Genomic DNA, 69965 nt, shown 5'->3' on the forward strand with positions numbered 1-69965 from the left:
TTCAGCCTCGGTCATCAGAGTCGTTGTGCTGTCAGAGTTGGTTGTACTCTGATCAGTGGGGCTGGTGGAGGTGGAACGCGGGGAAGTTGTGGCTGTTGCTGAGGTCCCTTGGAAAGTGGAGGCAGCTGTGTTGTCCCTTTGGTAGGGGTGACACCCAGGGTTGTCACAGTCATGATAGTATCAGACTGGGTGGTACTCTGATCTGTGGGGCTGGTTGAAGTGGAGTCAGGGGAAGCTGTGACTGTTTCTGAGGCCCCTGGGAAAGTAGTGTCAGCTGCTGTTGTCTCTTTGGTAGCGGTGACAGCCTGGATCTTCACAGTCGTAGTACTTTCAGACTGGGTGGTAGTCTGACCTCCAGGACTGGTGGAGGTGGAGCTGGGGGAAGTTGTGGCTGTTGCTGCAGTGCCTGGGAAAGTAGAGGCAGCTGCTGTGGTCCCTTCTGTAGCGGTGACAGCCTTGGTTGTCACAGTCATAGTACTTTCAGACTGAGTGGTACTGTGATCTGTGTGGCTGGTTGAAGTGGAGGCAGGGGACGGTGTCACTGTCGCTGAGGTCCCTGGTAAAATAGAGTCAGCTGCTGTTGTCCCCTGGGTATTGGTGACAGCCTGGGTTGTCAGAGTCGTAATACTTTGAGAGTGAGTGGTACTGCGATCTGTGGGGCTGATGGAGGTGGAAGTAGGGAAGTTGTGGCTGTTGCTGAGGTCCCTGGGAAAGTAGTAGGAGCTGCTGTTGTCCCGGGGTGGAGGTGACAGCCTCGGTCATCAGAGTCGTTGTGGTGTCAGAGTTGCTTGTACTCTGATCTGTGGGAGTGGTGGAGGTGGAACCAGGGTAAGTTGTGGCTGTTGCTGATGTTCCTGGGAAAGCAGAGGCAGCTGCTGTTGTCCCTGCAGTAGTGGTGATAGCCTGGGTTGTCATAGTTATAGTAGTATCAGAATGAGTAGTACTCTGATGTGTGGGGCTGGTGGAGGTGGAACCTGCAGAACTTGTGGCTGTTGAGGAGGTCCCTGGGAAAGTAGTAGCAGCTTCTGTTGTCCCTGGGGTGGAGGTGACAGCCTCGGTCATCAGAGTCGTTGTGCTGTCAGAGTTGGTTGTACTCTGATCAGTGGGGCTGGTGGCGGTGGAACCGGGGGAAGTTGTGGCTGTTGCTGAGGTCGCTTGGAAAGTGGAGGCAGCTGTGTTGTCCCTTTGGTAGGGGTGACACCCAGGGTTGTCACAGTCGTAGTACTTTCAGACTGGGTGGTAGTCTGACCTCCAGGACTGGTGGAGGTGGAGCTAGGGGAAGTTGTGGCTGTTGCTGCAGTGCCTGGGAAAGTAGAGGCAGCTGCTGGTCCCTTCTGTAGCGGTGACAGCCTGGGTTCTGACAGTGATAGTACTTTCAAACTGAGTGGTACTCTCATCTTTGGGGCTGGTAGAGGTGTGACTAGGGGAAGTTGTGGCTTTTGATGAGGTCCCTGGGAAAGTAGTAGTAGCAGCTGCTGTTGTCCCTTGGGTATTAGCAAGAGCCTGGGTTGTCAGAGTTGTAGTACTGTGAAAGTGGGAGGTAGTCTGAGTTGTGGGGCTGGTTAAGGTGTAGGCAAGGGTAGATGGGGCTGTTGCTGAGATGCCTGGTAAAGTAGTAGCAGCTGCTATTGTCCCTGTGGTGGAGATGATTGCCTGGGTTATCAGAGAAGTTGTGCCGTCAGACTTGGTGGTACTCTGGTATGTGGGGCTGGTGGAGGTAGAACCAGGGAAAGTTGTGTCTCTTGCCGAGGTGCCTGGGACAGTAGAGGCAGCTGCTGTTGTCCCTGCAGTAGTGGTGACAGACTGGGTTGTCACAGTCAGAGTAGTATCAGACTGGGTGGTACTCTGATTTGTGGGGCTGGTTGAAGTGGAGACAGCGGAAGCTGTGACTCTGTCTGAGGCCCCTGAGAAAGTAGTGTCAGGTGCTGTTGTCCCTTGGGTAGCGCTGATAGCCTGTGTTGTCACAGTCGTAGTACTTTCAGATTGAGTGTTACTCTGATCTGTGAGACTGGTGGAGGTGGAACCTGTGGAACTTGCGGCTGTGAGGAGGTCCCTGGAAAGTAGTAGGATGTGCTGCTGTCCTCTGGGTATTAGTGACAGCCTGTGTGTCAGAGTCATAGTACTCTCAGACTGGGTGGTAGTCTGGTTTCTGGTGCTGGTAGAGGTGGAGCCAGGGGAAGTTGTGGCTATTGGTGAGGTCCGTGGGAAAGTAGTAGGAGCTGCTGTTGTCCCCGGGGTGGAGGTTTCAGCCTCGGTCATCAGAGTCGTTGTGCTGTCAGAGTTGGTTGTACTCTGATCAGTGGGGCTGGTGGAGGTGGAACCGGGGGAAGTTGTGGCTGTTGCTGAGGTCCCTTGGAAAGTGGAGGCAGCTGGTGTTGTCCCTTTGGTAGGGTGACACCCAGGGTTGTCACAGTCATGATAGTATCAGACTGGGTGGTACTCTGATCTGTGGGCTGGTTGAAGTGGAGTCAGGGGAAGCTGTGACTGTTTCTGAGGCCCCTGGGAAAGTAGTGTCAGCTGCTGTTGTCTCTTTGGTAGCGGTGACAGCCTGGATCTTCACAGTCGTAGTACTTTCAGACTGGGTGGTAGTCTGACCTCCAGGACTGGTGGAGGTGGAGCTGGGGGAAGTTGTGGCTGTTGCTGCAGTGCCTGGGAAAGTAGAGGCAGCTGCTGTGGTCCCTTCTGTAGCGGTGACAGCCTTGGTTGTCACAGTCATAGTACTTTCAGCCTGAGTGGTACTGTGATCTGTGTGGCTGGTTGAAGTGGAGGCAGGGGACGGTGTCACTGTCGCTGAGGTCCCTGGTAAAATAGAGTCAGCTGCTGTTGTCCCCTGGGTATTGGTGACAGCCTGGGTTGTCAGAGTCGTAATACTTTGAGAGTGAGTGGTACTGCGATCTGTGGGGCTGATGGAGGTGGAAGTAGGGGAAGTTGTGGCTGTTGCTGAGGTCCCTGGGAAAGTAGTAGGAGCTGCTGTTGTCCCCGGGGTGGAGGTGACAGCCTCGGTCATCAGAGTCGTTGTGGTGTCAGAGTTGCTTGTACTCTGATCTGTGGGAGTGGTGGAGGTGGAACCAGGGTAAGTTGTGGCTGTTGCTGATGTTCCTGGGAAAGCAGAGGCAGCTGCTGTTGTCCCTGCAGTAGTGGTGATAGCCTGGGTTGTCATAGTTATAGTAGTATCAGAATGAGTAGTACTCTGATGTGTGGGCTGCTGGTGAGGTGGAACCTGCAGAACTTGTGGCTGTTGAGGAGGTCCTGGGAAAGTAGTAGCAGCTTCTGTTGTCCCTGGGGTGGAGGTGACAGCCTCGGTCATCAGAGTCGTTGTGCTGTCAGAGTTGGTTGTACTCTGATCAGTGGGGCTGGTGGCGGTGGAACCGGGGGAAGTTGTGGCTGTTGCTGAGGTCGCTTGGAAAGTGGAGGCAGCTGGTGTTGTCCCTTTGGTAGGGGTGACACCCAGGGTTGTCACAGTCATGATAGTATCAGACTGGGTGGTACTCTGCTCTGTGGGCTGGGTTGAGTCGAGTCAGGGGAAGCTGTGACTGTTTCTGAGGCCCCTGGAAAGTAGTGCAGCTGCTGTGTCTCTTTGTAGTGGTGACAGCCTGGGATCTCACAGTCGTAGTACTTTCAGACTGGTGGTAGTCTGACCTCCAGGACTGGTGGAGGTGGAGCTAGGGGAAGTTGTGGCTGTTGGCTGCAGTGCCTGGGAAAGTAGAGGCAGCTGCTGTGTCCCTTCTGTAGCGGTGACAGCCTGGGTTCTGACAGTCATAGTACTTTCAAACTGAGTGGTACTCTCATCTTTGGGGCTGGTAGAGTGTGACTAGGGAAGTTGTGGCTTTGATGAGGTCCCTGGGAAAGTAGTAGTAGCAGCTGCTGTTGTTCCCTTGGGTATTAGCAAGAGCCTGGGTTGTCAGAGTTGTAGTACTGTGAAAGTGGAGGTAGTCTGAGTGTGGGGCTGGTTAAGGTGTAGGCAAGGGTAGATGGCTGTTGCTGAGATGCCTGGTAAAGTAGTAGAGCTGCTATTGTCCCTGTGGTGGAGATGATTCCTGGGTTATCAGAGAAGTTGTGCCGTCAGACTTCGGTGGTACTCTGGTATGTGGGGCTGGTGGAGGTAGAACCAGGGAAGTTGTGTCTCTTGCCGAGGTGCCTGGGACAGTAGAGGCAGCTGCTGTTGTCCCTGCAGTAGTGGTGACAGACTGGGTTGTCACAGTCAGAGTAGTATCAGACTGGGTGGTACTCTGATTTGTGGGCTGGTTGAAGTGGAGACAGCGGAAGCTGTGACTCTGTCTGAGGCCCCTGAGAAAGTAGTGTCAGGTGCTGTTGTCCTTGGGTAGCGCTGATAGCCTGTGTTGTCACAGTCGTAGTACTTTCAGATTGAGTGTTACTCTGATCTGTGAGACTGGTGGAGGTGGAACCTGTGGAACTTGCGGCTGTTGAGGAGGTCCCTGGGAAAGTAGTAGGATGTGCTGCTGTCCTCTGGGTATTAGTGACAGCCTGTGTTGTCAGAGTCATAGTACTCTCAGACTGGGTGGTAGTCTGGTTTCTGGTGGCTGGTATGGTGGAGCCAGGGGAAGTTGTGGCTATTGGTGAGGTCCGTGGGAAAGTAGTAGGAGCTGCTGTTGTCCCCGGGGTGGAGGTTTCAGCCTCGGTCATCAGAGTCGTTGTGCTGTCAGAGTTGGTTGTACTCTGATCAGTGGGGCTGGTGGAGGTGGAACCGGGGGAAGTTGTGGCTGTTGCTGAGGTCCCTTGGAAAGTGGAGGCAGCTGGTGTTGTCCCTTTGGTAGGGGTGACACCCAGGGTTGTCACAGTCATGATAGTATCAGACTGGGTGGTACTCTGATCTGTGGGGCTGGTTGAAGTGGAGTCAGGGGAAGCTGTGAGTGTTTCTGAGGCCCCTGGGAAAGTAGTGTCAGCTGCTGTTGTCTCTTTGTAGCGGTGACAGCCTGGATCTTCACAGTCGTAGTACTTTCAGACTGGGTGGTAGTCTGACCTCCAGGACGTGGTGGAGGTGGAGCTGGGGGAAGTTGTGGCTGTTGCTGCAGTGCCTGGGAAAGTAGAGGCAGCTGCTGTGGTCCCTTCTGTAGCGGTGACAGCCTGGTTTGACAGTCATAGTACTTTCAGCCTGAGTGGTACTGTGATCTGTGTGGCTGGTTGAAGTGGAGGCAGGGGACGGTGTCACTGTCGCTGAGGTCCCTGGTAAAATAGAGTCAGCTGCTGTTGTCCCCTGGGTATTGGTGACAGCCTGGGTTGTCAGAGTCGTAATACTTTGAGAGTGAGTGGTACTGCGATCTGTGGGGCTGATGGAGGTGGAAGTAGGGGAAGTTGTGGCTGTTGCTGAGGTCCCTGGGAAAGTAGTAGGACTGTTGTCCCCGGGGTGGAGGTGACAGCCTCGGTCATCAGAGTCGTTGTGGTGTCAGAGTTGCTTGTACTCTGATCTGTGGGAGTGGTGGAGGTGGAACCAGGGTAAGTTGTGGCTGTTGCTGATGTTCCTGGGAAAGCAGAGGCAGCTGCTGTTGTCCCTGCAGTAGTGGTGATAGCCTGGGTTGTCATAGTTATAGTAGTATCAGAATGAGTAGTACTCTGATGTGTGGGGCTGGTGGAGGTGGAACCTGCAGAACTTGTGGCTGTTGAGGAGGTCCCTGGGAAAGTAGTAGCAGCTTCTGTTGTCCCTGGGTGGAGGTGACAGCCTCGGTCATCAGAGTCGTTGTGCTGTCAGAGTTGGTTGTACTCTGATCAGTGGGGCTGGTGGCGGTGGAACCGGGGGAAGTTGTGGCTGTTGCTGAGGTCGCTTGGAAAGTGGAGGCAGCTGCTGTTGTCCCTTTGGTAGGGGTGACACCCAGGGTTGTCACAGTCGTAGTACTTTCAGACTGGGTGGTAGTCTGACCTCCAGGACTGGTGGAGGTGTGGGTAGGGGAAGTTGTGGCTGTTGCTGAGGTCCCTGGGAAAGTAGTAGGAGCTGCTGTTGTCCCCGGGGTGGAGGTGACAGCCTCGGTCATCAGAGTCGTTGTGCTGTCAGTCTTCGATGTACTGTGATCTGTGGGAGTGTTGGAGGTGGAACCAGGGGAAGTTGTGGCTGTTGCTGAGGTCCCTGGGAAAGTAGAGGCAGCTGCTGTTGTCTCTTTCGTAGCAGTGACAGCCTGGGTTGTCAGAGTCATAGCATTCTGAGACTGGGTGGTACTGTAGTATGTGCGGCTGGTAGAGGTGTAGCTAGGGGAAGTTGGGGCTGTTTCTGAGGTCCCTGAGAACGTAGAGGCAGCTGCTGTTGTCCCTTGGGTAGCGATGATAGCCTGGGTTGTCATAGTCATAGTACTCTGATACTGGCTGGTACTCTGGTCTGTCGGGCTGGTGGAGGTCGAAGTAGGAAAAGTTGTGGCTATTTCTGAGGTCCCTGGGAAAGTAGAGGCAGCTTCTGTTGTCCCTTTGGTAGCGGTGACAGCCTGGGTTGTCACAGTTATAGTAGTATCAGACTGGGTGGTACTCTGATCTGTGGGGCTGGTCAAAGTGGAGGCAGGGGAAGAAGGTGTGACTGTCGCTGAGGTCCCTGGGAAAATAGAGTCAACTTCTGTTGTCCCTTCGGTAGCGGTGACAGCCTGGGTTGTCACAGTCGTAGTACTTTCAGACTGGGTGGTACTCTGACCTCCAGGAGTGGTGGAGGTGGAGCTAGGGGGAGTTGTGGCTGTTGCTGAAGTCCCTGAGAAGGTAGAGGTAGCTGCTGTTGTCCCTTGGGTATTGGTGACAGCCTGGGTTGTCACCGTCGTAATACTTTGAGAATGAGTGGTACTGTGATCTGTGGGGCTGATGGAGGTGGAAGTAGGGGAAGTTGTGGCTGTTTCTGAGGTCCCTGGGAAAGTAGTAGGAGCTGCTGTTGTCCCCGGGGTGGAGGTGACAGCCTCGTCATCAGAGTCATTGGGCTGTCAGACTTGCTTGTATTCTGATCTGTGGGGTGATGGAGGTGGAACCAGGGGAAGTTGTAGCTGTTGCTGAGATCCCTGGGAAAGTAGAGGCAGGTGCTGTTGTCCCTTGGGTAGTGGTGACAGCCTGGGTTGTCATAGTCATAGTACTGTGATACTGGGTGGTACTCTGGTCTGTCGGGCTGGTGGAGGTGGAACTAGAAAACGTTGTGGCTATTGCTGAGGTCCCTGGGAAAGTAGAGGCAGCTTCTGTTGTCCCTTCTGCAGCGGTGACAGCCTTGGTTGTCGCAGTTATAGAAGTATCAGACTGGGTGGTACTCTGGTCTGTGGGGCTGGTTGAAGTGGAGGCAGGGGAAGGTGTCACTGTCGCTGAGGTCCTTGGGAAAATAGAGTCAGCTGCTGTTGTCCCCTGGGTATTGGTGAGAGCCTGTGTTGTCAGAGTCGTAATACTTTGAGAATGAGTGGTACTGCGATCTGTGGCTGATGGAGGTGGAACTAGGGGAAGTTGTGACTGTTGCTGAGGTCTCTGTGAAAGTAGTATTAGCTGCTCTTGTCTCTGGGGTGGAGCTGATAGCCTGAGTTATTAGAGTCGTTGTGCTGTCAGACTTGCTTGTACTCTGGTCTGTGGAGTGTTGGAGGTGGAACCAGGCGAAGTTGTGGCTGTTGCTGATCTTCCTGGAAAAGTAGAGGCAGCTGCTGTTGTCCTGCAGTAGTGGTGATACCCTGGGTTGTCACAGTCAGAGTAGTATCAGACTGGGTGGTAATCTGATTTGTGGGCCTGGTTGAAGTGGACACTGCGGAAGATGTGACTCTCTCTGAGGCCCCTGAGAAACTAGTGTCAGGTGCTGTTGTCCCTTGTGTAGTGGTAACAGTTTGTGTTGTCACAGTCATAGTACTTTCAGACTGAGTGGTACTCTGATTTCCAGGACTGTTGGAGGTAGAGCTAGGAGAATTTGTGGCTGTTGTTGAGGTCCCTGGGAAAGTAGTAGGATGTGCTGTTGTCCCTTGGGTGGAGGTTCTAACCTGGGTAATGAGAGACATTGTGCTGTCAAAGTTGGTTGTACTCTGATGTGTCGGGCTGGTGCAGGTGGAGCCAGCGGAATTTGTGGCTATTGCTGAGATCCCTTGGAAAGTAGAGGCAGCTGCTGTTGTTCCCCTGGGTATTGGTGACAGCCTGGGTTGTCACAGTCGTAGTACTTTCAGACTGAGTGTTTCTCTGATCTCCAGGACTGGTGGAGGTGGAGGAAGGAGAAGTTGTGGTTGTTGCTGTGGTGCCTGGGAACGTAGTAGGACCTGGTGTTATGCCTGGGGTGCAGTTGAGAACCTCGGTCATCAGAGATGTTGTGGTGTCAGAGTTGCTTGTACTCCGATCTGTGGGGCTGGTGGAGGTAGAACCAGGGGAAGATTTGTGTATTTCTGATATCCTAAGGATTAATGGGGCTGCTGTGGTTGTGCCTGGAACACTGGTGGTATTGGTTGTGGTGGTGGTGGTGGTGGAATCTGTTTCTTTTTTTATGTTCTCTTTGGCAGCAATAGGTAATGTTGTTTCTTGGGTAGTACTGAAATCCTCTCTGGCCCCAGTCTTCTCATTTCCAGTTTCTGCAGTACTGTCCTCTGTGGGTCTGTTCTCTGTGGAACCAAGAAAATCTGGATAAATTCATGCATCTGTCATCCTTGGTGCCTTTTTTCCTTCACCTCCTTTTATTTTTCTTCTTCCTATACTTAGTTTTTCCCGGCTAGTTTTACTCCAATATATATATTCCCTAGTTGCCTATATTTTTTCCTTTGGTGTTTCATACCTCAGATGTATAAGATGTTAGAGTTGAAGGGCATTTGAGAAATCATTTTGCTAAAATTCTAATTTTCAAAAGAAAGAAAATGAATCACAAGATCAGGTTATTTTAGGATCATAAATTCAACTTTTTGCATAAATGCGTTAAATACTGGGTTGACCCTCAAATAGAACAAGGTCTATTTTTATGTAAGAATTGAGTTAAACCACAGGTGATTAACACAACCCTACCTGGCTCCTCCTTGAGAATCAGCAAATAAACCAAACAGCCATGTAGGGATTCCCCTGAGGGGTCATAATGAAGCTATATACTTCAACTTCCCCTCCAGTATGGGCCTTTTATTCATTAAGGAAGCAGGGAAGCACATTGGGCTGCCTGAGCCCTTAAAGAACTTGGACAGCCGCCATTATCAGGTGTCTAGGCTTCTTCCTTCCTTCCTTTTTCTCTTCCCTCCTATCTTCCCTCATCCCTTCCTCCCTCCCTCCCTTCCCTTATATTTCCTTATTTCCCTTCCTCCCTCCACATAGGGAAGCATACACTTACCTGTGGGTGCGCACCTATACAGAAAGGAATATAAATGTCTTTAAATAGAGCCCTGTTAAACCAGGCTTTGAGAAAGGCCATTTGAATTCCAATGGGGCTACTCTACTGGGGCTTAAACTCAAATCAGTCTGGCTTTCACTGATTGGCCAGTAATGAGTCCCAGCCTGTTGGTCATTGTTTGGGTTTTGATGGCACCCAGTGAATGTAAATAGCAATTGTTTCTGTTTGGGTCAGAAACCCTGAGGGTCTTCCCCTCCCAGATTGGTTGGGTTTTTTTCTGAGTAGGTAAAAGAGGTCATTTTTAGCCTCATTTCTTACTTAGCCTTAATCACTGAATGGGTGTTCCCTCAGACAAACTGAGACCTGGGAAAGAGTGTTAACTTAAAAAGGCCAAGGTCTCCCCCTTCACCTGGGGCCATCTCCAGTTGTCCTGATCTATGTCTTGCCACTGGACTCAGATGGCTCCAGAGGAAAGAGTCAGACTAGTGACTTTGCACAGCCCTGTCTCACTTAAATCCAATTCACTTGCATGTCAAGACATCACACCTTCCTGATGTCATTGGTCGTCTTTGAGAATGAAGCACAAACAACAGCAGGTTACAACAGAAGGAGTATGGAATCAAGGCCTCACAGCTGGTAATTGCTCTCAGTTAGCTGTATAGCCAAGACTTGAAGGTAGGCCTTTTGCCTGATGGCCCTGGTACTGGAGCTGCTGTGCAGCTATACCCACTATGGTGCCAAGCCCTCCTCCCACCTTCCCACCTCTCATTCCTACCCTAGTCATTCTCTTATAGAGAACACTGGAGCTGGATCTAAGATCCAAAAATGCAAATTCCTCTACAGCAAACTGAAGTCTGTTCCCTCCTAACTTCTCTTTTATCATAATTTTGTCCCCTGGAGAAACAAAGATTTAATCTAAACCCTCCTCTGAGCTGTAGCAGTGAGAATATTTGGAGAGTTATCAGATCCACTTTCTAACCTACCTATTGTCCAGCCCAGTTGTCTGGGTCTTCCCTTTGTTAGGAAGAAGAGTGGGGACACTAATCCCATCTCATGATTATGTGCTGCAATCAAAATACCTCTGTCCTTCTGTGGAAGTTGCTTATGCCTGTCTCTAAAAAGAAGGGAGGCCAGTCTGCCTGATGCTTACTCCCTTGCTGTGTTGAATAAAATACTTTTAACTTACTCTTTTTGAGTTTGCCTTATTAATCAGGGAGAGGCCTGAACAAAGATTTCATATAACTGGTGGAATGCATGGGGTGTGTTCAGAGGACAGTCCATTTTAGCTAGAATGTAAAGTCGTAGGGGAGTGGTGTGAAATGAAACCAGAAGGTGGGATGATGAAGCACAACAAATGCCAGGAAAAGGAGGTTGTGGTTTATTTGTTGTGCAATAGGGAGCCACTGAGGGACTTTGAGCAGAGGAGCAGTGACCAAATTTATGCATAAGGAAAGTTAATTGGGCAGTGGTATCAGAGAAGGATCAAAGTTGGGGAGAGTAGAGGAGGAAGATCTATTAGAAGGTTCCTGTAGTAGTCTGACTGATAAAGTGCTGGGGTACTTGTACTTGGACCCCACTTCCAAGACCATATTTCTCCCTAGCCTCAGAAACACTATCACTGACAGTTTCCGTGCACCCCAAGGACCCTATTTCTGGCAATGACTCATGAGTGGGCCCAGTGAGGCAAAATATCTCTCCCTGGTTTAAGAACAAGCTGACTTTTGTCGAATTTCCCTTGTATCAACAAAACTATCATATACTGATTCACCACAGTTATCATGTATGATCCAGAGGTCACATTATAGAAATCAATTCGTGAAACTATCTTGTTATGGATATAACAGAACAAAATATACCCTTTAGGGACTCCCCCCCCCTTGGTTTCCAGTAGTGAATGACATAGTTGTATGTTATCACCTAATTAGCATACTTGCCACAAAGTTCACTACTTTTCCTAAGCTTCAGCATCATTTCTGTTAGGTTGCAAGTTCCCTAAGGACCTCTGCCCGCTGTATAGCGTAACAAGAAATCTTTGCCACCTTGACTTCAAGAATGCTCGAGTCTGTGAATGCATCCCACATGACCCTGTCTTATATTTTGGTAGTTGAGGGGTCTCAACCTCTCAGACCTAAATAAGACCACATGATAGGGAAGACCTATGCTAGGATGTGCCAGTGGGAATAGAGAAGAAAGTTGGATGGCAAGAAAAATTGGAGAGATAGAACTGGAACTTGTTTCTCCCAAAATCCACTAAGAGAAACACCAATCTAAAGTGCAGCTCCTTGTTAAAGTGTTAGCTTTCTTTGGCAATTGATAAACTTTAATCGACTTAAGAGGAAAAGTTTCTCAAATTCAATGGAGAGGTATCTAGTATAGCAGATAGAGGGCCAGCTTTGGAGCCTGATTTTGACTAAGTCCTACTTCCAGCATATCCTAGCTGTGTTACCATGAGCAAATTACTTAACCTCTCAGTTCTCCAGGTGACTCTCCAAGAGAGTAAATGTACAGATGATTACTGCTCTGCAGTCCCTCAGTAGAGTGACTTTCCTCACTAGGAGTTCCCCACACTGGGGAAATCACCAGTTCTGACCTCCTTCCTAGAAAAAAATTAACTAGGAGATTGGGGCATCTTTCCTGAGCAGCTTTCCTGACTGGAATGTAATGGCTATAATCTACTCAGTTACACTGAGACATGGCCAAGACCAAAGGCTCCCTCAGACTCAGGAAGACCTGAGACAAGTCCCTCTTCTGTGACCCTGGGCAGTGCCCTGGGCAGCCCTCTAAGGCAGAGAGGTGCCACCCTGTGTTAGGAGAGGGAATGTCTGCCTCAATTTCCCTATGTCAAGGAACGGGTCCAATCCAAAATAAAAAGTCCAAGCTCATGTTGTTACCAAGTCATGGGTGTTGTAATTTGGGCTCCTACACAGTAGGAGGGAGTGATTCTTGGTTTCTCTGAGTTCCCATCCCTTGCCTGGAGAGAGTCCTATTCCCTCCAGGGATGCAGCTGGCCTCACCTGTGAAGTTGTAGGGTGCCTTCTGCCACTGGCACTCGGAGGCACTAAGGTTTGTAGAAAAGGTACACCCTCCTGAGTCCCAGATGGTTCCTTTCTCATCAAGCCCTGAAAGAAAGAGTAGAGACCTGTGAAGAAGACCTGCTGGAGGGTACTGTATGGGTGCTAGGTTGGGATTGCATTTGCACTGTACCCAGTGACATTCCTAGGTTGGGAGGGGCTTTGGGGAACGTTTTCCTGGAGCTATAGCTAGTGATTCTAGCACCAGTGACCAGCACCCAAAAGGAGGCCTTGAAGTCAATTTTTCTAGGTAAATTCAGTGGAGCAGGGCCATTGGAGTGATGGTGAAAAGCAATTCAGCACACAAAGCCTCGTGGGGAGGAGTCAGAGTCCCTGGGCTGCTGGGGAGGAAGCAGGGCAGGCCATCTAGGAAAGAGATCCTTGGAATAAGGCTTGGGGATGAGGGCAGTGATAACATCCCAATTTAAAGTGATTATTCTTGCTAAAGCACTAAAATGAATTAGTTCTTCCTATTGAAAACCCATGCTTGATGTCAGAACCCTCTAAATTTCAGACCTTTGTGGCAAACCCAGGTTATGGCTCTACCTGATTGGGAGAGGCAGTAGAGATGAACTGCTCCTCTGGGGAAGTGCTCAGAACTGCCTAGCCTAGGATGGGTGTAAAATGTTTAATTGGACCTAGCTTGGCATGTCAGTCAGTCAATCAATAAACATTTATTAAGCTGCTACTTATAATTTTATGACCTTGGGCAAGTCATTTCTCCTCTCTAGGCTTATTTTGTCAGTGTTTTCTTGAATTGATCCAGGCTGATACTAATGTTCTTTTCAAGGTCTCTTCTCTTGAAGCTTGGGTTTTTGGGTTTTTTGCCTTTATTTGCTAGTAAAATCTAACTTGTGCCTTGAATAGCTAAGAGAACCAAAGGAGCATCCAGGTAAAAGGAGGATTACTAGGGACAGCCAGCCACCACAGCAATGGGGGGGGGGTGAAAGGCAGCCACGACAGGGTGGGGCTGAGGTGGGGGAGAAGCAGGGGGCAACAGAGTAAAACAGAAAGTGTTTGGTTTTCCTGTTTCCTCATATCACCCAGCTGCCATCTGTAAGGGTTCTTTCTCAATTATCATCTCATTTATTCCTTAGACCGACCCCCCCAGGATGACAAGAGAGAAGCCATCATAATCCCTGCTTAGAATGGGAAAGAGAGGGCCAAGAGCTACCCCTCTCCGCCTTCTTCCCACTTTCTCCCTAGATAGCTGACTATCTAGGAATGGGTAATGGGGAGCATAGAGAGTGGTGGGGAGTAAGAAATGCAGGGGGGCCAATACACCCCCATAGAGGTGTAGTAAAATTTGCACCTAACACTGTGCCTTTCTAGAGTTTCCCATGGGCATTTCCTAGTGGTCCCTGGCTCCTCCAAGCTCTGGATGGGAATATGGAAAATCTGTGTGTCTCTGGAGAGAAATCTATGTGACTTCTGATAGATTCCAGTGGGTATGTGTGCCCTGACTTCTGGAATTTGCTCCAGGGAAATCATCTAAGACTTTTGATAGCATCTGCACTTGGTTGCCCCACAGTCTGATTGAGCCCAACCTGAATCATTAGCAATGTCCTGAGTGTCTCGGGATAGTGCACTAAAGCGTCCTCTTGGACTGACAGGTGGTGAATCCCTTCTTGGGTTCTGACCCTATCTTACCCAGTCTGTTTTTCCCACTTCCTAGCCCTTCCTGTTTCCTCTTTTCCCTTTCCTTTCCAGTGGAGTAGAGTTGGGGTTGGAAGCTGTGGGGAGAGGTCAGCTGCAAGTGTTAGGTTTCTTTTTTTTAACCTGAGTTGTGATTTCAGCGTTCCCTTTCTGTATCTGTTCTGAAACTTAAGTCTCAGAAGAATTGTCTGGGGCCACTGAGAGGTTGAGGATGTGTCTGAGTTGGGATGTGAACCCAGGTCTTGCTGACTCCAAGGCTGGCTCTCTGCCTTAGAAGATGCACATAGAGGCAGCTAGGTGGCCCAGTGGATAGAGCACCGGTGTTGAAGTCAGGAGGATCTGAGTTGAAATCCGGCCTCAGACCAAACACTTGACACTTACTAGCTGTGTGACCGTGGGCAAGTCACTTGACCCTGTTTGCCCTATTTTGCTCATCTGTAAAATGAGCTGGAGAAGGAGACGGCAAACTAGTCCAGTGTCTTTGCCAAGAAAACCCCAGATGGGGTCACAAAGAGTCAGACATGACTGAAATGGCTCAACACCAAGACAGATCTCTGTGGTCTTGGGAAAGTAACTTAACCTCTGGCTTAGACGAAATGAATTCTCTGGTCCCTTCCTGTGCCATACATTTAATCATAGCTGTAATCCTTCCATCTTCCAGTGCTCACTGAAGCCCAGCTTTCTGCACATTTCCGGTTATCCTATCCAAAGTTGGCTTGTTCCTTTTCTCATATTACTGACACGCAGGGCCAGGAACAAGAGTTGGCATGTTCCTTGCTCCTGAATGTTATTTTGAGACCCTCTTTCTGCCATCATCACTCAGCAGTGATTTATATTCCTTTAAATTTTGATCCCTCCTGCCTGGATCCTTGTTACTATCACCTATGGACTTCCAGGTCTCTTTTCTCTCCCCTCCCTGCCCAGTAAGTTCAGCTTCTGAATCACAACATTTTCCACCTCAGCAGAGGCCCCATTCCCCTTCCAGTTCTTCAAATTCCCCAACTCTCATGATGTCTGCCTCCTGTTCAAAGTTTGTCTTTGGTGCCTTGATACTAGTTTTGTTAACGTGGGAGGAAAGAAAATCAGTATGTATGTGATGGTCGGTGACCTTTCACTCCAGGAGTTGAATAAAGACAAATACTAGTAGACCCCAAAACAAGTTTGTTGTAGGCCTGCCTCACAGACTTGGGGCTCTGGGTGGGTGCTGGGAAGGAATGGGGCACACCCAACAATTCATTTCTTCTCTATCTCACCAGCTGGTCCAAGGGCCAAAGTCCAGATAGTTACAGGACTGATAACAGCTCATCTGGAAGTGACTCTAGCTCTAGGAAGTAAACTCTGCTTTGATCTTTTCCTGTACTTTCTGATTTACCCTGCTCCTTCCATGTGGGAGGAGGCATCAGAGAATACCTAGTCTTGGAGGGGGCAACATGTTTGAGGGGTCTGATGCAACCAACTCCTACCTCCCAAAGCTGTATCCTCTCTCCCAGACCTCTTATGATGATGTCACCCTGATGGGATGCTTGGGTGCTTGGGTTTGGGTGCGTGTGTGTGTACTTGGACCCCAAGTTCTCTCTAGTCTCAGAAACACTGTCTCTGGCAGTTTCTTCCCAGCCCAAAATGCCACTACTTGGCAGGAGCCCAGGACTGTTGTTCTAGCTACCGGTGTTTAACATCTTTATGAAGATTTTGATGTGTGCTCCCTTGCATTTTTGGCACCACCTCTGACCATTTTCAGCATTACTAAACCAGGCACCCCCAACCTAAGAATAGTAAAGCGTGGGTTCTTGGACTACCCCAAAAGATTTTGGGTCTCATCTGTTTAAGGGGGGAATGATGGGGTGCTTGGGTGCTGGTGCTTGTACTTGGACCCAAGTTCTCCCTAGTCTCAGAAACACTGCCTCTGGCAGTTTCTTCCCAGCCCGAGGACCCTGTGCCTAGCAATTACTCATGAGTGGGCCCCAGCAAGACCCTTATCCCTTTCCCTGGTGCAGTTACAAACAGCACCTGAAGGCATTATTAGTTTGAAGTGGCTTTGCCCTGGGTCATAAAGATATTCTTACCCACTGGACTATCTATACTACCATCCTACCTCATTATCTACATCCTGGACTCCTCATTGTCTGTATTCTAGACCTAACACATATGGATATTCTCTACGTCTATCTTGTCAAACAAGACATTGACTGGTGGCAGACTGAACAACTTTCAGTTACCCCTGAACTCTATTTAATTAACTTAGTGATGTAGTAGGCCTAAAACCACACCTCCATGTGGCCCCCCTTGTGGCTTTTCCCAGTAATCTCTGGTAAAATGCGTATGCAGTAGGTATAAGAAGTACATGTTGCTTTAAGACCTGACTACTTCTTATCAACTCCCTCATCCCACCCTGAATCACCTAGTTAGCATATTTGACACATATTTTATTATATTTTATGCTATATGAACTTTAACTGTACCCCTCTAAGGTCGCAGGTTCCTTAAGAATTCTTGCTCACTGAAAGCATAGCAATAAACTTTTTGCCAACTTGACTTAATGCTTCAGTCTGTGAATTTATTCCAGATGACCCCATCCTGTAGTCCAGTCTTTGAGGGGTCTCAATCTCTCAGACCCCAACAACCTGACTCCTATTCCTTACCTTACTCCTTGATTCTTCTGCCTCTGTGAAGAGGTAGCTTGCTGGTGATGCAGTGGATAAAGCATTGACCTCAGACACTTGATAAGTTGTGTGACCCTGAGCAAGTCATTTAACCTCTGTTTGCCTCAGTTTCCTCAACTGTGAAGTGGGGATAATAACACCTCCTCTCTCCCAGGGTTGTCGTGAGGATCAAAAGAGAGTATTTGTAAAAAGCGCTTAGCACAGTGACATAGTAGGTGCTGTGTAAATTCTTATTCCTTTCCCCCTTCCCTTCTACCTCTGAGGCTGGTAGTGAAAAGGAAACCCCAAGAAAGATAGACTATGTGGGGGAGGTAGTGAAAGAAAAAAAATTAAACTCTCATGGGGCAAAGGGAATCACTCCATTCTACCCCATTCTTTCTTGCCCTAGCCAAGACTGGTGCTGAGCCTGAATCCGAGGTGTGACCCACTTGTTTTCTTCGGTTCCCCACTGAGATGGGCAACTGTGCTAAGGGGTGGTCCTAGAAGAGCAGGGCATGACTCAGAAAGCAGAGGTCCAACATACCTTGATTGTCATTTTAAGGAGATTTCAGGTATAGAGAAGGAAAAAGGAGAAGAAGGGAGTAAAGAAAGAGGGGATCAGATCACAAGAATCATAGCTCTGGAAGCAAAAGGGATCCCAGAGATCATCCAGTCTAATCTTATTTTATAGAGGAGAGAAGTAGGTAGTTAAAATGTTTCAGGAAGGCTAGGCAGATAGTAAGCCCCAGAGGCAGGATGTAGCATAAGACTACAAATTTAGGACTAGATGGGGACTGTTAGAGGTTTTCTAGCCCAAACCCTTCATTTTTATGAAGAGAAAACTGAGGACTAGAAGGAGTAAGTGATTCGTGCAAGGTCACACAGATAGGAAGCACCAGAAGTGGGAGTTGAACCCACATCCTGTGACTCCAAAGCTACTCTGTCATGAGCCCCAGGTCATGGCATCATTCTTTCCACATAATCTCAAACCCTTGTTCTTTGATCGCAGAGTTAGTGCTGATTCCACTGTACCAGAAAGGAACATGAAGGGCAACTAAGAAGGAAACCACGGGTGGGGGAGAGGAGAGGGAAAATGGGAAAGGTGTGGGGGTGTGGTGGGTGGAGGAAGTGCCTGGAAAGACTTAGAGAAAGAGGAGGTCTGAGAGTGAGAAAGAAGAGGGGCTTGGGACGGGAAGGAGAATGAGGGTGTCAAAATATTAAAACGGGGAGAGGGTAATGATGGAGAGGGAGGGAGAGAAGAGTAAGGGGAAAAAAGAGGGTCCTAAGAAGAAGTGTGCTGATTTGTAGGGAGAGGTCTCCAGCACTAATTTTTGCCTCACCAAAGACTGCACTTGTGGGGAGTGGAGACATCTGAGGCTTGGGAATTGAGGAAAGGAAGCCCACTCACCTGTCTGAGCAGCAATGAACTGGGAAAGTGGGAGCTGCAGTACAAGAGGCAGGAGCCAGAAGGCCAGCATCTCCTTCCCCAGTGATTCCAATTCTGCTTGGCCCTTGTGCACTTCAGTCTGGTCCCGTCACCCTCAGAAGTGTCTGGAAAAGTGAGCACTCCAGGAAAAGAAACCAGGAACTAAGTGGATATTATGAGAAGCCTTTGATGTCTCTGAAATTTTATGTAATTCCTGAACAAAACCGGACTAACCGAGGGTAGCCATCTGCACTGATCAGGTCATGGTGAAGTATCTCATTTAGTGCCTTGACTAAAGGGCAGTGGGTGGGGAGTCCCACCTGTTCAACGCTTTCCCTAGCCCATTGGCAGAAAAGTAAGGAGAAAGAGATGAGGAATTACAGATTTATAACCCTAGGAATGAGGACACAGGGACTAGGAAGCAGCTGATTACAAAGTGGTGCAGGGAGTAGAGATCATTGGGAGAGCAAAAGCCTAGAAAACCATAGAACATCTGGGAAAGGGAAACTGATGCCTAGGAAGTAGAAACTTTGAAACATTCCCTGTTTTTTTTTTTTTGGCTAGGCAATGGAGTTAAGTGACTTGCCAGGGTCGTACTGCTAGTAAGTCTTATGTGTCTGAGGGCAGATTTGTACTCAGGTCATCCTGAATCCAGGGCCTGTGCTCTATCCACTGCACTACCTAGCTGCCCTGAAACATTCCCTTTTGATACAATAGAGATAAAGGTGGATGGAGGACATGAGAGTATAGGAATGTAAGCAGTTTATTACTCTTTTATATTAATGTTTTTATGCTTTTGCTAGCTTTTCCACCTGGACCCCAAGCTTGGGTACCTGTTGTACCATGCTACATCCAGGCTATCTTTGATGATTCATCTGTCAGATACCCTTAGCCCCCAAGTGGAGTAACTTGATATAAGATTTGTAAATTTGTTTCATAAAAATGCTTCTATACTTCTCACTAAAAATACAGAAGGGGTGGGGGGGAGTCTCTTCTTCATGAGTTTAGCAGGCAGCTTTGAATAGTGATAATCTTCAGGTGCTCCCAAACCCCACTGTCTCTGGTTCTGTAACTCCTTCTGAAACTATAGCTTCTCTCCATCATTAAGTGGGATGGGATAAGAGTGCAGATAAGTCTGTGGGTCGTTTCCCAGCTTTGTAGAGGTAGTCTTGGAATGACAACATCTGAGTACTGCAAGGGCTGTTCTGGTCCATTTCTTTTGTTGTTGTTCAGTTGTGTCTGCTTCTTTGTGACCCCATAGAACATAGCATGGGAGGCCCGTCTATCCTCCATTGTCTCTCAAAGTCTGTGCAAGTTCATGTTCGTCGTTTCCATGACACTATCTATCCGTCTCATCCTCCGTCATCCTCTTCTCTTTTTGCCTTCAGTCTTTCCCGGCATCAGGGTCTTTTTCCCATCCTCTAATTATATGGACAAAGTGTTTAAGCTCCAGCTTCAGTATCTGACCTTCCAGTGACTAGCCTGAATTAATTTCTTTAAGTATTGACTGATGTGATCTCCTGGCTCTCCAAGGGACTCTGAAAAGTCCTCTCTAGGACCACGATTCAAAAGCTTTGATTCTGTAGCACTCAGTCCCACTCTCACAGCCATACATAGCTGCTGGAAAAGTCATAGCTTTGACTGTATGGACCTTTGTTGTCAAGGTGATATCAGTGCTTTTTACTAAATGCTGACCAGATTTGCCATAGCTTTCCTTCCAAGGAACAAGTATCTTTTAATTTCATGGCTGTAGTCACTGTCTGCAGTGACCTTTGAGTCCAAGAATATGAAATCTGACACTGCCTCCATTTCTTCCTCCTTTATGTGCCAGGAAGTGATGGGTCCAGTTGCCAAGACCTTAAGTTGTTTTGAGCCAGCTTTTAAACTCTTCTTTCAACCACAACAAGCAGCTTCTTAAATTCTTCTTCACTTTTTGCCACCAGAGTGGTATCATCTGCATATCTAAGATTGTTGCTATTTCTTTCAGCAACCTGAATTCCAGCTTTTAATTCATTTGGCTTGACATTTTACGTGATGTAGTATGCATGTAAGTTATATAAATAAGGTGACAACATACAGCCTTATTGTACTCCTTTTGTAATCTTAAAACCAATCAGTTGTTCCATGTTCATTTCTTTTTTTTAACAATTTTGTTAATTTATTTTGATTTATCAACAATCACTTCCATATGCTTTAAATTTTAAAAAAAAGTTTAAAATTTTTCTTCCCCTTCCTCCCCACCACCCTCTTCGAGACAGCACACAATCTCATATTGGCTATACCTTTACATTCCTATTAGACATGTTTTCACATTAGTGAAGTTGTAAGTAAAAATTAAAACAAGCAGCAGGAACCATTAGAAAGAGGAAAGAAAACTCTACAGAAGAGGAAAAAAAATGATAGCGATTCAACTTCCATAGTTCTTTCTTTGGATGTGGATAGCATTTTACATCACGAGGCCTCTGGAGGTGTCTTACATCTTTGTATTGCTGAGAAGGGTTAAGTATATCAATGTGAGTCATCGTACAACATGTCTGTTGTTATGTACAATGTTCTCTTGGCTCTGCTCACTTCACTCAGCATGAGACCATACAAGTCTCCAGGTTTTTCTAAAGCCTGCCTGCTCATCATTTCTTGTAGCACAATAGTATTCCATTACATTTGTATACCACAACTTGCTCAGCCATTCCCCAATTGATGGGCATCCTCTCAATTTCCAATTCTTTGCCAACAAAAAGAGCTGCTCTGAATATTTTTGTACATGTGGGTCCTTTTCCCATGTTCATCCCTAACATTTGCATACATGTGCCTCAGGAGGCAAGTAAGATGATCTGGCATTCCCATCTCTTTGAAGACTTGCCACATTTTGTTGTGATCCTCACAGTGAAAGGCTTTAGTGTAGTCGGTGAAGCAGAAGTAGATGGTTTTTTTCAGAAGTCCCTTGCTTTCTCCATAATCCAGTGAATATTGGCAATTTGGTCTCTAGTTCCCTGCCTCTTTGAAAACCAGCCTGCTTTTCTGGTAATTCTCAGTTCACATATTGCTGAAGCCTAGCTTGCAGAATCTTAAGCATTACCTTGCTGGCATGTCAAGTGAGCACAATTATTCAGTGATTTGAACTTTTCTTGGCCATGGCCCTTCTTTAGCATTGGGACATAAACTGATCTTTTCCAGTCCAGTGGACTGGAAAACACTGTTGTGTTTTCCAAATTTGCTGAATTGGATTGAAGCACTTTAACACCATCATCTTTTAGGGTTTTAAGTATCTCAGCTGGAGTTCGGTCACCTATTAGAATAGCCTCATTGTCACTAATACTTCCTAAGGCTCACTTGACTTCATTGTCCAGGATATCTGGCTTTAGGTCAGTAACCATACCAAAGAGTGAAAATTTTTCTTCTATACTTCTTTTGTGTGTTTTGAATGCCTCTTCTGCTTTTGTTAAATCCCTGCCATTTTTTTTTATCGTGCTCATTTTCACATGAACTTTCTCTTGCGATGTCTAATTTTCTTGAATAAATATCTTGTCTTTCCCATTCTGTTATTTTCTTCTGTTTCATTGCCCTGCTCATTTAAGAAAACCTTCTTATGTCTCCTTGTTCTTCTCTACAATTCTGCATGCAGTTGGGTGTCTCTTTCTCTTTCTCCTTTCCTTCTTACCTCAGGTATTTGTAAAGCCTCATCAGACAGCCATTTGTTTTCTTGCTCTTCTTTTTCTTTTGGATGTTTTTTGTTGCTGCTTCGTGTACAATATTGTAAACCTCTGTCCATAGTTCTTCAGGCACTCTACCTACCAGATCTAATCCCTTAAATCTATTCATCACCTCCACTTCATATTCATAAGGGATGTTATTTAACTCATACCTACATGATCTGAGGGTTTTCCTGATCTTCTTCAATTCAAGTCTGTATTTTGCAATAAGAAGCTCATGATCTGAGCCTCAGGTGACCCAGTCTTGTTTTAGCTGACTGCATAGAGCTTCTCCAGTTTGGGCTGCAAAGTATATAATCGATCTGATTTCTGTATTGATCATCTGGTGATTTCCACGTGTAGAATCACCTTTTAGGGTGTTAAAAAGAATGTTTGTTATGAGCAGTGACTTCTCTTGACAAAACTCTATTAGTCTCTGCCCTGCTTCCTTTTCTACTCCCAGGCCAAACCTGCCTGTTATTGCAATTATCTTTTGATTTCCTACTTTAGCATTCCAATCCTCTATAATGCATGTGAGATCTGTTTTTGGTGTTATTTGTAGAAGATGTTGTAGGTCTTCATAGAACTGATCAACTCTGCAGGAGCAGATATTCCAGGCAATATCGCCTTTTACACCTGGTCCCATTACCCTATCTACATGTCCCCAACACATAATGTAGTCATAGTAATACACCCAGATAGTGATACATAAGCACACATACTCACACATACACACTACTTATATACACTTGCATATGACTCGGTACAACCACACAGGTTGGATTGTGGGGCAAATTCCTGGCCGGGGAGATCCTGCAAAGATAGACTTCACTGCCTACAAGAGTGGTCAGGAACCTATGACATGAGACAAAAATAGCATTATAAAGAAAGCCATCCCCCTCACCCTCGGTATGAAAAAGGTTTATGCCAGAAGGTAAACCCCAGGCCAACTTCCATGAGGTTGTGCATACTTTAGAGTTACTGGGGGAAGGAGATGCCACTAGTCCCAGCACAGAGTAGGTCTATGGAACATTGATTATTCCAGATCTTTTGGCCACGAAGTGGGGAAAAACCTTTATTCCTGAATTAGCTGAAGACAGAGAGCAGGTTTTACAAAAAGGACTTGGCAGTAACTAGTAGGATAATATAGAAAAGAGAATTACTGAGTTTACTTTGCATGCAGATCTACTAAGATCTTCAAAATGTATTTACAGAGGACATCACAGCTGTCAGGGCTAACTTTCTCCATCCAGAACTCACTCCCATCTAGTCTTTCTCATCCATTCTTCCTAACCTATCATTCCCTTTGTTAAAGAGGGCCTAAAGCCAGCATTCTCTTAGTTTAGGTCTACTCTTCTGACAAATAAGTTCAAGAAATCACAAGTTATTAAACAGTTAACAAAAGGGGGTTTACTTTTCCCTAACACAGCAAAAATATGCAGCAGGGATTCAGTGGTAATTAGCTTCTCTGGAAATGCCTTCCCTCCCATCTCTATATGGAAATGCATTTGGTCAACAATGGGGCAGAGTGTAGTGACTTTGACGGTCTTCAGAAATCTACAAAGTTAGATGGGCCGTAGCCCCACCAGAGTGGGACCTTGAAAAAAGTTATTTATTTTATTTTTAAATTATGGAGTAAAACAAGCATTTCCATAACATAGTAAGATAAAAGATGATTGTACATGAAACTGCAAATTGTTTATGTAGAACTTGCTATTCCTTTTAAATATAGAAAAAAGTTATCATGCAAATTTCTTTTTTTTCCCTTTTTTATCTCAGTGTGGACTTTTTATACCCTTAGATAACCAGGGCAGCATGGGCCAATCAGGCCTGTGGACAGCTTAAGTCTCCTTTCGTAGGCGTAACCCCAATCCCAACATCCAATGGTATGATACTCTCTCCTTATTGGTGGAAATCAATGTCGCCCACCTGCAGAAGAGCAGAGTAGAATTGGTGGGAATGGGAGATAAGAGAGCTCTGGAGTTATCTTCAGCTGTTTCTAGTGTGCTGTTTATTTGAGTTTTCTTTGAGTTGCTGAGTCTCTTTGGACTTTGGGGATTTCTGGCTTCTAGCTTCAAATGGCAAGATGCCAATCTCACGTCACCTGGTTGTTAAAGGAAAAAACTCTGAGAAGAAGCTGACAAGAACAGAGCAGGCAGTCTCCATAATGTCCCTATAGCTAGTTTATTAAGCAAGAGACTTTGGGGAACTGGCCGCTGGGTGAGAAGTAGGACTGTATGGTACAAGGGCTGTTCTACACAGGTAGCGTGGGGATGGCATTGTATGGCTTGAAGGGGGGCAGAATAGACATCTCTAGTCCTTCCTCTTCTCACCTTCTTTAAGGGATGCTGTAATTGCTGCCAGCAAGAGAATCCAGAGGTTAGAGATGACACCACTCTTTTCTCCTCAGAGAGGGGGGACTGGGCTAGAATTATATCTATCTGTTCCGTTAAACATTGTTAGTCTAGGGGGTGTGATGTGCAGGTTCAGGCTAGCTTCTGATGGCTGTTTCATTAGTGAGTGAAGCAAGATCCCGTGATTTCTATCTAAAGCTTGACTCCTACACACACACAGCAAAAATCAAAGAAACCCATTTATCCAAATCATAGCAAAACAGAAACCAGAGAAAGTGTATATAGGAGAACATATACCAGATAATATAGAGTGAAGGAGCTCTCCTATTGGAAGTGAGCTAATTCAGCTTAACCAAGAGAGAGAGAGTCCTCGATCTCACCCAAGGGAAGTTCCCTGAAGTCTGATCCCAAAGCATTCTTTGGGACTGGTAGCCAGGAATATCAATGCCTGGAAGTCATGACTGGCCTTCTGACCCAGAGAGAAACTGGGTGGTAAGGCTTCCTTTCCTGTTGTATAGCTCCACATGACCTTGCCACACTGATAGCCATCTGTTCCCCTTCTGGCTTGGCTATCACACACAATCTGACTGACCTGTGAAAGGTTTAGTGTTCTGTAGTAGTAAGGGAAAAGCAGACATCAGCTGAAATGGCTACGATGTCTTACAGGAAGACCCTACTAAAGGGTACAGTTCTTAAATGGCACTGAGCACATTCACAATGGTCACTCCTTGCTGAATGGTCCTAGACAGTTTACTCTCTAATCTTCCAGGGGTAGGGGTTGGTTGCCAAGCAGCCACCATCTCCAGAAATATCACCAAAAGCACTAGCAGAGGCACCGAGGCCAGTCCTGGCTCACATTCTTCTGCACTGCTGATGCTCGGTTTCAATGAGATTACTCCATTGCAGTCCAGCCCAAGTGTTCTAACTCTTCTGGGCTGTGCCTGACTCAGGTCAACCCCTTGGTAGTTTAGGTTCAATATTGGAATTAAATGAGACATTCAACAATTAACAAAGGCAGATTTACTTAGCCATAGCTAGGTGAAGATATTCAACAAGGGTGGATATCAGGACACTGAAAGCTGATTTCACTGAGTGACATTCCTCTGCCTCTGAGTCGCCCACAGTGGTTTTCCAGTCAAACCTCAGAGAATAATTGGAGCTCTTCCTGGTTGTTTCATGCTCAGGGACGAGGAAGTGAGGTCAACAGCCTGAACCTTTGGGCTCTGCCACCTATGTGACCGTGGGCATTACTGGCCTTTCCCAGCCTCATTTTTCTCATCTGTAAAATGTACTAGATAACCTTTAAGGTCCCTTTTAAGTCTATGAGTCCTATTGAATTAGATCTCAGGATCGCAGAATGAAAGGAGGCTGTGGCTACAGCTTCCTCCTAGGTCATTCTAAGCCAATAGTTAGGCACCCCTAAGGGTTCCCTTTGTCCTGTCTCTAACACCCCTTCCCCAAGTGCATCCAAGTTCTTCAGCCTTTGAGAGGAGGAGAAATTGAGATTGTTTGCTCCATTTGGCCAATCACTGAGTTAATCAGTTCCTCTAAGGTTGAAGACAGGGAGGACTGGAGTTGAGTGTGAAGGTCCTGAAGTTCTAATTGAATTACCTGGATTTGTGTTAGCACTTGGTCTTGGAGGTGTTTTTCCATGCTTTAAAGGAGAGGATCATTTGGGAGCTTATGTTTTTCCCCACACCTACCTCATGAGGTTGTTGTAAAGATGACTGAGGTAATATTTGTAAAGTGCTTAGCACAGTACCTAGCACACAGTAGGTGCTCCTGCTTGTTTCCTGCCTCCCTTCCATGCTCAGTATATGTTTCAAGGCCACCAGTTCTTGGTTGAGCACAAAAGAAGAAAGAGGCAGTGATTGAGATAAGAGCTGAGATTCCTCTGCAAGCAGCCTTGATCCATGGATCTTTCCCAGAACACAGAGTGACCATGAGGATAAGAGCCTTGGTATTTGTTACAAATGTGGTTATGTGGGGTGAGCATAAAAGGAGCTGGAAACTCTGGGGTTCACTGCTTTGTCTAGGGAAGCATTCCATGTCAAGCCTGAGGGACTCTGAGAATCCCAGTCATGACAGCAGGTGATGAGGTAGGGAAAGGTGAATGGAAAAGAGAAGGGAAATCACAGTGTTGAGGGATTAATGTGATTGAAGAGAAAGTTGTGTTAATAAGTGTGATGAATGTTGCTGAGATTCAGTAACTCCCTTAGAACTGCCCCAGTATCATACCCTCCTACCTTTGCAGTGTAGCCTTTGCAATAGAGTAAAGTATTTAAAGATATGTCATCTGGAACTTGGCTCAATTCTAGAAGCTGAAGGCTTGGAAGGCAAATGAAGAAATGAATGGGGAGAAAGCTGAAAGGGTTCTTTGGAGCTGGAGACACAACAGGGGCCACGAAGGAGTGGAGTTATCCAGGAGAGCTGAGCCATGTGAGTGGGCAGGTTGAATGTTCTAACTGTGTGTCATGGTTCCAAGGAAACCACTGGGGAGCAGCAGGGTAAAGTTTTTTTGTTTCTTTGTTTTGTTTTGAAGTTCAAGTTTAGGGGGAGTGTTCTGTGGAGGAGAAACTTAGAGACTGAGCCTGTCATGTGGTCTTTGGTAAAACATGACTGACATCTCAAGTGCAAGGGAAGCAGCAGCCCATAATAGCAAAGGATAAAATCACCAGAATTGAAGTTAGAAGTCACTACTTTGAGTTTTCACTCTGCCACAGATGAGGTATATATAACGTTGTGATAGGGTGCTTGGGTGCCTGTGTTTGGACCTCAGTTTCTCCCTAGCCTCAGAAACACTATCCCTGGCAGTTCCTCCCCCCCCCCCCCGTCCCCCATCCCCAGCCCAAGGACAGTGTGCCTAGCAATTACTCATTAGTGAGCCCTAGCAAGATCTTTCTCTCTCTCCTGGTGCACTTACTAATTGGACCTGAAGGAATTATTAGTTTGAACTGGCTTTGCACTGGGTCATAAAAATATTCTTACCCACTAGACTATCTATACTATGACCCTATCTCATTATCCAGCTCCTGGACTCCTCATTATCTGTATTTTAGACCTAAGACACATATATACTCCCTACATCTATCTTGTCAAAGAAGACATTGATTGATGGAAATTGGGCGATTCTCAGTTGCCCCTGAGTGCTAGTTAACTTAGTGAAGTAGCAGGCCTAAAACCATACCTCCATGTGCCCCTGTTGTGGGCTTTTCCTAGTGACCTCTGGTAAAACACCTGCACAGTAGATACAAAAAGTACATGTTCCTTTAAGAACTGACTACTCCTTAACCACTCCCTAATCCAACCTGAATTACTGAGTTAGCATATTTGGCCCATGTTTCACTATATTTTATCTTATATAAACTTTCACTCTACCCCTCTAAAGTCCCAGGTTCCTTAAGAATCTTTGCCTGCTGAAAAGCATAACAGTAAATCTTTGCCAACTTGGCTCAAAAAATGCTTGAGTCTGTGAATTCATTCCAGAGGACCCTGTCCTTCAGTCTGTTCTTTGAGGGGTCTCAACCTCTCAGACCTCAACACTTGGGTTTTATCTCTCTAATAAACTGTAATATGTGCTTCACCTGCCTCACAGGGATATTACACAACTCAAGTGATATTAATGGTTGTGAAAAACCTCTGTAACCATAAATACCAAAGACTATTTTGATGATTCTATAAGTCCCTTGACACTAATGGCTTTGCAAATGATAAGAATAGGATAGCAATAACAACAATAATGTAGATATTGCAGGGCAGCATTGTATTTCCCTGCAGTCAGGGGACATGTTTGCTGTGGTTGGTATGGAATTCTCAGTGGCCAGGATATTCTGAGGGGAAATGTACCCTGTGAGTGGCAATGTACCCTAAAATAATCCTACCCTTGGTCATCCTTAGGTCTAGAGTAGGTTTGGGCAAAATTTTCTAGTCCCCAAATCCTGTAATGTAGAAATGGAGAAGAAGGGAAGTCTGGCAGATAAGCTATCTCTTACTGATGGATGGCAGGGGAAGAGAATCACAGATAGGTCTGATTTCTTAGAATAGTTAGGTAATATGGGACATTAGTGATCATGGAAGTAAGGTGGCCACAATGGTCCAATAGAGGGTACAGGATACCAGGAAAGGACCCTGAAAACCATTGCCCTGGGGTTGCTCTGATGAGAGCAAAGAGCTGAAAGAAGCAGGTTGCCCTGACCCTAAGGTAAAGTCAGCTCCTTCCCAATTCTTTAGGAGACATCATGTAGTCAGGAAGCTGTTCTGAATCCTGGCTCTGCAAATCACTGATTTGGTGGTCTTAGGGAAGCTACCTCACTCTCTGTTCTCAGCATCGTTATCTACCAAGTGCTGACACTTCATAAGGCTTTTGTGAGGATAAAAGGATATTAAGGTGTGAGGAAGCCTTTAGAAAAAAAAAGGCAGAAAGCAATATGCAAATATTAGGGGTGAATATTATCTGGACATGGGTCAGTACTGGTCCTGGGCTCTAGAGGAGATGCATTCCATCATTGGTGACCAGAGTGGTTCTGCATCAACCCCACTTCCAAGGCTCCTGCCTGAAAGATGAAAGCTTCAGGAGACAGTCAGCTGTCTGCTTAGTACGTGCTCCATGATGTTCCCAAGGGGCCTTGGGTTAATCCAACAGAAATGTTTCGTCCTTTTATCCTCAAGTTCCTGCCATAGTCTGGGACTATTCTACACCATCAACTGCAGATTCTGTGTGTACATAAGCATATGCCTGTGTATATGTAGAAAAAGAGAAAGATCTCAGTGTTATACGTATTTGCATATGTGAATTCTCTGTTTTACTGTAACTGAATGGGGAGAAAAGTTCCACCCCGAGGGAACCAACCCCTAAATGTCAGAAGTCAGCAATGACCACAGTGATGTCTTTTCTAAAGTGCTTTCTCTTCTCTCTTCCCTCCTCCCTCCTCCCTCCTCCCTCTTTCATCCTTCATGCAGTCCTCTCTCTCCTCTGTGTATGCAGCCAGAAGCTCCGTTGAGGTGCTGGGTGAGCACCTACATTGTGGGAGAACAGTGTCCTTGGAATATCAATAAAAAGAATGCCATAATAGTAAGAAACATAAAAATAATAATTATATATTCAGTTTGCATAGCAAGTAATGGTTTACAAGGCAATTTGCATACATAATCTCACATCAACAAAGCCCAGGCCTCTGTTCTTCCACTCACTAACTGAGGATTTGGCACTTCTTTCCTTGGCAGTATTACAAATGATATTCTTGTCTCCTTGTAGGGTTCCACCTACAGGTTTTCTTCAGCTGTGAGTTTTCATACTGAGGTCATTACCACCTGTGGCCTTTGGATCTGGATCTAGAAAGAGAAGGCATCTATGTGGGTGCTAGGCTACTGGAAGATGTTGAGGCTAGAGAGAGGTAAGGGCAGCAGAGATGCTAGAGATTAGGGAAGATTCCTCCCATTGACCCTGCGGTGGCCATTGATATAATGGTGAGATCTGAACCAGTGAAATAATCAGATATGTCTCAGAATAACTTGGTATGTTTCACCTATCTACCTCGATGGGTATCAGAATTTCCTGAAAAGTCTCCAGGTAGGAGGCAAGTCAGTGCAAGGATTTTCATGTGTAATTGAGAAAGACTTCTGGGACAGGAGGAGCACTGAGCAGATTTGAAGACTCCAAGAACAGGATGTGATATAGAGAGTTGAGGAGGTGTTTTGTTTAACCTTGACCCACCTGCCACCCTAGGAGGACAGAAAGTATATTATATGCTTTCTTCCCTATGTTCTCCACCCCACCCCACACCCATTTATCCCCCAGATTAAATTATATAACAAGGAATGACAAAAGCAACCTTGGAGAGACAGATACAATGCAACCTGAGGAGCTTAGCATGTGGCTATGGGGATATGGAGAGAGGTTGGTCCTACCTCTTAACCATGGTGATATGAGGGTATCACGAAACAATAATGTGCATCAGATCTTGGGGCACCAAATATGGAAGCCACCTTCTGTCCAGCTTTTTTGAGTAATTGTCAAATGCCAGAAGCATGGGGGTCCATTAGTGCTCAGGGCCAAGAGTTACTGCCCCAGTTTTCCAAAGCCTAGGGACAGTTCTGCATTTCCTGAAAAGTCTGTGTCAGGGAATTTGGGACTAGAGAAATGCTTTTGCTTACCTTCTTTTCAGGGTCAATGTGATCTAAGGAGGGCTGGAAATTACTGTAGGTGGAATCCATGTAAAGAGAATCTTCTGGTTCTAGAGGGAGGGAGAACAGAGAGGAAGGTGGCGTGGTTGGGAAGGTAGACTTTTATTTCACATTTTCTCTTCCCCCAACCTGCTCAGTGCTTTGCACTACCACTTTCTTGCTGTCTTGGAAGCTGTGTGGGGCCCAGCGTTTTAGAATGGGGAACTGCCTTTCCTCCCTCAAAGTCCTCTGACATTCCTTACAAGTGCCTCCCTGTAGCCACTAAGAACCCAAAGAAGGCTGCTGTACCTTCACAGATGTCAAAGCCTGTATTCTGAAAGCTCCCAGGAGCTGGTCCTCCATCCTCTTCATGCCATTTATACACTTGATCCAGCCTGGCCTTCTGCCTGTTGACAAAAATGCCAGAGTGACCCCCCACCCCTATCCGAACTGAGGGCTCAGCACAATGCCCATAACATTCAGACGAGCTACGTTTTGGGGAGATGGCCTGAAGAGCATCCAGTCTATCTGTGACTTCCTTCAGATCATCTTTCCTCCCAACCCTCAATGGCCATCCTGAAGATATGAAGAATTACAAAGGCCAAAGATTACAACCTGGAATGTAAGAAGGAGAGGTAGACAGAAAAACCTGGAAAGACCTACATGGTCTGATGCTGAGTGAAGTGAGCAGAACCCAGAGGACTTTGTACACAATAACAGCCACGTTATGCAATGACTAGGATTGTTAAACTGAACCCTTCTCAGCATTACAAGCATGTAAGACATCTCCAGAGGCCTTGGGATGGAAAATGCTGTCCACATGCAACGAAAGACCTGTGGAAGTCGAATTGCTATTACTTATTTTTACTTTCTGTTGAGTTTTGTTTCATCTTTCTGATGGTTCCTCCTATTGGTTTTAATATTTACTTACAACGTCACTAATGTGAAAATATGTTCAATAGGAATGTAAATGTAAAACCTATATCAGATTGTTCGCCGTGTTGGGGAGGGTGGGGGGGGAAGGGGGAGAAAAATTTTCAACTCAAAAGCATATGGAAGTGATTGTTGATAAATCAATAAATTAATCTAAAAAAACCAACCAACAAGTAGAGGTAGAGATGGCTCACCTTTGGATCTTCCTCCGGGACATGTACATGAAGACAGAGAGGGCAACGATGGTGAGCACCAGCACTGCCCCTAAGGTGCCCACTAACCCATACACCAGGTTCTTACTGGTGCTGAAGTCACAGGTTTCTCCCCAGTACCAGTGTGTATCTGTTGTGAAACAGCTGTTGAATGATAGTAAAGGTAGGAGAGAAAGAAGATTTTAGTCAAGATCATGGACACTTTCTTCTAACTCTACCCAATCTCCAGCACTGGCCCTTTGATCCCATGGAGAAAGGACTGTGAAGAGGGTAAAGATGTGTGCAGGTTGTAGGAACTAGGATATAGGAGATAGGGGTCTGGTCAAGGGGCCCCAGGAGAAGGAAATGTGAGCTGGATGGGGATGGAGTCCAGCTTCAAGGAAAATGGGCCTAGAACTATCTGGGAGCTATGATTTTGTGTGTTAGGGTATGACTACTTGTGATACAGGAGGGTTCCGAAGCTAATGCAGTAGTTTACAGCTTAACCCAATGCACAGGACTTATTGATCATAGAGATGAGAAAAGAGGCTTAGACAGGTTAAATGTGTACTCAGAGCCACTCAAAAAGGTCATAGTAGACTCAAAACTGAATTCGTATAATCTAATTCCAGCTCCAGGGGTATTTCTGCATGCACATGGATGCCCAAAATGAGGGAGAGCACTTAGGAATGACCGGACACCTTAGAGGCATTGCTTGGCCTCCAAGAGGTGTCATGTGATTCTCTTGCCCTCCCTCTTGTAAACACAATCAGGTCAGCAACCACAGTATAAAGGCCAGTTTTGGAATACTAACCTAGAAGTTCTGTGTACTTTTGACTTAATCTGTCTATAAGTCTATAGTCTATAAGCAACCTCAGAATGGGAGAGAAGCTAGTGCCTTCATAATGATTATCCACCTCTGCTTCCCCAGGTCAGGTATGCTGCCCCGTGAGTGTTGTAACAGTGTTTCCTGTTCCCAGAGTTTGTTCCCTGTCAGCTCCATGTGCAAGGGTGAGGGTAGGGAATTGCTCCAACTGAAGTGTACCCATAGTCCTCATCACATGTTAAGAATTCATCACTAATCACTCTTTCAACCTCTAACTCATCTTCAGATACCCCAGCACAATGTATCCAGACAAAACTCTATTTTCATTTTTCCCATGTATCTACCACCACATGAGGGACACCCTCCCCAACCCTCTACATCAATCCTGCTCTTCCCCTCTTCAAATCTGCTCAGTGCTCCTTCCCTTCCCAGAAGTCTTCTTCAGTTACACATGCTAGTCCTTCCATTGACTTGCCCCCTGCCTGGGGTCTTTTCAGGAAAGATGCAGTCAGGGGCATTGTGAGGCTCAAATAAGATAATGGATGTAGAGCACTTCACAAACCCCAAAGCACCATCTAAATGCCTTAATAGTATTATTGGTTTCCAGGCTGGGATGCCTTCTTTCCCTGAGCCTTCTACTGCCCTCTTGCTGAGTTCAAACAGTGTTTATAGAGCAATACTAAAGTGCACTGGGAAATGAGTTTAACAACTTGGCTGTCTGGGTGGAAAAGTATGCACACACACACTTAAGTTAAATCTGCATTATTAGCACTTTCTTCAGTCTAGAGAACCCACAAAACAAGAAATCAAGCCCTAATTTGTATGTGGCATTGCCATTTCTGAGGTATGATTGCTCACACTGAAAACTGGAGCAAGTTACACCAGTTTGAGCTGGCTCCTGGCACACCCCTGGCAGCAACTGATAATTTCTTTGCTTTTATGTTAGGATGATTTGGGTTTTGTGCTTTTTTCTTCTTTGTGTGGGTGTGTGCTCCTTCACATTTGGATGGTGGCTACCATATTCCTTCCATTCAGACTGGGAGCTCTCCAAGAGCTGTCCAAGAGAGTGAACATGGTTTTCTTTGTCAGCTCCCTGAGGGCAGGGGCCAAGTCAGATGGCAGGCAGTGAGAGGGCACTCTTACCAGTAAGAGGCTAGGATTGTTATAGATGTGACCACAGGGTTTAAGCCTGCCTAGATCAAGACCTGCTCCTCTGGAGGGATAGGGGGAAATGTGGTTCAGGGATGCAGTCCGGGGAGGGCCCAGATGGGCCTAGGAGAAGGAAGGAGGCTATTAGGAGGGCCTGGGAACTCACAAGCATCGAGGCCCTATCCGAGACCCACTCTGCTGGAACAGACACTTTCCCTGGTTGCAGTCCAGTGATGAGTTGAAGCCTTGCATGCATCTGTTAATACACTCTGGTGTTTCGTCCTTGTAGTCAATGTAGAAGAATTCCTTAAATTCTCCAGCAGTCTCTTGGCATTCCACTAAGGGAGAAAGTCAAGGGAATAAATAGTACAAAGGAAGAACTCTTCACCCAGGGTGGGCTCCAGAGCTTACCCCAACCCCTGCCCCACTTCTGCTTTAGGTTTACATACCCAGAGGATCATAGGAAACTATAAGCTCATCCACTGATGTCTCGTTGGGGTTGAAACATAATATTTCTGTGAAAGAGTAAAACCAAGAGTAAATCTCCCCTTGTCTCAGGGCTTTTCTGTTGAAGGCTTCCTCTCCAAGAGTGGGGGATAAGCCAGACCCTCAGGCTTCAGATACTCAGCCCTTTGAAATTCTTTCCTTCCCTGAATTTTTTCCCATTTCCATTTCTATTTCCATTTCCAGTTGTGCTCAGAAGCATTTTTTCCTGCTTAGTGAGCTCCACCAGCCTTTTTCCACAAGCCCACCTCATCGTGGCACTGTGGCTACCGAGAGTCTCCTGCAAGAAGCTGGTTTTTTGATAGTTGGGCTATAATATCTCTGAATCTACACCTTTTCTTTATCTTAAGGGGAGCTTAGCATAGAGTTTTGGGCCTCAAGTTAGGAAGTCCTGGGCTTAACTCTTGACTCAGATGCTTACTAGCTGTCTGATCCTGGGCAAGTCACTTACTCTCTGCCTCAGTTTCCTCATCTGTAAAGTGGGGGTAATGATAGCACCTGCCTCCCAGGGTTATTGTGAGGATCAAATGAAATATTTGTAATGTGCTTAGCACAGTGCGTGGCATATGATAGGTGCCTAATAAATGCTTGTTCCTTCCTTCCCACATTTCTGATTGTCATTTCCTCAAAGTAGGTGAGCCCCGATTTGGGTATAGACCTCTCCAGTTGGGACTTTATCTGCCTTGGGTTCTGTCGTCTTACCCCTTCTCCCTCAGATGAGAGAGAGAGAGGCAGGGTCATGCAAAAGTGATAGTTTGAGACAATGAGCTCCCTGCAAGATCTCTTCCTTCCTTGTGTCTCAGGAGATTCAATACAATTTAACAGACATTTATTAATTGCCTACTGTGTACAAAAGGATAGATGATATGGTAGAAAGGCTAAAGGACTGAGGTGGGAGTTAGGAAGACCTGGGTTCAAATCCAGCCATACTTGATGTGAGGCCACAAGCAAGTCACTTAACTTCTCAGTGGCCGAGGCAAGTCTAAGACTTTATCACAAAGGAGATGAGAATCTGTATTGGTGGAGTTAGGTTCCACACTGGAAGTTCCCTGACACTGATGAAATCCTAGGTCTGCACCCAAAAGAAAATGGGAAGAACATTGAGCTGAGGTGCTGGGGAAGATGCCACCCTCCTGGAATTTACAGTGGTAGAAAAATAAAAACACAGAGATATGGCAAACACTTAATTTGTGATAGCCCGTTATTAGAGAGGCCTTATGTCTTCAAGGCCTGAGGTGGGGGTAGGAGGGGGAGAGGTGGTTAGGTACAAGGAACCCAAGGGCAGGTTTTCCCAGGGAAGTGGCTTTTGAATTGGCTTTTAAAGGAGGGGTAAAAATTCACCAAATACAAAGGGAGAGGGAAGACATCACAGACACGGGGACTGACCCTGGGGGAACAAAGGCAAGTGTAGAGGCAGTTTATGCATCGTGTATGTAGAGGGAGGTAATAAGAGAAAAACTTGAGCAGGGGTGAGATGGGGCACTTACCTGTGCAGTTTGTGTCTCCTTGCTCAATGATTACTGTTGTAATTGTTTCCTCTACCTTCTTTGCACTAGTCTCCAATTCTGTCATGTAATCTGGGGTGAAACTTGTTGACAGGATCACATCATACTCCACCAGTATACTGCCATTTCTGAGAAGAGAAGAGACAAGGTCATCTCATGATCTTCTCAATGCCTGAGTAGGGTTGGTAACCAGGCCAACCTAACAACCACATTGAATGTCTACTCTTAACAAACCCTCTTCCCTCTAGAGGAAACTCCCTTCATGGAGATAGGGGACAACCTGGAACATCCTTTATCCAGGTGTCATTCAGAATTCAGACTCATAGCCACACCTTTCTTGGCCTTCCTCATCCTCCACTCCTCATTCTCACTTACCCCAGTTGCCAAATGTTGTTGTTTCTTTTTCTCCAGCATCTCTTTGGTATACCCCCTTCACTCTCGTAATACAGCCACGGCCTGAGCTCAGACCTTTATCACCTCTAGCCTAGACTATTGCAATAGCCTTCTAACTGGTCTCCTTGCTTCACATCTCTCCCCATTCCAATCCATTCTCCACAGAACTGTCAGAATGATTTGCCTAAAATAAAATTCTGACCATGTCACCTCCCTACACGATAAACTGTAGTGACTCTATTTAACCCTAGAATGAAATAATGAATTCGTGTTTGGCATTTAAAGGTCATTACAACCTGATCCTTCCTATCTTTCTAGTCTTCTTACACGTTGCTTCTACTTTTTACATCATGTATACGAATGTACGTGAACTGCACATTCCAACCATGTACAGGCCTTCTTGCTGTTCCTTAAACACACACTCCATCTCCCATGAATAGGACTTTGCTCTGCTGTCCCCGGTGCCTAGAATGCTCCTCTGCTTCATCTCTTCCTCTTAGAATCCCTGTTTTCCTTCAAAACTCAAACACTACCTTCTGTTGGAGGCATCCCCTGTTCTCCCTTCTCTCTCATGCATCTTCAGCTGCTAGTGATTTCTTCTCCAAGGTTACCTTGGTCTACTCTTACATTTATCTTAGATTTACGTATTGCTCTAGATGTTGTAGAAGCCCACGAGAAGGCAGGGGCTATTGTGCTTTTTCTTTGTATTCTCAGCAAGCACAGTGTGGTCTTGTTGACTGATTGATTTATCCTTGAAGGATGTTGAGGTGAGGAAGGTGAATACTCCCGACTAATAGGGCACCCATACCATCTAACTTCCCACTCTACATGGCTCTGGTTCTCCAAAGATGGCAGAGACTTACGAAAGCTTCTTGATCTCCACACCAACATAGTGAGAGACGTTTTGGAAAATGGTATCCATCTGAAAGGCAAAGAGGTCACTGGGTTATCTAAATAGTCAAAATCATGGTATTCTTTAGCCCCACTCCCTTTCTGTCACTCCCCCTCTCTAAAATAGCCCTTCCTCTTAGCAGAGGCCTATGAGAATCAACCTGTGTGAAAGTAGACTCTGGACAGAAAGTGTTTAAAGCACAGAAGTACCATAGAGGACATGGGAGAGCAATGTCTCCATGGAAGGGTTAGGCAGATGCTGCCATTACCTAACCTAATGTCCTCCCTTTATTCTTGTGATGTCCCTGAGTTCAGCTGACCTCCTCAAGGGCTACCACCTGTGTGTTTCAAGAATGGAGCTCCCAGAGCCAGCAGTGGGGAGGCCTGGAAAGGATGAGTGAGTCAGGAAAACCGAAACAAGCCAGGACTAGTTTGCTATTCCACTGTCCACTGATTCCTTCATGAGGTGAGAATCCAGGTCTCTTCCAGAAGAGGAATATACTCCAGCTCCATCCCAATTACCATTCATGTTGTCCAATATCAGCTAGGCTCTCCTGCAGCAAGCAGTTGTTCCCCCCCATAATTAATTCCGTATCTTAATTTCCACAGAAGCTTTTCCAAACCTTCTGTTCCCTCCTCAAGTCTCCCACATATACACCTCTCTTGATCACTGTTAGCTGAGCCTTTATTGAGAAAATGTAGGCCATTCTCTGTGAGCTTCCTCTTTCCCTTGATCTTCATCTCAAAACTAGATATCACCTCCTACTCTCTCCTTCTTTCTCCATATTCTCTGACACAGAAGTGGCCTTTCTGCCTGCGAAGGCCAGCTTCTTTCCTTGTATACCTCATTCTATCACATCTCAGTTTCTCCAGTAAATTATATCCTCAATCATCTATCTCCTCACTCTCTCACAAATCTCCAACCTCTCTTTATCTACTGATTTCTCTGTTTTTTTAAAAACAAAAAACAGCTTTTACTAGACTCTACTGTCCCATCAAACTACCTTCTTATAGTTCTCTTCCCTTTCTGTCAAACTCTTTCAAAAATGTTTTTACACCTGCTGCTGCCTCAGTCCTCAGCCCTTTTCAGTCTGGCTTCCAACCTCATTATTCAACTGAAACTACCCTCTCAAAAATCACTAGGTCTCTCTAAATTGCCAAATCTGTGGTCTTTTTTCAACGTCCTCCTTCTTTTTGACCTATCTGCTGCATTTGACACAGTTGACCACCCTCCCCTGGGAGGCTCTCTCCTGTATAGGGTTTCATTACATTATTCTCCTTGCTTCTACTGTCTGACTATCCCTTCAGTCTCCATTGCTAGCCACCTCTCTTCCAAACTTCCCTATTTCTGTTGAAGACACCACCATTCTTCTAGTCCCCCCAGTTTCATAACCTTGACATTATCCACGACCCCTCATTCTCCATCAACTGATATATTTCATCTTTTGCCAAACCTTCTCTTTGTCAGGTCTCTCACAACTGTCTGTCCCAAACATTACTGTCAAAGTAATTTTCCTTAAGCATAGATCTGACCTTTGTACTCAGTCAACCCCAGTACCTTTTGATTGCCTCTAGGATAAAATATCAACTCCTCTGTTTCACTTTGAAAACCCTTCACAACCTGGTTCCAATTAATATTTCAGTATCTTTGAACATTCCTTCTCTTTCTGTTGTTGTTTAGTTGTTTTTCAGTTGTGTTCTACTCTTCTTGACCCCATTTGGGTTTCCTTAGCAAAGACATTGGAATGATTTGCCATTTCCTTCTCCAGTGCATTTTACAGTTGAGGAAACTGAGGAAAACAGTGTTAAGTGACTTGCCCAGGATGATACAACTAGTGTGTGAGTCCAGATTTGAAGTTAGGAAGATCAGGCCCAGTACTCTATCCACTGTGCCACCTGGCAGCCCTTGCCTTCCCACATTCTGCTATGTAACCAAATGGAATTTGTCCCTGTTCCTCACACATGACACTTCATTTCCCATCTCCTCTGCACTGGTCATTCTCCTATTCCTGGAAAGCACTACCTCCTGGCCTTCAGCTTACAAAGTCTCTTCCTTTAAAGCCCTATGTGACCCCTCCTTCCCAATTGCTGCTAATCCTCTTCCTCCTCCCAAACTACTTCATAGTTAATTGGCACATTGTAGGCAGTTAATAAATGTTTGTTGATTGATTCAAAAATTCAGATAATTTGGAGGATTCTTATTTTCTAAATGTTAAGAGGGAAAAGACAACTTATAAGGGAAAAAGCATCAAGATATGATGGAATTAAAAGAGATAAACAACTGCTGAATTAAAACTGAGTGTGCATACTCGAAGGAATGGGCCTTCATTTGCCAGTCTTCCTCTCCCACCACCCCATCTTACACTAGTACTCTCCCATGCCTAGCACATAGTAGTATATGATTGTTGATTAACTGAGAAAATTCAGATAATTTGGAAGATTCTTGTTTTCTGAATAAGGAAGAAAAGACAGCTTGTAGGAGGGAAAGCAGTGAAATATACCAGAATTATTAACAATAAATGAACAATAAGAAGGAAGTTTTATATATATTATCTCATTTGACTCTCCAAATAACCTTGTAAGCTATAATAATAACAATAATAATAGTTAGGATTTAGATAGCATTTTAAGGTTTACCAAGCACTTTCCAAATATTATCTTACTTGTCTTCACAACAACTCTGGGAGGTAAGTGAGGAATCTATGGAATGTATTATAGATGAGGAAAGCTGAAGCTGAGACAGGTTAAGTGCTTTGCCCAGGGTCGCAGAACTAGTATCTGAAGCCAGATTTGAACGCAGGTCTTCCTGACTCCAGGTGCAAACTGGCAGTCATAAAAGTGAAGTGACTTGTCCAGGTAAAATGGCTTATAAGTTGTCAGGACAGTTCTCTAAATCATCCTACTCCTGCTGCAGACCTCCTCCCACTATTCAGTTTTAGTTGAAATGGTAAGATTGAGACACAGGAGCAGAGTGAAAGACACTAAGAGATGGAGGCAGAGAATCTAATGGATAAAGCACTGACCTGGGTGTTATGGGAGTCCTGGTTCGAATTTTTGTTTCTGCCATTAACTGGTTATGTAACCTTAGGCAAGTGACTTAACTTAAGTAAGTCACTTAACTCTTCTGGATCCCCTCTATGAAATCAGGGAATGTAGTAGATGACCTCTAAGGTTCCTGCCAAATCCGGTGGTCTTATGACCCATTGATCCTATACCTGTGTTTTGAACAGTTCAGCGAAACTCTTGTAGGCATCCGAAGATGTGTTTTCTAAGTCCTTTGTAAATTCCATATTGGTCACAGTCACTTTCACTCCCACGGTAGCATTGACCTCTTCTGGAGGAGTTCCTGGTGGAAATGGACTTGATTATGAGCATACAAATCATTCAGAATGAACCCTCTCTATCCCCCGTGCTTTGTGACCTTCCACCTTGTCCCTGAGGATTGTTCGGGTACCTTTCGTCCCCTTTCACTCCCCTATACTCACCTCAGCTGTTGATGAAGCTATGCTCAGAGCCCTGAGACCCAGAGATGTTTGGCTTACCTATGGGAAGGCTGTCTGAAACCAATTCACACTTAGTGCCATAGAAGAGGACACTGCAGATGCATTTGATTCCATCCCAGGTGCCCCCATTCTCGCACACAATGTCCTTCTCCTCACATTGCTCTCCATTGTAACCAGTGGGACAGATGCAAGAGTTTCCACTCCAACTACCTCCATTTAAGCATATCACTGAAAGAAGTAAGATACTCAATGCAGTATGGAGAGGGGGAGAAGTGGAGGAAAGAAAGTGGTAGGAGAACAAAGCAAAAGGTTTGGGAGAGAAAAAAATGAGTTTTTAGGGGAAGAGAAAAGTGAAGAGACCAGAGAAAGAGATGCAGACTGTGTGAGACTTCGACATGGAGAGAGAGGGTCAAAGATATTTTGCCTGGACTCACTCCCATTTCCTTATACTCACTTTATACTTTCCCAGAATCACTTTCCAGTGATTCTGAACCCCTAGCTATTGATGTACACATCACCATCTCCCCATCCCTTAAACCCCAGATGTGTCTGCTCCTTCCACTGTCCTGAAGAATGCTTCCTTCGTAACTAATAAAGTTTCCTTAACCTTAAATTTCTTCCTTTTCCAGTCATCTCTTTTTCTGGACTTATGACACAACTTCCTCCTGATAACACCACTTTCCACCATTTCCAGTACTCACATAAAGAGTCCTCCTCATTTTCTTTCATTCATATATATTCCCTCAGTATCTCCCCCTTTACTCCAGTCTCAGATAAAGAGGTGGTCCTCTTTACCAGAATCAATCCTCTGTCCCCTCCCAACTTCTGTAGCAGATTAGCCCTATCTTCCTCCTCCTCCTCCTTCTCTTCCCTTCCTTCCCCCTCACCCCCATTCTTTTTCTTAAATCTCCAATGTCTCTTTCCTTGTTATCTTCAAAGAGGCCTTTGTCTCCCTGATCCTTAAAAAACTCTCACTTGATGCTACCATTCCAACTAGCTATTGTCCTGTAATTTTTCTCCCCTTCATGGCTAAACTCTTGGAGCCTCTGCTTCCTCTTGTCTCATGCTCTGCAATCTAGCTTCTGACCTCATGATTCAACTGAAACCATCCTCTCCAGTGTTACCAGTATTCCCCCAAATCTGATGGCCTTTTCTCAACTTTATTTTTCTTAACATTTTTTGTAGCATTTGACACTGTTGGTCACTCTCTCCTGGGTTTTCATGATGCTGTTCTGTTAGACCACTGTTCAGTCTGATTTGCTGGCTCTTCTCAGGCTTCATCTTCATCAGTGTTAGGCTCACTAACATGAATGTCCCCCAAGGCATTACAGTAGGCTCTCATCTCTTTTCGCTTTACACCATCTTGATTTCATCAGCTCCTGTGTGTTCAAAAATTATTTCCATAGAGTGATTTGCAAATCTGTATAACCAACTGTACAGCCCCTCAGCTACATGCCTGTTTGACAGCTGCTTTTAGGACCTCTCAAAATAGATGCCCCATAATTATCTCAAACTCAGTATTTCAACACAGAACTCATTATTGTTTCCCCAAAACTCTTTCCTTTTCTAAATGTCTGTATTACCATTGAGGCCCCACCATCTTCCCAGTCACTCAGGCTCAATATATCATCCTTGACTCTTGGCTATTGTACACCCACGTAGCGAATCCCTGGCTAAATCTCGTTTCCACCTTCACTTCATCTCTAACCTAGGTCCTCTTCTCTCCACTCTTACGGTCACAACCCTAGTTGAGGCCTCATCACCTCATGCCTGGAATATTGCAATAGCCTTTTGACTGTTGTCCCTCCTCAAATTTCTCACCGTCCCAATCCATTCGTCTCTCAGCTGCCAAGATAATTTTTCTAAAACACAGATCAGACCTTGTCACCCCTTACTCAGTGAGCTCATAACCTCGAGGATCAAATGTAACCTCTCTGTTTGGCAGTTCAGTCTCTCCATAAACCAGCTCCTTCTTGCCTTTACAGTCTTGTTACACTTACTGCCCTTCACGAACGACAAAATCCACTTATATTGCTGTTCCTGAAAGAGGACACTCCATGTCCCATCTCTATCCCTTTACACTGGTTGTCTGCCATGTCCTGAATGCTGTCCCCCTTCACCTCTGACTCTTAATTCCTCTGACTTCCTTGAAGACTCAGCTCAAATTCTCCTTTTTGCAGGAGGTATTTCCCAGTCCCAGAAGCGGCAAGTACAATCATCCTCTGCCAGATTGCCTGCTGTGAACTATGGCTATATCATATGTATACCTAGTTATATTCACATATTGTGTCCCGCATGAGAATGGAAGCTCCTCCAGAGCAGGGACTATTTTTCCCATTCTTTGTATGCCCCACATAGTGCCAAGGAGATAATAAGGGCTTAAGAATTTCTTGTTGACTGATTGTGTGAAAGAGGTGATGGAGAGGCAAATGAAGAGAAGGAAAAATTGGGAGGGAGAGGTGCAGTCCTTTGGCATCTGGACCAGGAAGAGACAAAAAGGAGGAAAGGACTCCATGAGGCCAGTTCATGCATAGTCACCTACGTTTTAGGAGACATTAAAGCATTAAAGTGCAAGCCTTTGTGGGAATGGAAGGTTGAACCATAACCACTTATGAAGAAATTTATGGAGTTTCATAGAAAAAAGGCCAAGAGCAACAAAAAGGGATTGGAGAATAGGTGAATGTCAGGATCAATGGATATCTACAGGAGGGCATGCCAAGACTAAAGGGAAAAAATAGATAATAATGAGTGATATGTGATGGTTCTAGGCAGTAATAGCGAGAGAGAGCTGGAAGGGAAATGAAGGTGGAGAGGAGGTGGCTCTGCAAATGAAATTATAGCTCTAAAAAGAAAGAGGTAGACAGAAGGATGGCATTAATGAAAGAAAGGACAGAGGGAAAATAGAAACATAGAAGTCAAGGGTCCCAAAGAGGCACTTACACGGTGTGGTAGTTGATGGTGTGGTGACTGGAACAGTTGTGAAAGAAAGAGTGGTGAGAGATTTTGTGGTGGCAGCCAGTGTGGTCCCTCTAGTGGTGCTGCTTGGCCTGGTGGTACCCTTAGTTGTTGGGCCAGGTGAATCAGTGGTTGCTGTTGTCAGTGGGGAGGAAGTGAGAGCCAGGGTGGTCCAAAGGGTTGTGCTGTCCTGCTCAGAGTTACTCTGAGGTGTTGGGATGGTCTGAGTGTATCCAGGAAATGCAGTGGCTATTGCTGAGGTTCCTGGGAAACTCGTGACTGCTTCTGTTGTCCCTAGGGTGGAGGTGATAGCCTGGGTTGTCACAGTGTAGTACTCTCAGACTGAGTGGTACTCTGATCTGTGTGGCTGGTTGAAGTGGAGGCAGGGGAAGGTGTCACTGTCGCTGAGGTCCCTGGTAAAATAGAGTCAGCTGCTGTTGTCCTCTGGGTATTGGTGATAGCCTGGGTTGTCAGAGTCGTAATACTTTCAGACTGGGTGGTACTGCGATCTATGGGGCTGATGAGGTGGAACTAGGGGAAGTTATGGCTATTGCTGAGGTCCCTGGGAAAGTAGTAGGAGCTGCTGTTGTCCCCGGGGTGGAGGTGACAGCCTCGGTCATCAGAGTCATTGTGCTGTCAGTCTTCGATGTACTGTGATCGGTGGGGCTGGTGGAGGTGGAACCAGGGAAGTTGTGGCTGTTGCTGAGGTCCCTGGGAAAGTAGTAGGAGCTGCTGTTGTCCCCGGGGTGGAGGTGACAGCCTCGGTCATCAGAGTCGTTGTGGTGTCAGAGTTGCTTGTACTCTGATCTGTGGGAGTGGTGGAGGTGGAACCAGGGTAAGTTGTGGCTGTTGCTGATGTTCCTGGGAAAGCAGAGGCAGCTGCTGTTGTCCCTGCAGTAGTGGTGATAGCCTGGGTTGTCATAGTTATAGTAGTATCAGAATGAGTAGTACTCTGATCTGTGGGGCTGGTGGAGGTGGAACCTGCAGAACTTGTGGCTGTTGCTGAGGTCCCTTGGAAAGTAGTAGGAGCTGCTGTTGTCCCTAGTGTGGAGGTGATAGCCTGAGTTATCAGAGACGTGTGCTGTCAGTCTTCGTTGTACTGTGATCTGTGGGGCTGGTGAAGGTGAACCAGGAGAAGTTGTGTCTGTTGTTGAGATCCCTGGGAAAGTAGAGGCATCTGCTGTTGTCCCCTGGGTATTGGTGACAGCCTGGGTTGTCACAGTGGTAGTACTCTCAGACTGAGTGGTACTCTGATCAGTGGGGCTGGTTGAGGTGTAGGCAAGAGAAGATGGGCTGTTGCTGAGGTGTCTGGTAAAGAATAGCAGATGTTATTGTCCCTGGGGTGGAGATGATAGCCTGGGTTATCAGCGAAGTTGTGCTGTCAGACTTGGTGGTACTCTGATCTGTGCTGCTGGTGGAGGTGGAGGCAAGGGAATATGCTGCTGTTTTGAGGTCCCTGGGAATGTAGATGCAACGGCTGTTGTCCACTGGGTATTAGTGACAGCCTGGGTTGTCAGAGTCGTAGTACTCTCAGACTGGGTGGTAGTCTGGTTTCTGGTGCTGGTAGAGGTGGAGCCAGGGAAGTTGTGGCTATTGGTGAGGTCCGTGGGAAAGTAGTAGGAGCTGCTGTTGTCCCGGGGTGGAGGTGACAGCCTCGGTCATCAGAGTCGTTGTGCTGTCAGAGTTGGTTGTACTCTTATGAGTGGGGCTGGTGGAGGTGGAACCGGGGGAAGTTGTGGCTGTTGCTGAGGTCTCTTGGAAAGTGGAGGCAGCTGCTGTTGTCCCTTTGGTAGGGGTGACACCCAGGGTTGTCACAGTCGTAGTACTTTCAGACTGGGTGTTAGTCTGACCTCCAGGACTGGTGGAGGTGGAGCTAGGGGAAGTTGTGGCTGTTGCTGCAGTGCCTGGGAAAGTAGAGGCAGCTGCTGTGGTCCTCTGTAGCGGTGACAGCCTGGTTTGACAGTCATAGTACTTTCAACTGAGTGGTACTCTCATCTTTGGGCTGGTAGAGGTGTGGCTAGGGGAAGTTGTGGCTTTTGATGAGGTCCTGGGAAAGTAGTAGTAGCAGCTGCTGTTGTCCCTTGGGTATTAGCAAGAGCCTGGGTTGTCAGAGTTGTAGTACTGTGAAAGTGAGGTAGTCTGAGTTGTGGGGCTGGTTAAGGTGTAGGCAAGGGTAGATGGGGCTGTTGCTGAGATGCCTGGAAAGTAGTAGCAGCTGCTTGTCCCTGTGTGGAGTGATTGCCTGGGTTATCAGAGAAGTTGTGCCGTCAGACTTGGTGGTACTCTGGATGTGGGGCTGGTGGAGGTAGAACCAGGGAAGTTGTGTCTCTTGCCAGGTGCCTGGGAAGTAGAGGCAGCTGCTGTTGTCCTGCAGTAGTGGTGACAGACTGGGTTGTCACAGTCAGAGTAGTATCAGACTGGGTGGTACTCTGATTGTGGGGGCTGGTTGAGTGGAGACAGCGGAAGCTGTGACTCTGTCTGAGGCCTGAGAAAGTAGTGCAGTGCTGTTGTCCCTTTGGGTAGCGTGACAGCCTGTGTTGTCACAGTCATAGTACTTTCAGATTGAGTGTACTCTGATCTGTGGCTGGGAGTGGAACTGTGGAACTTGCGGCTGAGGAGGTCCCTGGAAATAGTAGGGCTGCTGTCCCTGGGTATTAGTGACAGCCTGGTTGTCAGAGTCGTAGTACTTCAGACTGGGTGGTAGTCTGTTTCTGGGCTGGTAGAGGTGGAGCAGGGGAAGTTGTGGCTGTTGCTGAGGTCCCTGGGAAAGTAGTAGGAGCTGCTGTTGTCCCCGGGGTGGAGGTGACAGCCTCGGTCATCAGAGTCGTTGTGGTGTCAGAGTTGCTTGTACTCTGATCTGTGGGAGTGGTGGACGTGGAACCAGGGTAAGTTGTGGCTGTTGCTGATGTTCCTGGGAAAGCAGAGGCAGCTGCTGTTGTCCCTGCAGTAGTGGTGATAGCCTGGGTTGTCATAGTTATAGTAGTATCAGAATGAGTAGTACTCTGATCTGTGGGGCTGGTGGAGGTGGAACCTGCAGAACTTGTGGCTGTTGAGGAGGTCCCTGGGAAAGTAGTAGCAGCTTCTGTTGTCCCTGGGGTGGAGGTGACAACCTCGGTCATCAGAGTCGTTGTGCTGTCAGAGTTGGTTGTACTCTGATCAGTGGGGCTGGTGGCGGTGGAACCGGGGAAGTTGTGGCTGTTGCTGAGGTCTCTTGGAAAGTGGAGGCAGCTGCTGTTGTCCCTTTGGTAGGGGTGACACCCAGGGTTGTCACAGTCGTAGTACTTTCAGACTGGGTGGTAGTCTGACCTCCAGGACTGGTGGAGGTGGAGCTAGGGGAAGTTGTGGCTGTTGCTGCAGTGCCTGGGAAAGTAGAGGCAGCTGCTGTGGTCCCTTCTGTAGCGGTGACAGCCTGGGTTCTGACAGTCATAGTACTTTCAAACTGAGTGGTACTCTCATCTTTGGGGCTGGTAGAGGTGTGACTAGGGGAAGTTGTGGCTTTTGATGAGGTCCCTGGGAAAGTAGTAGTAGCAGCTGCTGTTGTCCCTTGGGTATTAGCAAGAGCCTGGGTTGTCAGAGTTGTAGTACTGTGAAAGTGGGAGGTAGTCTGAGTTGTGGGGCTGGTTAAGGTGTAGGCAAGGGTAGATGGGGCTGTTGCTGAGATGCCTGGTAAAGTAGTAGCAGCTGCTATTGTCCCTGGTGGAGATGATTGCCTGGGTTATCAGAGAAGTTGTGCCATCAGACTTGGTGGTACTCTGGTATGTGGGCTGGTGGAGGTAGAACCAGGGAAAGTTGTGTCTCTTGCCGAGGTGCCTGGGACAGTAGAGGCAGCTGCTGTTGTCCGTGCAGTAGTGGTGACAGACTGGGTTGTCACAGTCAGAGTAGTATCAGACTGGGTGGTACTCTGATTTGTGGGGCTGGTTGAAGTGGAGACAGCGGAAGCTGTGACTCTGTCTGAGGCCCCTGAGAAAGTAGTGTCAGGTGCTGTTGTCCCTTGGGTAGCCTGATAGCCTGTGTTGTCACAGTCGTAGTACTTTCAGATTGAGTGTTACTCTGATCTGTGAGACTGGTGGAGGTGGAACCAGTGGAACTTGCGGCTGTTGAGGAGGTCCCTGGGAAAGTAGTAGGATGTGCTGCTGTCCTCTGGGTATTAGTGACAGCCTGGTTGTCAGAGTCATAGTACTCTCAGACTGGGTGGTAGTCTGGTTTCTGGTGCTGGTAGAGGTGGAGCCGGGGAAGTTGTGGCTATTGGTGAGGTCCGTGGGAAAGTAGTAGGAGCTGCTGTTGTCCCCGGGGTGGAGGTTTCAGCCTCGGTCATCAGAGTCGTTGTGCTGTCAGAGTTGGTTGTACTCTGATCAGTGGGGCTGGTGGAGGTGGAACCGAAGTTGTGGCTGTTGCTGAGGTCCCTTGGAAAGTGGAGGCAGCTGCTGTTGTCCCTTTGGTAGGGGTGACACCCAGGGTTGTCACAGTCATGATAGTATCAGACTGGGTGGTACTCTGATCTGGGGCTGGTTGAAGTGGAGTCAGGGGAAGCTGTGACTGTTTCTGAGGCCCCTGGGAAAGTAGTGTCAGCTGCTGTTGTCTCTTGGTAGCGGTGACAGCCTGGATCTTCACAGTCGTAGTACTTTCAGACTGGGTGGTAGTCTGACCTCCAGGACTGGTGGAGGTGGAGCTGGGGAAGTTGTGGCTGTTGCTGCAGTGCCTGGGAAAGTAGAGGCAGCTGCTGTGGTCCCTTCTGTAGCGGTGACAGCCTTGGTTGTCACAGTCATAGTACTTTCAGACTGAGTGGTACTGTGATCTGTGTGGCTGGTTGAAGTGGAGGCAGGGGACGGTGTCACTGTCGCTGAGGTCCCTGGTAAAATAGAGTCAGCTGCTGTTGTCCCCTGGGTATTGGTGACAGCCTGGGTTGTCAGAGTCGTAATACTTTGAGAGTGAGTGGTACTGCGATCTGTGGGGCTGATGGAGGTGGAAGTAGGGGAAGTTGTGGCTGTTGCTGAGGTCCCTGGGAAAGTAGTAGGAGCTGCTGTTGTCCCCGGGGTGGAGGTGACAGCCTCGGTCATCAGAGTCGTTGTGGTGTCAGAGTTGTTGTACTCTGATCTGTGGGAGTGGTGGAGGTGGAACCAGGGTAAGTTGTGGCTGTTGCTGATGTTCCTGGGAAAGCAGAGGCAGCTGCTGTTGTCCCTGCAGTAGTGGTGATAGCCTGGGTTGTCATAGTTATAGTAGTATCAGAATGAGTAGTACTCTGATCTGTGGGGCTGGTGGAGGTGGAACCTGCAGAACTTGTGACTGTTGAGGAGGTCCCTGGGAAAGTAGTAGCAGCTTCTGTTGTCCCTGGGGTGGAGGTGACAGCCTCGGTCATCAGAGTCGTTGTGCTGTCAGAGTTGGTTGTACTCTGATCAGTGGGGCTGGTGGCGGTGGAACCGGGGAAGTTGTGGCTGTTGCTGAGGTCTCTTGGAAAGTGGAGGCAGCTGCTGTTGTCCCTTTGGTAGGGGTGACACCCAGGGTTGTCACAGTCGTAGTACTTTCAGACTGGGTGGTAGTCTGACCTCCAGGACTGGTGGAGGTGGAGCTAGGGGAAGTTGTGGCTGTTGCTGCAGTGCCTGGGAAAGTAGAGGCAGCTGCTGTGGTCCCTTCTGTAGCGGTGACAGCCTGGGTTCTGACAGTCATAGTACTTTCAAACTGAGTGGTACTCTCATCTTTGGGGCTGGTAGAGGTGTGACTAGGGGAAGTTGTGGCTTTTGATGAGGTCCCTGGGAAAGTAGTAGTAGCAGCTGCTGTTGTCCCTTGGGTATTAGCAAGAGCCTGGGTTGTCAGAGTTGTAGTACTGTGAAAGTGGGAGGTAGTCTGAGTTGTGGGGCTGGTTAAGGTGTAGGCAAGGGTAGATGGGGCTGTTGCTGAGATGCCTGGTAAAGTAGTAGCAGCTGCTATTGTCCCTGTGGTGGAGATGATTGCCTGGGTTATCAGAGAAGTTGTGCCGTCAGACTTGGTGGTACTCTGGTATGTGGGGCTGGTGGAGGTAGAACCAGGGAAAGTTGTGTCTCTTGCCGAGGTGCCTGGGACAGTAGAGGCAGCTGCTGTTGTCCGTGCAGTAGTGGTGACAGACTGGGTTGTCACAGTCAGAGTAGTATCAGACTGGGTGGTACTCTGATTTGTGGGGCTGGTTGAAGTGGAGACAGCGGAAGCTGTGACTCTGTCTGAGGCCCCTGAGAAAGTAGTGTCAGGTGCTGTTGTCCCTTGGGTAGCGCTGATAGCCTGTGTTGTCACAGTCATAGTACTTTCAGATTGAGTGTTACTCTGATCTGTGAGACTGGTGGAGGTGGAACCTGTGGAACTTGCGGCTATTGAGGAGGTCCCTGGGAAAGTAGTAGGATGTGCTGCTGTCCTCTGGGTATTAGTGACAGCCTGTGTTGTCAGAGTCATAGTACTCTCAGACTGGGTGGTAGTCTGGTTTCTGGTGCTGGTAGAGGTGGAGCCCGGGGAAGTTGTGGCTATTGGTGAGGTCCGTGGGAAAGTAGTAGGAGCTGCTGTTGTCCCCGGGGTGGAGGTTTCAGCCTCGGTCATCAGAGTCGTTGTGCTGTCAGAGTTGGTTGTACTCTGATCAGTGGGGCTGGTGGAGGTGGAACCGGGGGAAGTTGTGGCTGTTGCTGAGGTCCCTGGGAAAGTGGAGGCAGCTGCTGTTGTCCCTTTGGTAGGGGTGACACCCAGGGTTGTCACAGTCATGATAGTATCAGACTGGGTGGTACTCTGATCTGTGGGGCTGGTTGAAGTGGAGTCAGGGGAAGCTGTGACTGTTTCTGAGGCCCCTGGGAAAGTAGTGTCAGCTGCTGTTGTCTCTTTGGTAGCGGTGACAGCCTGGATCTTCACAGTCGTAGTACTTTCAGACTGGGTGGTAGTCTGACCTCCAGGACTGGTGGAGGTGGAGCTGGGGGAAGTTGTGGCTGTTGCTGAAGTCCCTGGGAAAGTAGAGGCAGCTGATGTTGTCCCTTGAGTAGCTGTGACAGCCTGGGTTATCAGAGACGTTGTGCTTTCAGACTTGGTGGTGCCTTGAGCTGTGGGGCTGGATGAAGTGGAGGGAAGGGAAGGTGGGGCTGTGGCTGAAGTCCCTGAGAAATTAGTGTCAGCTGCTGTTGTCCTTTCCGTAGCAGTGACAGCCTGGGTTGTCTCAGTTGTAGTACTTTCAGATGGGTGGTAGTCTGACCTCAGGACTGGTGGAGGTGTGGTAGGGGAAGTTGGGTTGTTGCTGAGGTCTGGGAAAGTAGTAGGAGCTGCTGTTGTCCCGGGGTGGAGGTGACAGCCTCGGTCATCAGAGTCGTTGTCTGTCAGTCTTCGATGTACTGTGATCTGTGGGAGTGTTGGAGGTGGAACCAGGGTAAGTTGTGGCTGTTGCTGAGGTCCCTGGGAAAAGTAGGCAGCTGCTGTTGTCTCTTTCGTAGCAGTGACAGCCTGGGTTGTCAGAGTCATAGCATTCTGAGACTGGGTGGTACTGTAGTATGTGGGCTGGTAGAGGTGTAGCTAGGGGAAGTTGGGGCTTCTGAGGTCCCTGAGAACGTAGAGGCAGCTGCTGTTGTCCCTTGGGTAGCGATGATAGCCTGGGTTGTCATAGTGATAGTACTCTGATACTGGTGGTACTCTGTCTGTCGGGCTGGTGGAGGTGGAAGTAGGAAGTTGTGGCTATTTCTGAGGTCCCTGGGAAAGTAGAGGCAGCTCTGTTGTCCCTTTGGTAGCGGCGACAGCCTGGGTTGTCACAGTTATAGTAGTATCAGACTGGGTGGTACTCTGATCTGTGGGGCTGGTCAAAGTGGAGGCAGGGCAAGAAGGTGTGACTGTCGCTGAGGTCCCTGGGAAAAAGAGTCAGCTTCTGTTGTCCCTTCGGTAGCGGTGACAGCCTGGGTTGTCACAGTCGTAGTACTTTCAGACTGGGTGGTACTCTGACCTCCAGGAGTGGTGGAGGTGGAGCTAGGGGGAGTTGTGGCTGTTGCTGAGTCCCTGAGAAAGTAGAGGTAGCTGCTGTTGTCCCTTGGGTATTGGTGACAGCCTGGGTTGTCACCGTCGTAATACTTTGAGAATGAGTGGTACTGTGATCTGTGGGGCTGATGGAGGTGGAAGTAGGGGAAGTTGTGGCTGTTTCTGAGGTCCCTGGGAAAGTAGTAGGAGCTGCTGTTGTCCCCGGGGTGGAGGTGACAGCCTCGGTCATCAGAGTCGTTGTGGTGTCAGAGTTGCTTGTATTCTGATCTGTGGGGGTGATGGAGGTGGAACCAGGGGAAGTTGTAGCTGTTGCTGAGATCCCTGGGAAAGTAGAGTCAGCTGCTGTTGTCCCCTGGGTATTGGTGAGAGCCTGTGTTGTCAGAGTCGTAATACTTTGAGAATGAGTGGTACTGCGATCTGTGGGGCTGATGGAGGTGGAACTAGGGGAAGTTGTGACTGTTGCTGAGGTCTCTGTGAAAGTAGTATTAGCTGCTCTTGTCTCTGGGGTGGAGCTGATAGCCTGAGTTATTAGAGTCGTTGTGCTGTCAGACTTGCTTGTACTCTGGTCTGTGGGAGTGTTGGAGGTGGAACCAGGCGAAGTTGTGGCTGTTGCTGATCTTCCTGGAAAAGTAGAGGCAGCTGCTGTTGTCCCTGCAGTAGTGGTGATAGCCTGGGTTGTCACAGTCAGAGTAGTATCAGACTGGGTGGTAATCTGATTTGTGGGCCTGGTTGAAGTGGACACTGCGGAAGATGTGACTCTCTCTGAGGCCCCTGAGAAACTAGTGTCAGGTGCTGTTGTCCCTTGTGTAGTGGTAACAGTTTGTGTTGTCACAGTCATAGTACTTTCAGACTGAGTGGTACTCTGATTTCCAGGACTGTTGGAGGTAGAGCTAGGAGAATTTGTGGCTGTTGTTGAGGTCCCTGGGAAAGTAGTAGGATGTGCTGTTGTCCCTTGGGTGGAGGTTGTAACCTGGGTAATGAGAGACATTGTGCTGTCAAAGTTGGTTGTACTCTGATGTGTCGGGCTGGTGCAGGTGGAGCCAGCGGAATTTGTGGCTATTGCTGAGATCCCTTGGAAAGTAGAGGCAGCTGCTGTTGTCCCCTGGGTATTGGTGACAGCCTGGGTTGTCACAGTCGTAGTACTTTCAGACTGAGTGTTTCTCTGATCTCCAGGACTGGTGGAGGTGGAGGAAGGAGAAGTTGTGGTTGTTGCTGTGGTGCCTGGGAACGTAGTAGGACCTGGTGTTGTGCCTGGGGTGCAGTTGAGAACCTCGGTCATCAGAGATGTTGTGGTGTCAGAGTTGCTTGTACTCCGATCTGTGGGGCTGGTGGAGGTAGAACCAGGGGAAGATTTGTGTATTTCTGATATCCTAAGGATTAATGGGGCTGCTGTGGTTGTGCCTGGAACACTGGTGGTATTGGTTGTGGTGGTGGTGGTGGTGGAATCTGTTTCTTTTTTTATGTTCTCTTTGGCAGCAATAGGTAATGTTGTTTCTTGGGTAGTACTGAAATCCTCTCTGGCCCCAGTCTTCTCATTTCCAGTTTCTGCAGTACTGTCCTCTGTGGGTCTGTTCTCTGTGGAACCAAGAAAATCTGGATAAATTCATGCATCTGTCATCCTTGGTGCCTTTTTTCCTTCACCTCCTTTTATTTTTCTTCTTCCTATACTTAGTTTTTCCCGGCTAGTTTTACTCCAATATATATTCCCTAGTTGCCTATATTTTTTCCTTTGGTGTTTCATACCTCAGATGTAGAAGATGTTAGAGTTGAAGGGCATTTGAGAAATCATTTTGCTAAAATTCTAATTTTCAAAAGAAAGAAAATGAATCACAAGATCAGGTTATTTTAGGATCATAAATTCAACTTTTTGCATAAATGCGTTAAATACTGGGTTGACCCTCAAATAGAACAAGGTCTATTTTTATGTAAGAATTGAGTTAAACCACAGGTGATTAACACAACCCTACCTGGCTCCTCCTTGAGAATCAGCAAATAAACCAAACAGCCATGTAGGGATTCCCCTGAGGGGTCATAATGAAGCTATATACTTCAACTTCCCCTCCAGTATGGGCCTTTTATTCATTAAGGAAGCAGGGAAGCACATTGGGCTGCCTGAGCCCTTAAAGAACTTGGACAGCCGCCGTTATCAGGTGTCCAGGCTTCTTCCTTCCTTCCTTTTTCTCTTCCCTCCTATCTTCCCTCATCCCTTCCTCCCTCCCTCCCTTCCCTTATATTTCCTTATTTCCCTTCCTCCCTCCACATAGGGAAGCATACACTTACCTGTGGGTGCGCACCTATACAGAAAGGAATATAAATGTCTTTAAATAGAGCCCTGTTAAACCAGGCTTTGAGAAAGGCCATTTGAATTCCAATGGGGCTACTCTACTGGGGCTTAAACTCAAATCAGTCTGGCTTTCACTGATTGGCCAGTAATGAGTCCCAGCCTGTTGGTCATTGTTTGGGTTTTGATGGCACCCAGTGAATGTAAATAGCAATTGTTTCTGTTTGGGTCAGAAACCCTGAGGGTCTTCCCCTCCCAGATTGGTTGGGTTTTTTTCTGAGTAGGTAAAAGAGGTCATTTTTAGCCTCATTTCTTACTTAGCCTTAATCACTGAATGGGTGTTCCCTCAGACAAACTGAGACCTGGGAAAGAGTGTTAACTTAAAAAGGCCAAGGTCTCCCCCTTCACCTGGGGCCATCTCCAGTTGTCCTGATCTATGTCTTGCCACTGGACTCAGATGGCTCCAGAGGAAAGAGTCAGACTAGTGACTTTGCACAGCCCTGTCTCACTTAAATCCAATTCACTTGCATGTCAAGACATCACACCTTCCTGATGTCATTGGTCGTCTTTGAGAATGAAGCACAAACAACAGCAGGTTACAACAGAAGGAGTATGGAATCAAGGCCTCACAGCTGGTAATTGCTCTCAGTTAGCTGTATAGCCAAGACTTGAAGGTAGGCCTTTTGCCTGATGGCCCTGGTACTGGAGCTGCTGTGCAGCTATACCCACTATGGTGCCAAGCCCTCCTCCCACCTTCCCACCTCTCATTCCTACCCTAGTCATTCTCTTATAGAGAACACTGGAGCTGGATCTAAGATCCAAAAATGCAAATTCCTCTACAGCAAACTGAAGTCTGTTCCCTCCTAACTTCTCTTTTATCATAATTTTGTCCCCTGGAGAAACAAAGATTTAATCTAAACCCTCCTCTGAGCTGTAGCAGTGAGAATATTTGGAGAGTTATCAGATCCACTTTCTAACCTACCTATTGTCCAGCCCAGTTGTCTGGGTCTTCCCTTTGTTAGGAAGAAGAGTGGGGACACTAATCCCATCTCATGATTATGTGCTGCAATCAAAATACCTCTGTCCTTCTGTGGAAGTTGCTTATGCCTGTCTCTAAAAAGAAGGGAGGCCAGTCTGCCTGATGCTTACTCCCTTGCTGTGTTGAATAAAATACTTTTAACTTACTCTTTTTGAGTTTGCCTTATTAATCAGGGAGAGGCCTGAACAAAGATTTCATATAACTGGTGGAATGCATGGGGTGTGTTCAGAGGACAGTCCATTTTAGCTAGAATGTAAAGTCGTAGGGGAGTGGTGTGAAATGAAACCAGAAGGTGGGATGATGAAGCACAACAAATGCCAGGAAAAGGAGGTTGTGGTTTATTTGTTGTGCAATAGGGAGCCACTGAGGGACTTTGAGCAGAGGAGCAGTGACCAAATTTATGCATAAGGAAAGTTAATTGGGCAGTGGTATCAGAGAAGGATCAAAGTTGGGGAGAGTAGAGGAGGAAGATCTATTAGAAGGTTCCTGTAGTAGTCTGACTGATAAAGTGCTGGGGTACTTGTACTTGGACCCCACTTCCAAGACCATATTTCTCCCTAGCCTCAGAAACACTATCACTGACAGTTTCCGTGCACCCCAAGGACCCTATTTCTGGCAATGACTCATGAGTGGGCCCAGTGAGGCAAAATATCTCTCCCTGGTTAAGAACAAGCTGACTTTTGTCGAATTTCCCTTGTATCAACAAAACTATCATATACTGATTCCCACAGTTATCATGTATGATCCAGAGGTCACATTATAGAAATCAATTCGTGAAACTATCTTGTTATGGATATAACAGAACAAAATATACCCTTTAGGGACTCCCCCCCCCCCTTGGTTTCCAGTAGTGAATGACATAGTTGTATGTTATCACCTAATTAGCATACTTGCCACAAAGTTCACTACTTTTCCTAAGCTTCAGCATCATTTCTGTTAGGTTGCAAGTTCCCTAAGGACCTCTGCCCGCTGTATAGCGTAACAAGAAATCTTTGCCACCTTGACTTCAAGAATGCTCGAGTCTGTGAATGCATCCCACATGACCCTGTCTTATATTTTGGTAGTTGAGGGGTCTCAACCTCTCAGACCTAAATAAGACCACATGATAGGGAAGACCTATGCTAGGATGTGCCAGTGGGAATAGAGAAGAAAGTTGGATGGCAAGAAAAATTGGAGAGATAGAACTGGAACTTGTTTCTCCCAAAATCCACTAAGAGAAACACCAATCTAAAGTGCAGCTCCTTGTTAAAGTGTTAGCTTTCTTTGGCAATTGATAAACTTTAATCGACTTAAGAGGAAAAGTTTCTCAAATTCAATGGAGAGGTATCTAGTATAGCAGATAGAGGGCCAGCTTTGGAGCCTGATTTTGACTAAGTCCTACTTCCAGCATATCCTAGCTGTGTTACCATGAGCAAATTACTTAACCTCTCAGTTCTCCAGGTGACTCTCCAAGAGAGTAAATGTACAGATGATTACTGCTCTGCAGTCCCTCAGTAGAGTGACTTTCCTCACTAGGAGTTCCCCACACTGGGGAAATCACCAGTTCTGACCTCCTTCCTAGAAAAAAATTAACTAGGAGATTGGGGCATCTTTCCTGAGCAGCTTTCCTGACTGGAATGTAATGGCTATAATCTACTCAGTTACACTGAGACATGGCCAAGACCAAAGGCTCCCTCAGACTCAGGAAGACCTGAGACAAGTCCCTCTTCTGTGACCCTGGGCAGTGCCCTGGGCAGCCCTCTAAGGCAGAGAGGTGCCACCCTGTGTTAGGAGAGGGAATGTCTGCCTCAATTTCCCTATGTCAAGGAACGGGTCCAATCCAAAATAAAAAGTCCAAGCTCATGTTGTTACCAAGTCATGGGTGTTGTAATTTGGGCTCCTACACAGTAGGAGGGAGTGATTCTTGGTTTCTCTGAGTTCCATCCCTTGCCTGGAGAGAGTCCTATTCCCTCCAGGGATGCAGCTGGCCTCACCTGTGAAGTTGTAGGTGCCTTCTGCCACTGGCACTCGGAGGCACTAAGGTTTGTAGAAAAGGTACACCCTCCTGAGTCCCAGATGGTTCCTTTCTCATCAAGCCCTGAAAGAAAGAGTAGAGACCTGTGAAGAAGACCTGCTGGAGGGTACTGTATGGGTGCTAGGTTGGGATTGCATTTGCACTGTACCCAGTGACATTCCTAGGTTGGGAGGGGCTTTGGGGAACGTTTTCCTGGAGCTATAGCTAGTGATTCTAGCACCAGTGACCAGCACCCAAAGAAGGCCTTGAAGTCAATTTTTCTAGGTAAATTCAGTGGAGCAGGGCCATTGGAGTGATGGTGAAAAGCAATTCAGCACACAAAGCCTCGTGGGGAGGAGTCAGAGTCCCTGGGCTGCTGGGGAGGAAGCAGGGCAGGCCATCTAGGAAAGAGATCCTTGGAATAAGGCTTGGGGATGAGGGCAGTGATAACATCCCAATTTAAAGTGATTATTCTTGCTAAAGCACTAAAATGAATTAGTTCTTCCTATTGAAAACCCATGCTTGATGTCAGAACCCTCTAAATTTCAGACCTTTGTGGCAAACCCAGGTTATGGCTCTACCTGATTGGGAGAGGCAGTAGAGATGAACTGCTCCTCTGGGGAAGTGCTCAGAACTGCCTAGCCTAGGATGGGTGTAAAATGTTTAATTGGACCTAGCTTGGCATGTCAGTCAGTCAATCAATAAACATTTATTAAGCTGCTACTTATAATTTTATGACCTTGGGCAAGTCATTTCTCCTCTCTAGGCTTATTTTGTCAGTGTTTTCTTGAATTGATCCAGGCTGATACTAATGTTCTTTTCAAGGTCTCTTCTCTTGAAGCTTGGGTTTTTGGGTTTTTGCCTTTATTTGCTAGTAAAATCTAACTTGTGCCTTGAATAGCTAAGAGAACCAAAGGAGCATCCAGGTAAAAGGAGGATTACTAGGGACAGCCAGCCACCACAGCAATGGGACAGCAATGTGGGGGGGGGGTGAAAGGCAGCCACGGACAGGGTGGGGCTGAGGTGGGGGAGAAGCAGGGGCAACAGAGTAAAACAGAAAGTGTTTGGTTTTCCTGTTTCCTCATATCACCCAGCTGCCATCTGTAAGGGTTCTTTCTCAATTATCATCTCATTTATTCCTTAGACCGACCCCCCAGGATGACAAGAGAGAAGCCATCATAATCCCTGCTTAGAATGGGAAAGAGAGGGCCAAGAGCTACCCCTCTCCGCCTTCTTCCCACTTTCTCCCTAGATAGCTGACTATCTAGGAATGGGTAATGGGGAGCATAGAGAGTGGTGGGGAGTAAGAAATGCAGGGGGCCAATACACCCCCATAGAGGTGTAGTAAAATTTGCACCTAACACTGTGCCTTTCTAGAGTTTCCCATGGGCATTTCCTAGTGGTCCCTGGCTCCTCCAAGCTCTGGATGGGAATATGGAAAATCTGTGTGTCTCTGGAGAGAAATCTATGTGACTTCTGATAGATTCCAGTGGGTATGTGTGCCCTGACTTCTGGAATTTGCTCCAGGGAAATCATCTAAGACTTTTGATAGCATCTGCACTTGGTTGCCCCACAGTCTGATTGAGCCCAACCTGAATCATTAGCAATGTCCTGAGTGTCTCGGGATAGTGCACTAAAGCGTCCTCTTGGACTGACAGGTGGTGAATCCCTTCTTGGGTTCTGACCCTATCTTACCCAGTCTGTTTTTCCCACTTCCTAGCCCTTCCTGTTTCCTCTTTTCCCTTTCCTTTCCAGTGGAGTAGAGTTGGGGTTGGAAGTGTGGGGAGAGGTCAGCTGCAAGTGTTAGGTTTCTTTTTTTTAACCTGAGTTGTGATTTCAGCGTTCCCTTTCTGTATCTGTTCTGAAACTTAAGTCTCAGAAGAATTGTCTGGGGCCACTGAGAGGTTGAGGATGTGTCTGAGTTGGGATGTGAACCCAGGTCTTGCTGACTCCAAGGCTGGCTCTCTGCCTTAGAAGATGCACATAGAGGCAGCTAGGTGGCCCAGTGGATAGAGCACCGGTGTTGAAGTCAGGAGGATCTGAGTTGAAATCCGGCCTCAGACCAAACACTTGACACTTACTAGCTTGTGTGACCGTGGGCAAGTCACTTGACCCTGTTTGCCCTATTTTGCTCATCTGTAAAATGAGCTGGAGAAGGAGACGGCAAACTAGTCCAGTGTCTTTGCCAAGAAAACCCCAGATGGGGTCACAAAGAGTCAGACATGACTGAAATGGCTCAACACCAAGACAGATCTCTGTGGTCTTGGGAAAGTAACTTAACCTCTGGCTTAGACGAAATGAATTCTCTGGTCCCTTCCTGTGCCATACATTTAATCATAGCTGTAATCCTTCCATCTTCCAGTGCTCACTGAAGCCCAGCTTTCTGCACATTTCCGGTTATCCTATCCAAAGTTGGCTTGTTCCTTTTCTCATATTACTGACACGCAGGCCAGGAACAAGAGTTGGCATGTTCCTTGCTCCTGAATGTTATTTTGAGACCCTCTTTCTGCCATCATCACTCAGCAGTGATTTATATTCCTTTAAATTTTGATCCCTCCTGCCTGGATCCTTGTTACTATCACCTATGGACTTCCAGGTCTCTTTTCTCTCCCCTCCCTGCCCAGTAAGTTCAGCTTCTGAATCACAACATTTTCCACCTCAGCAGAGGCCCCATTCCCCTTCCAGTTCTTCAAATTCCCCAACTCTCATGATGTCTGCCTCCTGTTCAAAGTTTGTCTTTGGTGCCTTGATACTAGTTTTGTTAACGTGGGAGGAAAGAAAATCAGTATGTATGTGTATGGTTGGTCGGTGACCTTTCACTCCAGGAGTTGAATAAGACACAATACTAGTAGACCCCAAAACAAGTTTGTTGTAGGCCTGCCTCACAGACTTGGGGCTCTGGGTGGGTGCTGGGAAGGAATGGGGCACACCCAACAATTCATTTCTTCTCTATCTCACCAGCTGGTCCAAGGGCCAAAGTCCAGATAGTTACAGGACTGATAACAGCTCATCTGGAAGTGACTCTAGCTCTAGGAAGTAAACTCTGCTTTGATCTTTTCCTGTACTTTCTGATTTACCCTGCTCCTTCCATGTGGGAGGAGGCATCAGAGAATACCTAGTCTTGGAGGGGGCAACATGTTTGAGGGGTCTGATGCAACCAACTCCTACCTCCCAAAGCTGTATCCTCTCTCCCAGACCTCTTATGATGATGTCACCCTGATGGATGCTTGGTGCTTGGGTTTGGGTGCGTGTGTGTGTACTTGGACCCCAAGTTCTCTCTAGTCTCAGAAACACTGTCTCTGGCAGTTTCTTCCCAGCCCAAAATGCCACTACTTGGCAGGAGCCCAGGACTGTTGTTCTAGCTACCTGGTGTTTAACATCTTTATGAAGATTTTGATATGTGCTCCCTTGCATTTTTGGCACCACCTCTGACCATTTTCAGCATTACTAAACCAGGCACCCCCACCCTAAGAATAGTAAAGTGTGGGTTCTTGGACTACGTTCTCTGGTACCTTAAAAAGGGAGCAGAATATCTCATGCTTAGTATGGACATTTACACATGAGTTCTCATTCTTTCATACCTGACGGGGAGCATTCATCAATTGGCAAATGACACAGCTTATTATAGTCCCTGGACATTCAGCAACCTCTGGATTCCCTGGCAAATATGGTCCTGGATAATTAGATAGTTTGGAAGTATCTACTTGCTTAGTAGAGGTGTCTGTGCCCTGGCCAACACCTCCTGCTATATGTATATTAACAACTCTCAACAGGTGGACCTCAATAGGACTGCAGAAAGTCACCTGGATATGAGACATCCATGAAAACTTTAGTACCCCAGGGTCATCCTCTTCTTGGAGATCCTCACTTCTCTCTATGTTGACTAGTATTCTTGTCCCACCCCTGATTATATTCCTTTTACTTCTTTTTGGCCCTTGTCTGCTTAATCTCCTTCCCAGATTTGTCTCCTCTAGGCTCAGTGCCCTTCCACTTCTGGATGACTGCTCAAGCTGGGTACCAACCTTTGTCTGAGACCACAACCCATCATCCCTTGGACCTGGCATCAGCCAAGTTCCGGACACTGGCTAGAGAACCGACCCCTTGAATAGAGGGATCTTGGGAGGCAGGGACAGCTCTATGCCCAATCCCAGCAGGAAGCAGCTTCTCAAGCTGAGACTTCTTCCCAGCCCAAAATGCCACTACTTGGCAGGAGCCCAGGACTGTTGTTCTAGCTACCCGGTGTTTAACATCTTTATGAAGATTTTGATGTGTGCTCCCTTGCATTTTTGGCACCACCTCTGACCATTTTCAGCATTACTAAACCAGGCACCCCCAACCTAAGAATAGTAAAGCGTGGGTTCTTGGACTACCCCAAAAGATTTTGGGTCTCATCTGTTTAAGGGGGGAATGATGGGGTGCTTGGGTGCTGGTGCTTGTACTTGGACCCCAAGTTCTCCCTAGTCTCAGAAACACTGCCTCTGGCAGTTTCTTCCCAGCCCGAGGACCCTGTGCCTAGCAATTACTCATGAGTGGGCCCCAGCAAGACCCTTATCCCTTTCCCTGGTGCAGTTACAAACAGCACCTGAAGGCATTATTAGTTTGAAGTGGCTTTGCCCTGGGTCATAAAGATATTCTTACCCACTGGACTATCTATACTACCATCCTACCTCATTATCTACATCCTGGACTCCTCATTGTCTGTATTCTAGACCTAACACATATGGATATTCTCTACGTCTATCTTGTCAAACAAGACATTGACTGGTGGCAGACTGAACAACTTTCAGTTACCCCTGAACTCTATTTAATTAACTTAGTGATGTAGTAGGCCTAAAACCACACCTCCATGTGGCCCCCCTTGTGGGCTTTTCCCAGTGATCTCTGGGTAAAATGCGTATGCAGTAGGTATAAGAAGTACATGTTGCTTTAAGACCTGACTACTTCTTATCAACTCCCTCATCCCACCCTGAATCACCTAGTTAGCATATTTGACACATATTTATTATACTTTATGCTATATGAACTTTAACTGTACCCTCTAAGGTCGCAGGTTCCTTAAGAATTCTTGCTCACTGAAAGCATAGCAATAAACTTTTTGCCAACTTGACTTAATGCTTCAGTCTGTGAATTTATTCCAGATGACCCCATCCTGTAGTCCAGTCTTTGAGGGGTCTCAATCTCTCAGACCCCAACAACCTGACTCCTATTCCTTACCTTACTCCTTGATTCTTCTGCCTCTGTGAAGAGGTAGCTTGCTGGTGATGCAGTGGATAAAGCATTGACTTCAGACACTTGATAAGTTGTGTGACCCTGAGCAAGTCATTTAACCTCTGTTTGCCTCAGTTTCCTCAACTGTGAAGTGGGGATAATAACACCTCCTCTCTCCCAGGGTTGTCGTGAGGATCAAAAGAGAGTATTTGTAAAAAGCGCTTAGCACAGTGACATAGTAGGTGCTGTGTAAATTCTTATTCCTTTCCCCCTTCCCTTCTACCTCTGAGGCTGGTAGTGAAAAGGAAACCCCAAGAAAGATAGACTATGTGGGGGAGGTAGTGAAAGAAAAAAAATTAAACTCTCATGGGGCAAAGGGAATCACTCCATTCTACCCCCATTCTTTCTTGCCCTAGCCAAGACTGGTGCTGAGCCTGAATCCGAGGTGTGACCCACTTGTTTTCTTCGGTTCCCCACTGAGATGGGCAACTGTGCTAAGGGGTGGTCCTAGAAGAGGCAGGGCATGACTCAGAAAGCAGAGGTCCAACATACCTTGATTGTCATTTTAAGGAGATTTCAGGTATAGAGAAGGAAAAAGGAGAAGAAGGGAGTAAAGAATGGGGATCAGATCACAAGAATCATAGCTCTGGAAGCAAAAGGGATCCCAGAGATCATCCAGTCTAATCTTATTTTATAGAGGAGAGAAGTGGGTGGTTAAATGTTTCATGAAGGCTAGGCAGATAGTAAGCCCCAGAGGCAGGATGTAGCATAAGACTACAAATTTAGGACTAGATGGGGACTGTTAGAGGTTTTCTAGCCCAAACCCTTCATTTTTATGAAGAGAAAACTGAGGACTAGAAGGAGTAAGTGATTCGTGCAAGGTCACACAGATAGGAAGCACCAGAAGTGGGAGTTGAACCCACATCCTGTGACTCCAAAGCTACTCTGTCATGAGCCCCAGGTCATGGCATCATTCTTTCCACATAATCTCAAACCCTTGTTCTTTGATCGCAGAGTTAGTGCTGATTCCACTGTACCAGAAAGGAACATGAAGGGGCAACTAAGAAGGAAACCACGGGTGGGGGAGAGGAGAGGGAAAATGGGAAAGGTGTGGGGGTGGGTGGGTGGAGGAAGTGCCTGGAAAGACTTAGAGAAAGAGGAGGTCTGAGAGTGAGAAAGAAGAGGGGCTTGGGACGGGAAGGAGAATGAGGGTGTCAAAATATTAAAACGGGGAGAGGGTAATGATGGAGAGGGAGGGAGAGAAGAGTAAGGGGAAAAAAGAGGGTCCTAAGAAGAAGTGTGCTGATTTGTAGGGAGAGGTCTCCAGCACTAATTTTTGCCTCACCAAAGACTGCACTTGTGGGGAGTGGAGACATCTGAGGCTTGGGAATTGAGGAAAGGAAGCCCACTCACCTGTCTGAGCAGCAATGAACTGGGAAAGTGGGAGCTGCAGTACAAGAGGCAGGAGCCAGAAGGCCAGCATCTCCTTCCCCAGTGATTCCAATTCTGCTTGGCCCTTGTGCACTTCAGTCTGGTCCCGTCACCCTCAGAAGTGTCTGGAAAAGTGAGCACTCCAGGAAAAGAAACCAGGAACTAAGTGGATATTATGAGAAGCCTTTGATGTCTCTGAAATTTTATGTAATTCCTGAAACAAAACCTGGACTAACCGAGGGTAGCCATCTGCACTGATCAGGTCATGGTGAAGTATCTCATTTAGTGCCTTGACTAAAGGGCAGTGGGTGGGGAGTCCCACCTGTTCAACGCTTTCCCTAGCCCCATTGGCAGAAAAGTAAGGAGAAAGAGATGAGGAATTACAGATTTATAACCCTAGGAATGAGGACACAGGGACTAGGAAGCAGCTGATTACAAAGTGGTGCAGGGAGTAGAGATCATTGGGAGAGCAAAAGCCTAGAAAACCATAGAACATCTGGGAAAGGGAAACTGATGCCTAGGAAGTAGAAACTTTGAAACATTCCCTGTTTTTTTTTTTTTTTTGGCTAGGCAATGGAGTTAAGTGACTTGCCTAGGGTCGTACTGCTAGTAAGTCTTATGTGTCTGAGGGCAGATTTGTACTCAGGTCATCCTGAATCCAGGGCCTGTGCTCTATCCACTGCACTACCTAGCTGCCCCTGAAACATTCCCTTTTGATACAATAGAGACTAAAGGGTGGATGGAGGACAGTGAGAGTATAGGAATGTAAGCAGTTTATTACTCTTTTATATTAATGTTTTTGTGCTTTTGCTAGCTTTTCCACCTGGACCCCAAGCTTGGGTACCTGTTGTACCATGCTACATCCAGGCTATCTTTGATGATTCATCTGTCAGATACCCTTAGCCCCCAAGTGGAGTAACTTGATATAAGATTTGTAAATTTGTTTCATAAAAATGCTTCTATACTTCTCACTAAAAATACAGAAGGGGTGGGGGGGAGTCTCTTCTTCATGAGTTTAGCAGGCAGCTTTGAATAGTGATAATCTTCAGGTGCTCCCAAACCCCACTGTCTCTGGTTCTGTAACTCCTTCTGAAACTATAGCTTCTCTTTCCATCATTAAGTGGGATGGGATAAGAGTGCAGATAAGTCTGTGGGTCGTTTCCCAGCTTTGTAGAGGTAGTCAATGTCGCCCACCTGCAGAAGAGCAGAGTAGAATTGGTGGGAATGGGAGATAAGAGAGCTCTGGAGTTATCTTCAGCTGTTTCTAGTGTGCTGTTTATTTGAGTTTTCTTTGAGTTGCTGAGTCTCTTTGGACTTTGGGGATTTCTGGCTTCTAGCTTCAAATGGCAAGATGCCAATCTCACGTCACCTGGTTGTTAAAGGAAAAAACTCTGAGAAGAAGCTGACAAGAACAGAGCAGGCAGTCTCCATAATGTCCCTATAGCTAGTTTATTAAGCAAGAGACTTTGGGGAACTGGCCGCTGGGTGAGAAGTAGGACTGTATGGTACAAGGGCTGTTCTACACAGGTAGCGTGGGGATGGCATTGTATGGCTTGAAGGGAGGCAGAATAGACATCTCTGGTTTTTCCTTTTCTCACCTTCTTTAAGGGATGCTGTAATTCCTGCCAGCAAGAGAATCCAGAGGTTAGAGATGACACCACTCTTTTCTCCTCAGAGAGAGGGGGGACTGGGCTAGAATTATATCTATCTGTTCCGTTAAACATTGTTAGTCTAGGGGGTGTGATGTGCAGGTTCAGGCTAGCTTCTGATGGCTGTTTCATTAGTGAGTGAAGCAAGATCCCGTGATTTCTATCTAAAGCTTGACTCCTACACACACACAGCAATAATCAAAGAAACCCATTTATCCAAATCATAGCAAAACAGAAACCAGAGAAAGTGTATATAGGAGAACATATACCAGATAATATAGAGTGAAGGAGCTCTCCTATTGGAAGTGAGCTAATTCAGCTTAACCAAGAGAGAGAGAGTCCTAGATCTCACCCAAGGGGAAGTTCCCTGAAGTCTGATCCCAAAGCATTCTTTGGGACTGGTAGCCAGGAATATCAATGCCTGGAGGTCATGACTGGCCTTCTGACCCAGAAGAAACTGGGTGGTAAGGCTTCCTTTCCTGTTGTATAGCTCCACATGACCTTGCCACACTGATAGCCATCTGTTCCCCTTCTGGCTTGGCTATCACACACAATCTGACTGACCTGTGAAAGGTTTAGTGTTCTGTAGTAGTAAGGGAAAAGCAGACATCAGCTGAAATGGCTACGATGTCTTACAGGAAGACCCTACTAAAGGGTACAGTTCTTAAATGGCACTGAGCACATTCACAATGGTCACTCCTTGCTGAATGGTCCTAGACAGTTTACTCTCTAATCTTCCAGGGGTAGGGGTTTGGTTGCCAAGCAGCCACCATCTCCAGAAATATCACCAAAAGCACTAGCAGAGGCACCGAGGCCAGTCCTGGCTCACATTCTTCTGCACTGCTGATGCTCGGTTTCAATGAGATTACTCCATTGCAGTCCAGCCCAAGTGTTCTAACTCTTCTGGGCTGTGCCTGACTCAGGTCAACCCCTTGGTAGTTTAGGTTCAATATTGGAATTAAATGAGACATTCAACAATTAACAAAGGCAGATTTACTTAGCCATAGCTGGGTGAAGATATTCAACAAGGGTGGGTATCAGGACACTGAAAGCTGATTTCACTGAGTGACATTCCTCTGCCTCTGAGTCTCCCACAGTGGTTTTCCAGTCAAACCTCAGAGAATAATTGGAGCTCTTCCTGGTTGTTTCATGCTCAGGGGACGAGGAAGTGAGGTCAACAGCCTGAACCTTTGGGCTCTGCCACCTATGTGACCGTGGGCATTACTGGCCTTTCCCAGCCTCATTTTTCTCATCTGTAAAATGTACTAGATAACCTTTAAGGTCCCTTTTAAGTCTATGAGTCCTATTGAATTAGATCTCAGGATCGCAGAATGAAAGGAGGCTGTGGCTACAGCTTCCTCCTAGGTCATTCTAAGCCAATAGTTAGGCACCCCTAAGGGTTCCCTTTGTCCTGTCTCTAACACCCCTTCCCCAAGTGCATCCAAGTTCTTCAGCCTTTGAGAGGAGGAGAAATTGAGATTGTTTGCTCCATTTGGCCAATCACTGAGTTAATCAGTTCCTCTAAGGTTGAAGACAGGGAGGACTGGAGTTGAGTGTGAAGGTCCTGAAGTTCTAATTGAATTACCTGGATTTGTGTTAGCACTTGGTCTTGGAGGTGTTTTTCCATGCTTTAAAGGAGAGGATCATTTGGGAGCTTATGTTTTTCCCCATACCTACCTCATGAGGTTGTTGTAAAGATGACTGAGGTAATATTTGTAAAGTGCTTAGCACAGTACCTAGCACACAGTAGGTGCTCCTGCTTGTTTCCTGCCTCCCTTCCATGCTCAGTATATGTTTCAAGGCCACCAGTTCTTGGTTGAGCACAAAAGAAGAAAGAGGCAGTGATTGAGATAAGAGCTGAGATTCCTCTGCAAGCAGCCTTGATCCATGGATCTTTCCCAGAACACAGAGTGACCATGAGGATAAGAGCCTTGGTATTTGTTACAAATGTGGTTATGTGGGGTGAGCATAAAAGGAGCTGGAAACTCTGGGGTTCACTGCTTTGTCTAGGGAAGCATTCCATGTCAAGCCTGAGGGACTCTGAGAATCCCAGTCATGACAGCAGGTGATGAGGTAGGGAAAGGTGAATGGAAAAGAGGAAGGGAAAGCACAGTGTTGAGGGATTAATGTGATTGAAGAGAAAGTTGTGTTAATAAGTAGTGATGAATGTTGCTGAGATTCAGTAACTCCCTTAGAACTGCCCCAGTATCATACCCTCCTACCTTTGCAGTGTAGCCTTTGCAATAGAGTAAAGTATTTAAAGATATGTCATCTGGAACTTGGCTCAATTCTAGAAGCTGAAGGCTTGGAAGGCAAATGAAGAAATGAATGGGGAGAAAGCTGAAAGGGTTCTTTGGAGCTGGAGACACAACAGGGGCCACGAAGGAGTGGAGTTATCCAGGAGAGCTGAGCCATGTGAGTGGGGCAGGTTGAATGTTCTAACTGTGTGTCATGGTTCCAAGGAAACCACTGGGGAGCAGCAGGGTAAAGTTTTTTTGTTTCTTTGTTTTGTTTTGAAGTTCAAGTTTAGGGGGAGTGTTCTGTGGAGGAGAAACTTAGAGACTGAGCCTGTCATGTGGTCTTTGGTAAAACATGACTGACATCTCAAGTGCAAGGGAAGCAGCAGCCCATAATAGCAAAGGATAAAATCACCAGAATTGAAGTTAGAAGTCACTACTTTGAGTTTTCACTCTGCCACAGATGAGGTATATATAACGTTGTGATAGGGTGCTTGGGTGCCTGTGTTTGGACCTCAGTTTCTCCCTAGCCTCAGAAACACTATCCCTGGCAGTTCCTCCCCCCCCCCCCCCATCCCCAGCCCAAGGACAGTGTGCCTAGCAATTACTCATTAGTGAGCCCTAGCAAGATCTTTCTCTCTCTCCCTGGTGCACTTACTAATTGGACCTGAAGGAATTATTAGTTTGAACTGGCTTTGCACTGGGTCATAAAAATATTCTTACCCACTAGACTATCTATACTATGACCCTATCTCATTATCCAGCTCCTGGACTCCTCATTATCTGTATTTTAGACCTAAGACACATATATACTCCCTACATCTATCTTGTCAAAGAAGACATTGATTGATGGCAAATTGGGCGATTCTCAGTTGCCCCTGAGTGCTAGTTAACTTAGTGAAGTAGCAGGCCTAAAACCATACCTCCATGTGGCCCCTGTTGTGGGCTTTTCCTAGTGACCTCTGGGTAAAACACCTGCACAGTAGATACAAAAAGTACATGTTCCTTTAAGAACTGACTACTCCTTAACCACTCCCTAATCCAACCTGAATTACTGAGTTAGCATATTTGGCCCATGTTTCACTATATTTTATCTTATATAAACTTTCACTCTACCCCTCTAAAGTCCCAGGTTCCTTAAGAATCTTTGCCTGCTGAAAAGCATAACAGTAAATCTTTGCCAACTTGGCTCAAAAAATGCTTGAGTCTGTGAATTCATTCCAGAGGACCCTGTCCTTCAGTCTGTTCTTTGAGGGGTCTCAACCTCTCAGACCTCAACACTTGGGTTTTATCTCTCTAATAAACTGTAATATGTGCTTCACCTGCCTCACAGGGATATTACACAACTCAAGTGATATTAATGGTTGTGAAAAACCTCTGTAACCATAAATACCAAAGACTATTTTGATGATTCTATAAGTCCCTTGACACTAATGGCTTTGCAAATGATAAGAATAGGATAGCAATAACAACAATAATGTAGATATTGCAGGGCAGCATTGTATTTCCCTGCAGTCAGGGGACATGTTTGCTGTGGTTGGTATGGAATTCTCAGTGGCCAGGATATTCTGAGGGGAAATGTACCCTGTGAGTGGCAATGTACCCTAAAATAATCCTACCCTTGGTCATCCTTAGGTCTAGAGTAGGTTTGGGCAAAATTTTCTAGTCCCCAAATCCTGTAATGTAGAAATGGAGAAGAAGGGAAGTCTGGCAGATAAGCTATCTCTTACTGATGGATGGCAGGGGAAGAGAATCACAGATAGGTCTGATTTCTTAGAATAGTTAGGTAATATGGGACATTAGTGATCATGGAAGTAAGGTGGCCACAATGGTCCAATAGAGGGTACAGGATACCAGGAAAGGACCCTGAAAACCATTGCCCTGGGGTTGCTCTGATGAGAGCAAAGAGCTGAAAGAAGCAGGTTGCCCTGACCCTAAGGTAAAGTCAGCTCCTTCCCAATTCTTTAGGAGACATCATGTAGTCAGGAAGCTGTTCTGAATCCTGGCTCTGCAAATCACTGATTTGGTGGTCTTAGGGAAGCTACCTCACTCTCTGTTCTCAGCATCGTTATCTACCAAGTGCTGACACTTCATAAGGCTTTTGTGAGGATAAAAGGATATTAAGGTGTGAGGAAGCCTTTAGAAAAAAAAAGGCAGAAAGCAATATGCAAATATTAGGGGTGAATATTATCTGGACATGGGTCAGTACTGGTCCTGGGCTCTAGAGGAGATGCATTCCATCATTGGTGACCAGAGTGGTTCTGCATCAACCCCACTTCCAAGGCTCCTGCCTGAAAGATGAAAGCTTCAGGAGACAGTCAGCTGTCTGCTTAGTACGTGCTCCATGATGTTCCCAAGGGGCCTTGGGTTAATCCAACAGAAATGTTTCGTCCTTTTATCCTCAAGTTCCTGCCATAGTCTGGGACTATTCTACACCATCAACTGCAGATTCTGTGTGTACATAAGCATATGCCTGTGTATATGTAGAAAAAGAGAAAGATCTCAGTGTTATACGTATTTGCATATGTGAATTCTCTGTTTTACTGTAACTGAATGGGGAGAAAAGTTCCACCCCGAGGGAACCAACCCCTAAATGTCAGAAGTCAGCAATGACCACAGTGATGTCTTTTCTAAAGTGCTTTCTCTTCTCTCTTCCCTCCTCCCTCCTCCCTCCTCCCTCTTTCATCCTTCATGCAGTCCTCTCTCTCCTCTGTGTATGCAGCCAGAAGCTCCGTTGAGGTGCTGGGTGAGCACCTACATTGTGGGAGAACAGTGTCCTTGGAATATCAATAAAAAGAATGCCATAATAGTAAGAAACATAAAAATAATAATTATATATTCAGTTTGCATAGCAAGTAATGGTTTACAAGGCAATTTGCATACATAATCTCACATCAACAAAGCCCAGGCCTCTGTTCTTCCACTCACTAACTGAGGATTTGGCACTTCTTTCCTTGGCAGTATTACAAATGATATTCTTGTCTCCTTGTAGGGTTCCACCTACAGGTTTTCTTCAGCTGTGAGTTTTCATACTGAGGTCATTACCACCTGTGGCCTTTGGATCTGGATCTAGAAAGAGA

At 46.6% G+C, this 69965-nt stretch overlaps 2 protein-coding genes across 3 annotated transcripts in view; both read right to left on the minus strand.

Annotated features, from left to right (window-relative positions):
• Positions 1-29154: 29154 nt before the first annotated feature.
• Positions 29155-40980, minus strand: LOC110203948 (mucin-17-like). 2 transcript variants are annotated; one of them, XM_078150565.1, is made up of 9 exons: positions 39843-40980; positions 36600-36658; positions 35326-35471; positions 33784-33849; positions 33501-33672; positions 31363-31524; positions 30545-30642; positions 30227-30306; positions 29155-29404 (listed from the first exon to the last, which is right to left on the minus strand). In XM_078150565.1, the coding sequence occupies exons 1-9, from the start codon at positions 39915-39917 to the stop codon at positions 29363-29365; spliced, it is 900 nt and encodes a 299-aa protein (XP_078006691.1). In that variant the 5' UTR covers positions 39918-40980; the 3' UTR covers positions 29155-29362. The 2 variants fall into 2 exon arrangements, with proteins under 2 accessions (XP_078006691.1, XP_078006690.1); XM_078150564.1 differs by lacking the exon at positions 29155-29404 and having other exon boundaries at positions 29861-30306.
• Positions 40981-69704: 28724 nt separating this feature from the next.
• LOC110203949 (mucin-17-like) overlaps positions 69705-69965 on the minus strand; it is an 11557-nt gene continuing 11296 nt past the window's right edge. Inside the window, exon 9 of the mRNA XM_078150567.1 lies at positions 69705-69954. Coding sequence (XP_078006693.1) covers positions 69913-69954 — 42 coding nt within the window. The 3' untranslated portion in view covers positions 69705-69912. The remainder of the gene's footprint in view (positions 69955-69965) is intronic.

The sequence above is a fragment of the Phascolarctos cinereus genome, unplaced genomic scaffold (genome assembly GCF_003287225.1).
Source record: "Phascolarctos cinereus isolate Bilbo 61053 unplaced genomic scaffold, phaCin_HiC Scaffold_31;HRSCAF=540, whole genome shotgun sequence".
Lineage (NCBI taxonomy): Eukaryota > Metazoa > Chordata > Mammalia > Diprotodontia > Phascolarctidae > Phascolarctos > Phascolarctos cinereus.

Excerpts from the sequence above, each read along its gene's own strand:
- LOC110203948 (XM_078150564.1), bottom strand. The coding sequence starts at position 39,917 with ATGGAATTTACAAAGGACTTAGAAAACACATCTTCGGATGCCTACAAG. Across the intron at positions 36,659-39,842 it reads CTGAACTGTTCAAAACACAG|ATGGATACCATTTTCCAAAA; the intron begins GTATAGGATCAA and ends TTTGCCTTTCAG. Across the intron at positions 33,850-35,325 it reads AGGAGACACAAACTGCACAG|AAATATTATGTTTCAACCCC; the intron begins GTAAGTGCCCCA and ends ACTCTTTCACAG.